The sequence below is a fragment of the Hyperolius riggenbachi genome, chromosome 4 (genome assembly GCF_040937935.1).
Source record: "Hyperolius riggenbachi isolate aHypRig1 chromosome 4, aHypRig1.pri, whole genome shotgun sequence".
Taxonomy (NCBI): Eukaryota; Metazoa; Chordata; class Amphibia; order Anura; family Hyperoliidae; genus Hyperolius; species Hyperolius riggenbachi.
The window spans coordinates 359,488,236-359,560,324 of NC_090649.1; positions in this window are offsets into that span (position 1 = coordinate 359,488,236).

A 72,089-nucleotide genomic window follows, 5' to 3' on the forward strand; every position below is an offset into this window, starting at 1 on the left:
TAGGAGGGGGGCAGATGAGAGGGAATATCCTGCACGCTGGTGCCCCCTGCTGGTCATATAGCCATTGTCTATATGCAACTGAAGCCCTCTCCTACTAATTGGCTGACTTGCTCAGCTTTTGCTTGATTATCACTGCAAGCTAGGTGTATTATGTGTGCACTTCTCATTGGCTTATAAGCAGCCTGCAGGCTTTATAAAGCAGCAGAGAACTGTTTGGGAGTGAGGTTCTCCAATTGTGTGTTTGGTAAGTTTTAGAGCAGTAGGAGACAGGCCTTGAAGGTGGCAGCTCCAAGGTTTTGGCTGCGCTCACATAGATGCTGGTTCTGGGGCCCCGGGCAGTGAGAGTTCCCGGGGCCCCAGGCTGGCTCATGCACCATTGTTTTTAATCATTGTAGTATCCCATGCAGTTTAGTTAGGAGGGGGGCAGATGAGAGGGAATATCCTGCACGCTGGTGCCCCCTGCTGGTCATATAGCCATTGTCTATATGCAACTGAAGCCCTCTCCTACTAATTGGCTGACTTGCTCAGCTTTTGCTTGATTATCACTGCAAGCTAGGTGTATTATGTGTGCACTTCTCATTGGCTTATAAGCAGCCTGCAGGCTTTATAAAGCAGCAGAGAACTGTTTGGGAGTGAGGTTCTCCAATTGTGTGTTTGCAGTATATTTTTAGACTCTAGATGGCGCCCATGCGTATGTTTACTCCAGAGTTACGTACGAACGTACGTGTTATACTTTTTTGGCTGCAATGCGGCCACCGTAGGTACGGAAGCCGACAGAGCTCTCACGCTGCTCAGCAGCGTGGGGTGATGGAGGCAGTAGCGTGGCAACGCTACGTTCGGGCGTCCATTCCCTCCTCCCCTCCTCTTGGAATAGGATAAAATGGCTGCAGGAGGTAGCTCAGTAGCTTTGAGAAAGCCACACAACGTGGCGAATCGCGATAGCAGCGGTGGGGGACCCGTGGAGCCACTTCATTACTGGTAGGATTCTTCACTTGAGTTGGTACATGTTTCACTCAATATGTCTATCACTTTTCTATATTTGCTCCACATTCTCAGGGGATTTCTCTTTCACACTATCCTAATATTGGTTTGATATTGATCGGCTGTTGTTTGTTATTCCACTGTACTACATCCAGTTATACAGTGATCACTCCAGTGGTTATATATGTCCTTTTTCATGATTGTTATTTAACTATTTATTGATGTATGCACTTTGCACCTTGGTCCCTTGTTTTCGCCATTCCTGCTGTGTACTATGCAGCCCCATTGTTCACTCATTATCCCATTGTGTCACCAATTATGGTTCACACCCTTAGTGGTGTGTCATATACACTATTAGCACTTTATTTTCCTGCCGGTTCTCCGACAATTTGGGTCAACATGCTATTCCCCACCTGTTTTTAAGTATGTTTTAATTGTTTGTGGATTGATAAATAAAGGATGTTACTTTTTTCTACATGATTCATGTCTGATGTGGTGCGGTTCATTGAGGCCATAGCTGGTGTCTTTTTGTGTAGCATACTACTGATTACTGAATCTGATTAAGTTGTAATTTCTAGTTGTACTTCCTGACTGTTACTACTTACTTACTGTACTAGGGACACTCACTCAGTCACTGTTCATAGGCTAGCTCCTGCGCGTGTGTGCGCGTGCACTGTCTGTAGTGTACACACACTCTATTTCCTTGTGATTACTACTGATTACTGAATCTGATTAAGTTGTAATTTCTAGTTGTACTTCCTGACTGTTACTACTTACTTACTGTACTAGGGACACTCACTCAGTCACTGTTCATAGACAGTGTGCACTCACTGTCTGTAGTGTACACACACTCTATTTCCTTGTGATTACTACTGATTATTGTAATTTCTAGTTGTACTTCCTGACTGTTACTACTTACTTACTGTACTAGGGACACTCACTCAGTCACTGTTCATAGGCTAGCTCCTGCGTGTGTGTGCGCGTGCACTGTCTGTAGTGTACACACACTCTATTTCCTTGTGATTACTACTGAATCTGATTATTGTAATTTCTAGTTGTACTTCCTGACTGTTACTACTTACTTACTGTACTAGGGTAGGGACACTCACTCAGTCACTGTTCATAGGGTAGCTCCTGCGTGTGTGTGCGCGTGCACTGTCTGTAGTGTACACACACTCTATTTCCTTGTGATTACTACTGATTACTGAATCTGATTAAGTTGTAATTTCTAGTTGTACTTCCTGACTGTTACTACTTACTTACTGTACTAGGGACACTCACTCAGTCACTGTTCATAGGCTAGCTCCTGCGCGTGTGTGCGCGTGCGTGCACTCACTGTCTGTAGTGTACACACACTCTATTTCCTTGTGATTACTACTGATTATTGTAATGTCTAGTTGTACTTCCTGACTGTTACTACTTACTTACTGTACTAGGGACACTCACTCAGTCACTGTTCATAGGCTAGCTCCTGCGCGTGTGTGCGCGTGCGTGCACTCACTGTCTGTAGTGTACACACACTCTATTTCCTTCTACTGAATCTGAGTGATTACTACTGATTATTGTATTTTCTAGTTAGTGTACTAGGGGACACACTCACTGTTCACTGTTCACACTTACTGATTACCGATTATTGTATTTTGTATTTGTACTGTACTAATCAGTTAGCGATCTAATCACTTAGTGATTAGTGTCACCTCACCCACCAACCCACTCCATTAAAGTACCCCACTTTTCACCCGCCCTTTTTAAAAACTTTTGTGTTTACGCCCAAAACATCTAAGATGTCTGGAAGTGGCAGCCAGCGCGGTTTGGGCAAGGGGAAGGGCAGCAAGGGAATCAGGAGGAGAGGGAGCAGCATTGTGGCAAGCCGCGGCCGCGCCACCATGCAGAGTTCCGCAGCAGCAGCGTCAGTGGCTAACATTCCTCCTATAGCCACTGGCCGTGGACGCCTTGGGCGCCGCCCAGCAGGAGCATCTGCAACTCACGCTGCAGAGACACAGCAGCAGCAGCGTGTAGCACCTGCTCCGATTTTCCTCCAGCCGGGTCGGAAACGTCCCATTGAGGAAAAGGATGCAGTCACTGTGGTGCAACTGATGACAGAGGATGAGCAGCCCGCCATCAGCTCTGCATCCGAGGCCTCCACCCTCACCACCACCACCACCCCTGTTCGCAGCAGCCGCCCAGCAGGGCCTGGGAAGGAGGCCAGTTCACCGTCAGTCGCCGACCTGTCACTCAGCAGTTTTTTGACCCCAGGCACCATCAGGGTATTGTCTGCTGTTGTTGGCGATTTTGAGGAGGAGATGCTGATGGGCACTTTGGGGGAGGAGGGATTGGACAGCAAGACTGTGGCGACAGTCAAGCAGCCCATCCATGCATCAGGAGAGGAGTTTGGGGGGTCATCATCCCAGCAGGACATGTTTCAGGAGGGGGAGGATGATGATGACACGGTGACAGACAAAGACTGGGTGCCACCAGCTCCAGGGGATGTCGTCATCAGCAGCTCTGAGGAGGAGGAGGATGCGCTTGTGGGCCTTGCAAGGAGGCGCATCATTGCAAGCATTGGCAACAGTAGGCAGGTCCCACAGCCTGCTGGTGTCTCAGGCTCAGCAGCAGCAGCAGCAGCATCTGCCAGTACCACCACCAGCTGCACCCAAGCCCCCGCCCCAACCACCACAGGGAGACAGGCAGCAGCGGCTCCAGGCCATAGGGGGTTGTTTTTGTCACCAATCTGGCAGTTTTTCACCATGCCCACAGTGTACAGCAAGTACGCCACTTGCAACCACTGTCAGCGGAAGTTGAGCAGAGGTGCAGACCCCTTAAAGTTCAGCAGCAGCTCGCTCATCAACCACCTTGCTGCGAAACATTTCCACCAGCATGAGGAGTTCCAGAGGCTGAAGGCATCTGGTGCTGGCAGTGGCACCACACTCATCACTGCACAGCCTTCAGCAGCAGCAGCAGCAGCAGCAACAGCAGCCACCCGCCCTCCTGCTCCTCCAGCAGCACCAGCAGGAGTGCGGAAATGCACTGCTCCTCCCCCCTCTGCAACTCCTGCCACCGATACTGAGGCCTGTTCAGGCAGCCAGTCCTCAGTGGCCTCCTCTGCTGTGTCTGCTGATTCCCGTGCCAGCAAAAGGCCACGCCAGAGCCTTTTGAGCGAGTCCTTCCAGGGGGTGGTTAGGGCTCTGCCTCCCAGCAGCCGTCGCGTGCGGCAGCTGAACGGCTTGCTGGCACGGGCCATGTGCTCCCAACTCCTGCCGTACACGCTCGTGCAGGAGGGGAGCGACATGCGTGCGCTGCTTGCTTGTGCAGCCCCAGACTGGCAGCTCCCCAGCAGACACTTCTTCACCCGCAAGACCATTCCTGCACTGCACCGCTTTGTGATGGCCAATGTGGAGCGAGGGCTGGAGCACGCGGTTGGTGAAAGGGTCCACGTCACCATGGACTCCTGGAGCAGCCGCTTCGGGACAGGCCGCTACCTGTCCTTCACTGTCCACTGGGTCAGCTTGGTGGAAGGGGGTGAGGATGGGAGAGCAGCAGCGGGCACAACAGCAGCAGCAACACAGTGGGTGGTGCCACCCCGCAGGGTCGGGAACTGCAGCAGGTTCCTCCGATTCTCTGCCATCCTCCGGCACACCTGGCCAAACCCCCCGCTTCAGCAGCAGCGTGAAGGCCCGCCACTGCCAAGCGCCGCTGCACTTGGTCAGCCTTGGGAAGACCAAACTGACGGCAACCCATGTGTTGGCCAAACTCCAGGAGCAGGAGAGGATTTGGCTGACCCCCAGAGGCCTCAGAGTCGGAGAGGTGGTGGCCGACAATGGGGCCAATCTGGTTGCCGCAATAGACAGGGGAAACCTGACCCACATCCCCTGTCTTGCCCACGTGCTGAACCTGGTGGTGCAGAAGTTCTTGCGCACCTACCAGGGGATGGGCGAACTGCTGGAAACGGCAAGGAACGTTGTGCGTCACTTCCAGTGCTCGGCTGCAGCCTGTGCGAGCCTGGAAGACGTGCAAAAGGAGCTGGAGCTGCCACGCCATCGGCTGATCCTTGACGTTCTCTCGCTGGAACTCCACCCTGGCGATGTTGGAGCGTCTGGTTGAACAGAAGCACGCTGTCAACCAGTACCTTGCCCTGGCCACTGTGTCCGCCGCTCAGAGAAGGGACAGGACCAGCAACATCCTGTCCATCGTCCCCGATGATGACTGGAGGCACATGCAGCAGGTGTGCTTAGTGCTGGCTCCCTTTCTGCAGGCCACTAACATGGTGAGCAGGGACCATGCTATGGTCTGCGAGTGGGTGCCCCTGGTTTGTCTGCTGAACAGGGCCCTCGATGCTTTGCTGGAACAGGGAGCGGCAGCCTTGGACCAGCAGGAGCGTCATGCAGCTGCACAGTCCACCTCTGAGGGGGAGGAGGAGGAGGACTTGGTGGAGGTCCCTGACCTTGCTGCTGATGAGGGGGATCAGCACAGCGCAGCTGAGTTGGTGCGGGGGTGGAGAGAGGATGAGGCTGAGGAGGCAGAGGAGGAGGATGAGGACAGCACTGCCATCGATGTGCCAGCACACGTGGCCTGCCTCTTCCCAATGGCAGTGCACATGCTGACGTGCCTGCGCAAGGACCCCAGGGTGATCCAGATGAAGTAGAGGGAGGACATCTGGATCAGCATGATGTTGGACCCACGCCTCAAGGGGAAGTTGAGCCAGTTCCTGCCGCCTGCAGGAGGAGACCCAGCGCAACAAATAAGGAGCTTGCAGCATGCCCTTGTTGAGCGCTTGGAGGAAGCCTTCCCCCAGCCTTCCACCCCCACTGTCCAGCCAGCACAGAGGCAGCAGCAGGTGCCTGCATCCAGCAGCAAGCGCCCCACAGACCTGCTGTCTCTCAGCAACGAGCTCTACAGGACTGTAGAGGCTCCGGCAGCAGTGACTAGAGAGGAGGTGCATGCAGCAGCATCCTCCTCCGGTCACAGCCAGCGCCTGACCCGAATGGTGGCTGACTACATGGGGTCCTACAGCGGGCTTGACAGCGATGCCCCTGTTGATCCCATGGAGTATTGGGTCAAGCGCCTGGAGATCTGGAGCGAGCTGGCGCAGTACGCCCTGGAAGTGCTGTCCTGTCCCCCTTCCAGCGTGCTGTCCGAGCGCTGCTTCAGTGCAGCTGGTGGCGTGGTCACCGAGAAACGCTCACGTCTGTCTCACAAGTCTGTGGACAGACTGACGTTTCTCAAGATGAACCAGGCGTGGGTGGAAGGCGAGTTCCTGGCCCCTGTTGTCGGCGAGAGGGGGACATGAACTGGCTACCGGAAGAACCATCGTTAATGTGCCTTACCACCCTTTACCACCTCCTGGCTCCTGCTCACTAAGCCAGCCTGGTTCACTTTGACTATTACGTCGCCTGCAGCCACACATTTTACACCTACAGTGGGCTGCTGTTTACTGCCCTTCTGCTGTCTGTCTGTGTTTCCCACTGCCAGGGTACACAGATTTAACTTCTGCTGCCACTCTGCCACCAGCTATTACGTCAAACAATAGCTATATCTGTCTGTGTAATTTGTTGTAAAAACAAAACAAATAAACCATAAAAAAAAAAAAAAGGTTTAATTTTTCTGAGGTGCCCGGGTTGAAAACTGTGTTGTCCCAGTTGTGTATTGGACACGATGTGGGCTGCACGACCGCTGTCTGGGACCTCCTGCTGTGTTTATTTACAGCCCTGGTATCACCGCTAGGTACCAGGGCTATTATGTCACGCTGCCTGCCTGGCCTGCTGCCACACTCACACTACTCCTCCATTCCTCCTGCTGCTGCTGCTGTCTGTCTGTGTTTCCCACTGCCAGGGTACACAGAATTTCCTTCTGCTGCCACTCTGCCACCAGCTATTACGTCAAACAATAGTTGCTCACATTACTCCTCCATTCCTCCTGCTGCTGCTGCTGTCTGTCTGTGTTTCCCACTGCCAGGGTACACAGAATTACCTTCTGCTGCCACTCTGCCACCAGCTATTACGTCAAACAATAGCTATATCTGTCTGTGTAATTTGTTGTAAAAACAAAGCAAATAAACCATAAAAAAAAGGTTTAATTTTTCTGAGGTGCCCGGGTTGAAAACTGTGTTGTCCCAGTTGTGTATTGGACACGATGTGGGCTGCACGACCGCTGTCTGGGACCTCCTGCTGTGTTTATTTACAGCCCTGGTATCACCGCTAGGTACCAGGGCTATTATGTCACGCTGCCTGCCTGGCCTGCTGCCACACTCACACTTCTCCTCCATTCCTCCTGCTGCTGCTGCTGTCTGTCTGTGTTTCCCACTGCCAGGGTACACAGAATTTCCTTCTGCTGCCACTCTGCCACCAGCTATTACGTCAAACAATAGTTGCTCACATTACTCCTCCATTCCTCCTGCTGCTGCTGCTGTCTGTCTGTGTTTCCCACTGCCAGGGTACACAGAATTACCTTCTGCTGCCACTCTGCCACCAGCTATTACGTCAAACAATAGCTATATCTGTCTGTGTAATTTGTTGTAAAAACAAAGCAAATAAACCATAAAAAAAAAAAAAAAAAGATTTAATTTTTCTGAGGTGCCCGGGTTGAAAACTGTGTTGTCCCAGTTGTGTATTGGACACGATGTGGGCTGCACGACCGCTGTCTGGGACCTCCTGCTGTGTTTATTTACAGCCCTGGTATCACCGCTAGGTACCAGGGCTATTATGTCACGCTGCCTGCCTGGCCTGCTGCCACACTCACACTACTCCTCCATTCCTCCTGCTGCTGCTGCTGTCTGTCTGTGTTTCCCACTGCCAGGGTACACAGAATTTCCTTCTGCTGCCACTCTGCCACCAGCTATTACGTCAAACAATAGTTGCTCACATTACTCCTCCATTCCTCCTGCTGCTGCTGCTGTCTGTCTGTGTTTCCCACTGCCAGGGTACACAGAATTACCTTCTGCTGCTACTCTGCCACCAGCTATTACGTCAAACAATAGCTATATCTGTCTGTGTAATTTGTTGTAAAAACAAAGCAAATAAACCATAAAAAAAAAAAGGTTTAATTTTTCTGAGGTGCCCGGGTTGAAAACTGTGTTGTCCCAGTTGTGTATTGGACACGATGTGGGCTGCACGACCGCTGTCTGGGACCTCCTGCTGTGTTTATTTACAGCCCTGGTATCACTGCTAGGTACCAGGGCTATTATGTCACGCTGCCTGCCTCATTGACTGCCTGCTGCCACACACTCATCCTCTTCCTCCTGCTGCTGAATTTACCTCCTGCTGTCTGTGTGTTTCCACTGCCAGGGAGCACATACAATGGCGCTTCCAACATGCGAGCGCCACCAGCTATTTGTTACGCTCAAAAATAGCTGCATTTCTTTAAAAAAAACAAAAAAATATATATACTTTTTATTAATACTGTGTGATATTATTTTTAGAGGTGTCCGGGTTGAAAACTGTGTTGTCCCAGTTGTGTATTGGACATGATGTGGGCTTCATGACCGCTGTCTGGAACCTCATGCTGTGTATTTACGTCCTGGTACCACCGCTAGGTACCACAGCCTATTATGTCTCGTCTCGCTGCCTGCCTCATTGACTGCCTGCTGCCACACAATCATCCTCCTCCTCCTGCTGCTGAATTTACCTCCTGCTGTCTGTGTGTTTCCACTGCCAGGGAGCACATACAATGGCGCTTCCAACATGCGTGCGCCACCAGCTATTTATTACGCTCAAAAATAGCTGCATTTCTTTAAAAATAAATATAAAAGAGAAATAAGTGAAGAAGAAGAAGACGATATAGAAAAAGAAGGAGAAGAAGAAGAAGAAGAAGACGGAGAAGAAGAAGAAGAAGACGGAGAAGAAGAAGAAGGAGAAGAAGAAGAAGAAGATGAAGAAGATGAAGAAGAAGAAGATGATGAAGAAAAAGAAGATGAAGAAGAAGATGAAGAAGAAGAAGAAGAAGAAGAAGAAGAAGAAGAAGAAGAAGACGATATAGAAGAAGATATAGAAGAAGAAGATATAGAAGAAGATATAGAAGAAGAAGATATAGAAGAAGAAGATATAGAAGATAAAGAAGAAGAAGAAGTATATACAGTACTGAACAACATTTTGGACACAACTTCTCTTTCCACCTTTTTTTTTTTAAAGGAACATCCCCACATACTCACTTGCTGTTGTTACTTGGAAAAAAAGATGTTTCTTGCATCATTCACCCTCAAAACAAGTGTTGGAAGCTATTTAAGGCCAATTCGAATAGTCAGCTCGAATAATGAGCTCGAATACCGACTCGAATAGTGAGCTCGAAGTCCGAGGTCGAATCGAATAGTAAAAAAAATTCGATTCGAATATTCGACCGAACGCGAATAATTTACTATTCGAATTCGACCAAACTCGAATAATAAAAAGGGGTATCCGAGCATCACTACAGCCCACGTTTTCCCATTATTTAAGAAGGGCAAAACAATCAGATCCAGGAAATTATAGACCTGTAAGCTTACAATCAGTTGTATGCAAACTATTTGAGGGGTTACTAAGAGATAATATACATGACTTCATAGTAGAGAACAATCTCATTTCTCAGCATCAACATGGGTTTACTAAAGACAGGTCCTGTTTGACTAACGTGTTCAGCTTTTATGAGGTAGTGAACGCTAATGTGGATATTGGGAATGCTGTAGATGTGATATAGTTGGACTTTGCAAAGGCCTTCAACACTGTTTCCCACAAAAGTCTGGTGCAAAAGTCGAGGATGCAAGGACTGGGGAAGAGTCTGTGTGCATGGATAGGGAATTGGCTAAAGGACAGAAAACAAAGAGTTGTGGTCAATGGATCATACTCAAAATGGGAGACTGTTAGTAGTGGGGTCCCACAGGGGTCTGTACTGGGTCCAGTGCTCTTCAATTTATTTATTAATGACCTAGTAGATTCAGCAGTGAGCAATGTTGCTATTTTTGCAGATGATACAAAATTGTACAGAATTATCAACTCTCAGGAAGATAGGGACATATTGCAACAGGATCTGGATAGGATGGCTATATGGGCAGGGGCGCCTCTAGACTCTTTGTCACTCCAGGCAAGAAAACCTGTGGCGCCCCCCCCCCCCTCCACACACAAAAAATGGCATGCTTTAATTTTAAGTACAGCGACCAGGACCCAACGGGGGTGGGGGGTGCTGGAGAACGTAAGTGAGGTGAAAAAAAGCAGTGTTCTCCCCAGGGCTAATTAAGTGGGCGGGCCGCCCGGCTGATTTGAAGCCCCGCCCGCCTGTTGTCATGTGCTTGCCTGGAGCTTCTAGTAAACTTCACATAGGAGCGCTCCATTGCCTGCTTTCAGTCAGCGCCAGCCTCGCACAATAGCAAAGGCTGACACTACACTGCAGGAGCGCTCCTCTGCCTGTCAGCTCATGTGTTCTGGTGAGACAGGGAGGGATTGGCTGGGCGGGTTGTAAGGGGCGGGACTCCTGTTCCGATTCTCCCTTCTGCTCTCCGAGTATTAGGATCTATTTTATTACGGTGCCTCTCACTCTCGTGAATGAAAACAGAGAGAGCAGTAAAGCAAAAAAAAAAAAAAAAAAAAAAAAACCGATACAGCAGCAGCTTCCAGGAGTGAGATAAGAGCCACGTGGGTCTCCGGGACAGCCTCAGAGCGGCTCATGTAGTCTCTCCTTCTCCTCCAGACTGCAGGTAAACAACATGCCGGAGTAGTTGAAAACGGCAGCTGCACGTTTAATCCGGCTGGAGGGAGACACGGAGATCAGGAGAAGTGATGCCCCTTCACACCTCTGCATGTTTATTTATTTGCTGTGGGGGCAGAGGAGACACAGCCATGCAGAGCATCTGTCTGTAAAAAGGCAGCCCCCTGTGCACTTGTCTCCTGCTGTGTGTGTTTCCCCCTGACCCCAGCTTTGTATCGTGTCTGTAGTGCTGCCCCTCCCCCTGCACATTGGGGACACTTAGTGGAGCTGAACTCTTGCACAGGACAGAAGGAAACAGAGAAATGCACCCTGTATTTACACAGTTTAGCCTGTCTAATTTGATCTCTTTCTGTGTCACATGACTGCAGAGAAGCTCATTTGAAAAGCACTAAATGTTAACATGTCTGCTTACAAGAAAGCAGGAAGTAGACACACTGCAGATTTATTGCAGCATTTGTATCAGCTGTAACAAAGAAATGTTTTTCTTTAAAGGACAACTGAAGTGAAACGGATATGGAAGCTGCCATAATTATTTACTTATAAGCAATGCCAGTTGCCTGGCTGTCCTGCTGATCCCCTGCCTCTAATAATTTTACCCTAGCCTCTGAACAAGCATGCAGCATATCCGATGTTTCTGATCATATTGACAGATCTGACAAGATTAGCTGCATGCTTGTTTCTGGTGTGATTCAGACACTACTGCAGCCAAATATATCAACAGGGCTGCCAGGCAATTGGTATTGTTTAAGAAGAAATAAATATGGCAGTCTCCATATTCTTCTCACTACAGTTGTCCTTTAAAGGTTATGCTGTTGTGCATCTTTTAGAGCAGAGCGCAAGTTCTCTGTTCAGGCCTGCTTAAAAAGGGACCTGAGCACCTTAATCTGAAACAATCTGCTAGGTACACACAATGCAATTTTCTGACAGATCTACTGTCAGATCGATTATTCCCAACGTGTCCGATCTGATTTCTGCACGATTTCCTATAGAAGTGAACTGAAAATCAGATCAGGCATGTTGAAAATTGTCGATCTGACAATAAATCTGTCCGGAAATTGCATTGTGTGTACTTAGCAGGTACATCGGCTTGCCTCCTCATCCTCTTTTTATTCTGTAAGCAGAGTTGCATTCCCCCCTCGCATGCCACCCGGCTACTTTTTCATGCCACCCGGCTGGAAAAAAATTCTGGGGAGAACACTGAAAAGGGTGCAATATGTAACCATGTAACTCTGAGGAAATGGGCCAGTTACCTCCCAAAACATAGTTGGGCAAAGTGACCCTGAAGGTAATTTGTCAATGTTCTCCAAACACAGCTGCAGGTAAAAATGAGGTCATAATTATGGGCGACTTCAACTTTCCAGACATTGACTGGAGTATTGAGGCTACCCATTCTGGTAAAAGCAGCAGATTTCTGGCAGCACTACAGGACAATTACTTGACTCAAATGGTAACTGAACCAACTAGGGGGAATGCGTTACTGGATCTGATCATTTCTAATAGACCAGATAATGTATCAAATGTGCAGGTTCAAGAACATTTGGGAAATAGTGATCACAACATGATAACGTTTGATCTGGTGACTGATAGGCCACGGGGCAGTGGGACCACTAAAACTATGAATTTTAGAAAAGCAAAGTTCACTCAAATTAGGCAGGCACTAAGTTTGGTGAACTGGGATAATGTACTACAAGGGGAAGACACTGAAGGGAAATGGCAAGCTTTTAAACTTATACTCAATCAATACTGTAGTATGTATATCCCATATGGAAACAAAATGTCTAGGAATAAAAAAAGGCCTCTATGGATGAATAGAAAGGTTAAAGATAAAATGAAGAGGAAAAAGAATGCCTATAAGGTCTTAAAACAGGAGGGGACCGAGGCTGCACTAAGCAATTATAAGGAGTGCAATAAAAATTGTAAAAAAGAAATTAGGCAGGCAAAGATTGAAGCTGAAAAACAAATCGCTAAGGATATCAAATCTAACCCAAAAAAGTTTTACAAGTACATTAACTCTAAAAAAAGAAAGGTTGACTGTATAGGACTCCTAAAGGATGAGGATGGGAACTCAATGGTGGATGACCAAGGTAAGGCAGAGTTATTAAATGCTTTCTTTGCTTCTGTCTTCACAAAAGAAACAGCACTGTTGCAAACTACAGAGGCGGAAGAGTCTCAATCTTCTAACTGTAATATTAAATACTTAACGCAGGAAGAAGTGAAGGCAAGACTAAATAAATTAAAAATAGACAAGGCACCTGGCCCGGATGGCATGCATCCTCGGGTCCTAAGGGAATTAAGTTCAGTTATAGATAAACCCCTTTATCTTATCTTTTGTGACTCTCTTGCAACTGGCAGAGTCCCAGTGGATTGGCGTACAGCCCACGTTTTCCCATTATTTAAGAAGGGCAAAAAAACTGATCCAGGAAATTATAGACCTGTAAGTTTAACATCAGTTGTATGCAAACTATTTGAGAGGTTACTAAGAGATACTATACATGACTTCATAGTAGAAAATAATCTTATTTCTCAGCATCAACATGGGTTTACTAAAGACAGGTCCTGTTTGACTAACATGCTCAGCTTTTATGAGGTAGTGAATGCTAATATGGATATTGGGAATGCTGTAGATGTGATATACTTGGACTTTGCAAAGGCCTTCGACACTGTTCCCCACAAAAGTCTGGTGCAAAAGTTGAGGATGCAAGGACTGGGGAAGAGTCTGTGTTCATGGATAGGGAACTGGCTAATGGACAGAAAACAAAGAGTTGTGGTCAATGGATCGTACTCAAAATGGGAGACTGTTAGCAGTGGGGTCCCACAGGGGTCTGTTCTGGGTCCAGTGCTCTTCAATTTATTTATTAATGACCTAGTAGATGCAGTAGTGAGCAATGTTGCTATTTTTGCAGATGATACAAAATTGTGCAGAATCATCAACTCTCAGGAAGATAGTGTCATATTGCAACAGGATCTGGATAGGATGGCTATATGGGCACATACTTGGCAGATGAAATTCAATGTTGACAAATGTAAAGTCATGCATTTTGGACGTACTAATGGTCTAGCACCATACAAAATAAATGGGATACAGTTGGGGACATCAAACTTGGAGAAGGACTTAGGAGTACTCATTGACAACAAGTTAAATAATCGTACTCAATGCCAAGCAGCTGCAGCTAAAGCTAACAAAATTTTGGGATGCATTAAAAGAGAAATAAAAACTCGAGATGCTAGCATAATATTGCCCCTGTTTAACTCTCTAGTAAGGCCACATCTGGAATATGGAATTCAGTTCTGGGCACCACATTACAAAAAAGATATTGCAGTTTTAGAGCAGGTGCAGAGACGAGCAACAAAATTGATGCGTGGGATGGAAGGTCTCACTTATCGAGAAAGGTTAGATAAACTGGGTTTATTTAGTCTAGAGAAAAGACGCCTTAGAGGGGATCTAATTAACATGTATAAATACATCAGAGGGCAATATAATACCTTGGCGGATGAGCTTTTTGTCCCTAGGCCTTCTCAAAGGACTATAGGACATGATCTGCGCATGGAGGAAAAACGTTTTAGCCATTTATTTAGGAAAGGGTTCTTTACAGTTAGAGTGATTGAGATGTGGAATGCATTGCCACAGGAAGTCGTTATGGCAAACTCTATACCTGCATTTAAAGGGGGCTTAGATGCTTTCCTTGCGTTGAAAGACATCCATGGCTACAATTGCTAGGTAATGCCTAATGATGTTGATCCAGGGATTTTATCTGATTGCCATCTGGAGTCGGGAAGGAATTTTTCCCTTTAGGGGCTAATTGGACCATGCCTTGTAAGGGTTTTTTCGCCTTCCTCTGGATCAACAGGGATATGTGAGGGAGCAGGCTGGTGTTGTACTTTATACTGGTTGAACTCGATGGACGTATATGTCTTTTTTCAACCAAAATAACTATGTAACTATGCAACATAAGAAAGCAGTGTTTCTGCCATGATGTGGTTAAATGGAGAGACTTGAAATGCAACCACTGTCACCTCCGACACTTGAAATGCAACCACCATTAGCTCTGACACATGCAATGCAGCAAACAGTGAAGGCAACAAACATTACCTACCACACATGTAATGCAGCAGCAAACATGAAATGTGACAAACAGTACTTCTAACACATGTGAAATACACATACATTACCCCACATATATTATATGCAGCAAATGTTACCTCATACATAAATGCATTAAAGGGAAGGTTCACGCTGCACATAAAAAAAAAACTGCACTCACCTGGGGCTTCTTCCAGCTCCTGGTAGTCGATCGGTGCCCTCGTAGCAGCTCCTCTCCCTCCCAGCGTCTAACGGTGAAGAAGCCGACCTTGCCAGGTCGGCTTCTGTGCGCTCCACTGTGCGGGTCACGTGCTGTAGAGACGTAATCGGGTCTCCATTGCGCAGGTGCAGAACTACTGCGCCTGCGCAGTAGAGACCCGATGACATCACGTACACCACGTGACCCGCGCCGTGGAGCGCACGTGACGCCGACCCGGCGAGGTCGGCTTTTCACCGCTAGACGCTGAGAGGAAGAGGAGCTGCTACGAGGGCACTGATCGACTACCAGGAGCTGGAAGAAGCCCCAGGTGAGTGCAGTTTTTTTTTTTCATGAGCAGCGCTGATCTTCCCTTTAAATGCCCTACCTCCCACCCCAACTGGATGCTGGTAAGGTGGGATGGAACTGCTAAGTGGGATGAAAGGGTGACTATTGGGGCTTCTGGGAGGTTGACATTGGGTGGGGAAGAGGGTAAACACTGGGTGGGGGGAGGGTGACACCGGGTGCGGTGGGTGACACTGAGTGGGGAAGGAGGGTGAACGAAGCTTGGGTACAAAATGAGATACTTACGTAAAGAGAGGGAAGCCGCAGAATCCTATTGAGGTTACCCTTGGTGCACTGATGTCTCCTATTGCTGAGCGCAGCCCCCCAGAAGTTTAGAGACAAGGCATTGTTGCTAATCATATCTGGGCCACGCACCTCCACTTCCTTCAGCATCACGCAGTAGCTGCACGAGCACGACGGTGCATGGGCAGTAAGTTGGAGCTGCAGACTCCATGCTACAGCGCTTGTACAGCTGTGTTTATGTGGCTACTGTACAGCTGCGCTTGTAACAGAGGAGGGCAGCCCTGATGTTGAGCTGGACATTGGACCACCTCGTGAAGGCTCAATAGAATCCTGTGGCTTCCCTCTCTTCAGGGTAATCTTATTTTGAGCCCAAGCTTCGGTTTGGGATCACTTTAAAGGAATACTTCAGTGAAAAGTAAAAATGATTTTAACTTACCTGGGGCTTCTTCCAGCCCCTTGGACTTGCCCTGTACCCACAACATCCTCCTTGTCCCCTCCTGTCAGCACCGTCGACCCCTGCAAAGCTGGCCAGTTGCCGAGAGTCAGCGGCTACTGCATATGCACGGCCCCAAGCACCATGGTTGTGCTCCTGCAGTTGGGAGCGTTCTGCGCAGGCGCCGTACGCAAAGATTGCTACTGCTCCTAAGCAGAACACTCCCGACCGTGGGAGCATGATCAAGGCCCATGCGGCTGGGGCCGTGCATGCCCAGTAGCCGACCGTCCAACTTTGAAGAGGTTGCTGGTGCTGGTTGGAGGGGAGCAGAAGGATCTTGTGGGTACAGGGTGAGTCCAGGGGGCTGGAAGAAGCCCCAGTTAAGTTAAAATCATTTTTATTTTTTACTGAAGTATTTCTTTAAAAATCAGACAGTGACAGGCAGCTAGCATCACCTCGGACTGCATGATTGCGGATTATCATTATCAGTGATGCAGCTCAGACAGTTTGTGTCACTAACTGTCACTCACGATTGTCACCTCACCTGCTTTCATGCTGATGCTGGGTGCAGGTCTGATATTGCAATGTGCGGTGCTGACTGCTGTGTCTCCTCATTCCTGCTGTGTATCAGGGCTGGCTGCCGCCCTCACAGACACACACACTCCACTAGTTTCTATATCCGGGGGTGCCGATATACAGAAACGTGAGGGGGACGACCAGGGATCCAGACTTGTGGGGGCGGAGTTAAAGGCGGCACCACACGAAGTAAACAATGTACTGGTGTGGATGCCGCTATAGAGAAGGCATGATTAGATGAGGAGGAGGGGTGGGAAGACGGAAGAGCAGTGTTCATCACTGCTTCTATTGGCCAGGGGAGGACTGACTCAGAGGGAGGGGGTGTGTAGAGGCGGCAGTGGAGAGACTGGTCAGGAGAGCACATGGGTGGCGTGGTGGGTAAATAAAATGTATTTGTCACCCAAAGTAATAGCGGTGGGTAGCCGCAGTCCTTCCACAGTTGCGCTTTTCCCTCTGCATGCCGCCCCAAGCGACTGCCTGGTGTGCCTGGTGTTTCAGGCGCCCCTGTACATGGGCACATTTATGGGCACATAAATGACAGATGAAATTCAATGTTGAAAAATGTAAAGTCATGCATTTTGGTCGTACCAATGGTCTAGCACCATACAAAATAAATGGGATACAGTTTGGGACATCAAACTTGGAGAAGGACTTAGGAGTACTCATCGACAAAAAGTTAAATAATCGCACTCAATGCCAAGCCGCTGCAGCTAACGCTAACAAAATTTTGGGATGCATTAAAAGGGAAATACAAACTCGAGATGCTAGCATAATATTGCTCCTGTTTAACTCTCTAGTAAGGCCACATCTGGAATATGGAATTCAGTTCTGGGCACCACATTACAGGAAAGATATTGCAGTTTTAGAGCAGGTGCAGAGACGAGCAACAAAATTGATACGTGGGATGAAAGGTCTCACTTACCAAGAAATGTTAGATAAACTGGGTTTATTTAGTCTAGAGAAAAGACGCCTTAGAGGGGATCTAATTAACATATATAAATACATCAGAGGGCAATATAAAAGCTTGGCGGATGAGCTTCTATTCCCTAGGCCTTTTCGAAGGACTAGAGGACATGATCTGCGCATGGAGGAAAAATGTTTTAGCCATTTATTTAGGAAAGGGTTCTTTACAGTAAGAGTGATTAAGATGTGGAATGCATTGCCACAGGAAGTAGTTATGGCAAACTCTATACCTGCATTTAAAGGGGGCTTAGATGCTTTCCTTGCGTTAAAAGACATCCATGGCTACAATTACTAGGTAATGCCTAATGATGTTGATCCAGCGATTTTATCTGATTGCCATCTGGAGTCGGGAACGAATTTTTTTACCTTTTGGGGCTAATTGGACCATGCCTTGTAAGGGTTTTTCGCCTACCTCTGGATCAACAGGGATATGTGAGGGAGCAGGCTGGTGTTGTACTTTGTTCTCTGGTTGAACTCGATGGACGTATGTCTTTTTTCAACCCAAATAACTATGTAACTATGTAACATCGTTGCGGATCCTTCCTTTGTTCTGGTTTGATTGGGCCTGGCTGTCTGTGATCCAGCACTGTCTATCACAGCACAGTGGAGCGGTTACCCTTGATTTTGTGTAGCCAGGTATAGATGCCCCCAATATAGGTAGCCTGGTATAGGTAAAAAAACAACAAGTAAAACATGAATTGTATTGCCAGATTATGCAGTTGATTTTTATTTATCAAAAATGACTTCATGAAAAAAATCTATGCTGATTGATTTACACAGTACCTTTGTGCTTGTCCCCTTTAAAAACTGGATGTATTCAAAATTGTTTTTAAAAAAATGTTATGGAGCGAGTTTGTTGCAGGTTGCACTTGTCACGATAGGGGACAGTCACCTTTGTTCTGATGACCAGGTAAATTAATGTAACCCGTGCATCAGGATTTTCGCCCTTGCGATCTGCACACTGTTTATTTATTTGTTGATCCATTGGTCTTTAATTGTGTGTGCCTGGTTTGTTACCCTGTACATACTGTTGTAATACTATAATATTATAATATAATATTTGTGTCCTTTGATTTGTTGTGGGTGGGTTCTCATCCTCCCCTTCAAACTTCCTGCGGCCCCACTTGCTATGGAGGGGCATTCCACTGGACTCCACCCATTCAGTGCTCTCTGCCTTGAAGAGCAGGCGCTTGGGTTGCGGCTGGTACATCATATGGCATGCAATGTGTCACTTCTGGGTGATGTGGCTTCCAGCTGGGTGGTGCGGTTTCCAGTACTAGTGGCTTTTGCGGGCTTTGCCAGGTGGGTGGCGGGCAGGCAAGGGACGGACCCTTTGAAATATACGGCAATTAGCATGGAGGTGAGGTAAAAGCTGCATTTTGGTACTTGGTCCCTGATGAGGCCATTAACACGGCGAAACATGACCATGATAGTGCCATTTGAGGTGGGTTTCTAGCTTCCACATTCCCTTTCTGGATTATAAACTCACACAAGGAGATGGAAAGCTTTATATCACGCTGAAGGACTCTGCTGCCCTAAGCTCCTGGAGTGGTAACAACTTGCATTCAATGATTTGCTCTGCTGCCCTGAGCTTATGGAGTGGTAACAACCTGCATTCATTGGCGTCAATTCACCAGAGAGGATTTACTAAGAGAAAAAAGGTAGGTAGTTTATCTCATGAGGTATTTTAACACTCTGGAGTCAATTCACCAGTGTGAGAGGACAGAGAGAAAAGTGTTCGATAGCAGGGGATAATGGAGAGATATGCATGAGGAAAGTGTGAAAAAGCAGAGAGTTAGGTAATCGGTATTAATGATTTACATGGGATACTTTTCCTCTCTGTAAGCTTGAAAGTTAAGCGTTGTGGGTAGGAGGCGGAGTTTTACCACTACCTGACCAGAGTATTCCCGCCTTTTACTGCCGGATCATATCATAAATCATATCACAAGTAAGTCTGAAATTCTTCACCACCTCTGTCTCAGTAAAATTATCAAGAACTGTTCTCTCACGAAAAATACGAGGGGCGATTAAACAGACCCTCCTCCTGCGCCTTCGTCTCCTCATAATAGTAGCAAGCTCTAAGGCCTAGTGCACACCAGAGCGGTTCGGCTGCGTTTTGCGATCCGCTTGCGGCTGCGGATACGCTTGGGTAATGTATTTCAATGGGCTGGTGCACACCAGAGCGGGAGACGTTTTGCAGAAACGCATACTCCCGGGCTGCTGCAGATTTTGGATTGCGGAGGCGTTTCTGCCTCAATGTTAAGTACAGGAAAAGCGCAAACCGCTCTGAAAAACGGCACTTCAGAGCGGTTTGCCAGGCGGTTTTTGTTACAGTAGCTGTTTAGTAACAGCTTTACTGTAACAATACATGAAATCTACTACACCAAAAACGCTTCACAAAACCGCAAAGTGCTAGCTGAAACGCTACAGAAAAATAAGAAAAAGCGTTTCAAAATCTGCTAGCATTTTGCGGATCTGCTAGCGGTTTTTGGTGTGCACCAGGCCTAACAGAGTAAGCTCAAAAGGCTCCATCTTCCACAGCAGCAGCTGCTGTGTGAAAACCACGATATCTCCAGGTTCATTCAGGGGATATAGAGATGAAAAAATAACGAATGGCCACACCCCCTTTCTTCCCTGGTGAATTGTGATTTGGAGAAAAACTAACTACTAACTATCACTTATTTATCGCATACTTATCTCACATTTATCTCTTGCATTTCTCTCTGCCGATATTTTCCCCTATACTTCTGGAGAATCAGGGGCGTAGCAATAGGCCCTGCAGCGCCTGCGCCCGCGGGGGGTCCCGGCCCCCCCCCTGGGGCCCGCTCGGGGCCGTTTTTTGGGGGCTGGAGGGGTGGCAGCATGAGGGGAAAGCCTTGCCCACAGTCGGCGGGGAGAGGGGAAGTTCCCCCCTCTCCCTCACCTCGGGGCTCTCCCCTCTGCGCTCCCCTCCAGCTAGTTAGTGTGTGGGCAAAGGCCAGTGGGCAGCGAGCGGCGGGCAGATACATACCTTCTTCCGTGCGTTCCATCGGAGACTTCTCGCTCTAGCGGCTGACGTCACTTCCGCTTCCGGAAGTGACGTCAGCCGCTAGAGCGAGAAGGCGGCGATGGAACGCAAGGAAGAAGGTATGTATCTGCCCGCCGCTCGCTGCCCACTGGCCTTTGCCCACACACTAACTAGCTGGAGGGGACCGCAGAGGGGAGAGCCCCGAGGTGAGTGAGAGGGGGGAACTTCCCCTCTCCCCGCCGACTGTGGGCAAGGCTTTCCCCTCATGCTGCCACCCCTCCAGCACCCAAAAACCGGCCACGAGCGGGCCCCAGGGGGGGAGGGGGCCCGCTCTGAAAATCTGCAGGGGGGCCCAGTGGGGCCTAGTTACGCCCCTGTGGAGAATTGCTATTTGGAGATATCACAGGAGGTAAATTACCTCCCAAGAGATAAATAGGTTGGTAACCTCTGGTGAATTGACGCCAATTTTGTCATGTGATAGCCATCATCTGGCATTTGTAGTCTTGTGTTGATCTGTGAATGGGGTCAGCCCTAGTTCTATGAACAGTATTCATTTGTCATTGCTGAGGGCAACCTGGGCCCAGCTTGAGCTCTATATTATCATTTGCACTTTGGTCTACACACTCTAGTCGATTGCTGAGGGCTTAACAAGTCCAGCTGCATGATTGCTCTGCGATTGGGTTCAGTCTCTTTCTGTGGTGATGTGTACTTAAAATGATACAGCAATGATTTGGTGATATACACATGATTAACAGTTGAGCTGCTTCATATAGGATTCATGTAGGATTAAGCTTTTGTCAATCAAGCGACCGTTATTGCAATTTGAACTGTGATTAAATCCTGGAGTGAGTTTTTCACAGAGGACTGCAGCCGCTTGTAATATTAGACAGTGTGGTGCTGGAGTCACCTTTTTTATAGCTTTGAATACTTTTTATGAGGGTATTTTGGGAATATTATATAGAGCGTAGTTTACGTTTTATTGTCTGTATTTTTGATGCAATAAAAAATCAGTCTTCTGAAATCACAGCATGCAGCCAATCTTTTCTCAGGTTTTTTTCTTCATTAAAAACTGGACTGATGAGACTGTATTCCAAGTAATGCCCACTCTGTGTGTTATGCAAGCAATCTATTATCAAATACCTATAACAAGCCGCTATTAAATAATTCCTTAGGAGTATAAGCCACTTCAGGTGTATCTCCTGGGTTACCCATTAGTGCACTATTCACCAGGCCTGGTTCAATAATACAAGCAATGGTCCGTGGTGAACCACATGATTTTGACACAATGATATCCTAATGCAGGAAACTGAATTTATCTATAGCTATCCCTTGAACACACTAATTGCACATGGTTAGTTGCTTCGTGATTACACTGGATTAAACTCTGTTACGCTGGATTTACTTCACTAGAATACACTATATTAAACTTTGTCTTCTTCATAGTAAATTATTGCTTATAAAAGTTCACTTGTGCCAGGATTGCTGATATCTAGAGATTATTGCAGATTGGTAACCTTTGCTCAGATAACCATTGCTCACTATTCATCAAACCGGAGACTCACGTGTCCCATAGATGGAAAGTCCAGTTGCTTAGCTGCTGCATCACTAACCCTCCCGCTGCTCCTGCAGGAAGTGGTCCACTTACTTTCACCCCTCATCAAAGCTCTGCTTCCACCTGTGGCATGTGCAAGCTACCCCCTGGCTGGGACGTCTCCACCGGGGTATAGCGTGTGCCCGCATGTCCATCATCTGCAGCTGGTACGGAGCTTGCACAAGTTACTCCTGGGGGGGGGGGGGGGGGGGGGTGATGTCAGCCTGGATCACACAGACGGCAGCCTTCTAAGCTCAAACTTAATCAACATGTTTAAGCTGTTAGTGTTAGTCATACATAGGAAAGAAACGGCAGGCAATACATTACTGCATGCTAGTAGTTTCCACCCACAACTCAAATAAAGTCAGTTCCAATGGGAATTTTTGCAAATCAGACAAAACTGTGCACATGTATTTATTTTATTTATTTATTTACCGTATATACTCGACTACAAGTCGAGAAATTTAGGACTGACTCACAATGTAAAAGTGGGGGGGTCGACTTATAGTCGCGTCAGACCTAAATTTCCAAACTTATAGCCGGGGTCGGGGTGCCACTTTCTCCTCATTAGGCTACACTGCACTGCCCCCTCTCTAGCTCTCCCTCCCTCCTGTCTCCTCCTAATCATAACTGTTGCCAGTTTTACCTACAAACCTCCCCTCCCAGCCGCTATGGTGCCTTCCGCTCTCTCCCCTGGTGGCCGCCTCTCTCCCCCGTGTTCAGTTACAACAGTGTAGCAGAGCTGACATATACCTAATCCCCTGCTGCGCGCTGTGTCCTTTGATCTCCTCCTCGTTCATGCCGGCGAGCATACTATAGCGTCTCTCCCGCTTCCAGTACCATGTGACATCGGGAGTCACATGGTACTGAAGCGGGAGAGACGCTATAGTATGCTCGCGGCATTAACGAGGAGGAGATCAAAGGACACAGCGCGCAGCGGTGGATTAGGTAACGTATGTCAGCTCTGCTACACTGTTGTCACTGAACACGGGGGAGAGAGGCGGCCACCCGGGGGAGAGAGCGGAAGGCACCATAGCGGCTGGGAGGGGAGGTTTGCAGTTAAAAAGGAATAGGTAATGTATGACAGCTCTGCTACACTATTTTCACAGAACACGGGGGTGGGGGGGGGGAGGGAGGCGAGGGGGCCACCCGGTGGAGAGAGCGGAAGGCACCGCAGCTGCTGGGAGGGGGAGTTTGTAGGGAAAACTGCCCATAGTACTTGATGCCTGGATATGTGCATCTATCCGCTCTGCATATGTGAAAAGCTGAAGCAGCACCTGGGGACAAGGAGGAGTTAATGGCTGCAGAGTTTTATGCACTACAGCCATTAACTTCTCCTGTTCCCTAAGTGCAGACATTACTTCTCCTGGACCCCAAGTGCAAAACCAGTTACCCCTCCTAGTCCCCACCTGCAGCCATCAACTTTCCTAGGCCGACTTATACTTGAGACTTTGAAAAATACCAGGTTTTGGGGATCAAATTTGGGGGTCGACTTATACACGGGGTCGACTTGTATCCGAGTATATACGGTAAGTATTAATATAGCGCCAACATATTACGCAGCGCTATACAGAGTACATTGTCTTGTCACTAACTGTCCCTCAGAGGGGCTCCCAATCTAATCCCTACCATATGACTTTGCCCCAGTCCTCAGCAGTCCATTCACCGTACTTTCTGCAGAAGATCAATCCTTCTCTGAAGTTTTTTTGGGAGAGAAGTGGCTTCTTTGCTGCCCTTTTTGACACCAGGCCATCTTCCAAAAGTCTTCGCCTCACTGTGCATGCAGATGCGCTCACACCTGCCTGCTGCCATTCCTGAGCAACCTCTGCACTAGTTGCTCTCCGATCCCGCAGCTAAATCCTCTTTAGGAGATGATCCTGGTGTTTGCTGTACTTTCTTGGATGCCCTGAAGCCTTCGTAACAAGACTTTAACCTCTTTCCTTGAAGTTCTTGATGAGCCTATAAATTGTTGATTTAGGTGCAATTTTAGTAGCCACAATATCTATGCCTGTGAAGCCATTTTTATGCAATGCAATGACAGCTGCATGTGTTTCTTTGCTGGTCACCATGGTTAACAATGGAAGATCAATGATTTCAAGCATCACCCTCCTTTTACCATGTCAAGTCTGCCATTCTAACCCAATGAGCCTGACATAATGATCTCCAGCCTTGTGCTCATCAACATTTTCACCTGAGTTAACAAGACGATTACTAAAATGATCACAGCAGGTCCTTAAGATCGGGATAGGAGGCGCCCGGTCTAGGAAGCGTCACAGTGTAGATAATACTGCAATGGATGGATACTCCAATCACTATAACATATGGAATAATAGGATACCTATCCCGATCTTAAGTAGTTACCCTCCCTCATATACACTGTATATCGAGGGTGATTTGAGTCGAGTTTCCCGACGAAAAATCAGTTTTTACCAGGAGCAGCGACCAGCTGGGGAGCACAAGGCCGAGTGGAGACGGTACTTCTCCACCTGCTAACACAAGTGGTTGCCTTTGCTGCAACCCAGACTTGTGAGTATATATTTTGCTTGTTTGCACCTTATCCATATATACTAACGATATTGCACCAGAGTGGGCTCCCGGACCTGTTTGGGTTTTTCTCGTCACCTCTACACAGCAGGTCCTTGACTGCAATGAAATGCAGTGGAGATGATTTTTTTGGGATTCAGTTAATTTTCATGGCAAAGAAGGACTAGGCAATTCATCTGAACATGCTTCATAACATTCTGGAGTATATGCAAATTGCTATCATAAAAACTTAAGCACCTTAACCCAGAGGCGGATCTACAGGGGTGCACATAGGGCACCTGCTATAGGCGCCCCTAGTCAATCACCTGGGGGGGGGCGCATCCCCAGTAAGTAATAAATCGCCCCTTAAGTCTGTCAGGAAAGCGGCACTGTTTCTGTGTGTGCGTGCGGCTGGCGCGGCTTGCCCATTCACTTCTGTTACTCCCTGCAGCCCCGCTGCTCTGCCCCAGCGTTTGTGGTCGCCATAGCAACATCGGCGACTCGACTCCACCTCCTGCCTTGTGTTACCGGTGATTCGGCGAATCCTCCTCCTGAGCGGCTTGCTTCTCCGCACAGTCCTCCCCGCTGTTCTGCCCCAGCGTCTGTGATCGCTATAGTAGCGACTCGGCTCCGCCCCCACTTGCTGCCTCGCATTCCCCACCAATCCTACTGATCAGCAGCTTGTTTCTGATTCCAAACAGTCCTCTCCGCTGCGCTGCCCAGCGTCTCTAGTTGCCATAGTAACAGCGGCCGCCGGCTGGCACCAATTGTTGCCTGACTGAGCCTCAGCCTCCCATCCCCGGTGAACCCCCTCCTGATTGGCTGCTTCCGTGCCGCTGGGGCTGATGGGGGTGGGAATGGAGAGGAAACAGCGTGTGTGTGTAGCTGCAGGAAATCAGGTGACAGTGCACATAGAGTGACTGTCAGTGAAGCAGCTAGGCGGGCAGCAGAGAGAGATCAACTGGCTGCTGTCAGCAGAGTGAAAATAAGCTACACATAAGGTAATAATATAATAAATGTGTGTTTACTGACTAAAGTTCACTTAACAGAATTAGATACCACTAAGTCTAAACTACTACTCTGCTTAGGGTCCCTCTCCTCTCCCATGCCTCCCTTTTACAAACACCTCTGATTAGCAGGGGAGCCTACCTACGTTGGACACCTCTAGGGGGGAAGGAGGGGGGCTACCTCTAGTTTCCTATACTAGAGGGACACCTTTGGCTAGCAATACTGGAGGAGCTACCTATACTGGGCACCTAACAGTGGAGGGACACATTTGGCTACCTATACTGGACGGACACTTTCTTACCTTAACTGGGGGCTACCTATTCTGGAGAGACACCTTGGGCTACCTATGCTGGGGGCTGTCAATTCTGGGAGGCTACATATAGCAACCCATACTGGGGTAAAACGTTTGGCTACTTATATACCTGACCTGAGGCTATTGCTGATGGACTACATATAGCTACCTATACAGGTGGAATGTCTGGTGAAATGCTAGCTACCTACTTAATACTACTATCTGAGAGAGGGTCCATACATTTCTTTCCTAATAATCCTACCTGGGGAACTCACAGGGCTACCAAACTGACTGGAATACATCTAGCATACTTATGCTGATATCTAAGGGCACACGGCTATTTAATTCTGTTATCTAGAGAATATGGCTATTTGCTACTCTAGAGAATATGGCTATAGATATATGCCCTGATAATGCAATTTTTTGGTTAGTGAAGGCTTTATCGGAGGAGGCGTTCCCTGAGTGTGAGGGGGCCTCTGATTGTGTGAAGGGGTTATTCTGCCTAAGACTGTGAGGTACAATGCTGTTATTCAAGGTGTTCTGACTGGGGGGGGGGGGGGGGGGGGAGGGGGGCGCAATTTCAGTGTTTGCCATGGGCGCTATTATACCTAGATACGCCTCTGCCTTAACCTCTTTGTTAAGAACTCTTTTACAGCTGTCCTAAACGATGAGATGGATGAAGATTGCGAAGATGTGGAGTCCGTTTGGGTAAATATTCATGATGGAAATACAGTTTGCCAATTGCTTATTGGGGGTATGCTACAGGCCACATATTCATGAAGCTGCAGAACTGCAATTACTACAGCAGATTGAAAAAGCAAGTAAAAATAAGGTCATAGTTATGGGTGACTTAAACTTTCCAGACACTGACTGGGGTATTGAGGCTACCCATTCTGGTAAAAGCAGCAGATTTCTGGCATCACTACAGCACAGTTACCTGACACAAATGGTAACGGAACCAACTAGGGGGAACGCGTTACTTGATTTAATCATTTCAAATAGACCAGATAATGTATCAAATGTGCAGGTTCAAGAACATTTGGGAAATAGTGATCACAACATGATGACGTTTGATCTGCTGACTGATAGGCCATTGCTCACTACTCATCAAACTGGAGACTCACATGTCCCATAGATGGAAAGTCCAGTTGCTTAGCTGCTGCATCACTAACCCCCCTGCTCCGACTGCGGGAAGTGGTACACTTACTTTCACCCCTCATCAAAGCTCTGCTTCAGTCTGTGGCATGTGCAAGCTATCCCCAGGCTGGGTCGTCTTCCTCTGCCGGGGTATAGCGTGTGCCCGTATGTCTTCCATCTGCAGCAGCTGCGGTACGGAACAAGTTACTCCTGGGGGGGGGGGGGGGGGGGTGATGTCAGCCTGAATCACACAGACGGTAGCCCTCAAACTTAATCAACGCGTTTAAACTGTTAGTGTCAGTCACACATAGGAAAGAAACAGCAGGCAATACATTACTGCATGCCAGCAGCTTCCACCCCACAGGTCGAATAAAGTCAGGCCCATTTGCAAATCAGATGAAACTGTGCACATTTATTTATTTAAGTATTTATATAGCACCAACATATTACGCAGCACTGTACAGAGTATATGGTCTTGTCACTAACTGTTCCTCAGAGGGGTTCACAATCTAATCCCTACCATATTCATATGTCTATGTATGTATCGTGTAGTGCATAGGTTCTCAACACGTGGTACGCGTACCCCAGGGGGTACTTCTGATGGTTCCAGGGGGTACTCAGGCTTGATAAACTTAACCAAGAATAACAAATGTAGAGTTTTAGAAAATTATAAATCTTATTTTAACAACACCAAATTTGTATTTTAGCTAGTTAAGAGCAATAGTAAATGCTTGGATATGGTTTAAAACCAGTTATCATGTACTACGATTAAATATATATTTGTCAAGGGGTACGTGTGATAATGTTTACTATGCTAGGGGGTACTTGGTGAGTACAGGGTTTTAAAAGGGGTACATACCAATAAAATGTTGAGAAACACTGGTGTAGTGCATGTATCATGGCCTAGGGCCAATTTTAGGAGGAAGTCAGTTAACGTATCTGTTTTGGGGATGTGGGAGGAAACCGAAGTGCCCAGAGGAAACTCACGCAGACACGGGGAGAACAGACAAATTCCTTGCAGATGTTGACCTGGCTGGGAATCGAACCGGGGACTCAGCACTGCAAGGTGAGAGTGCTAACCACTACACCACCAGGTTGCCCAAATGTGCATGATTACAAATTGGAGGTCAAGGCATTACAAAAAAACTGAGAAGCCGAGGGTACCCAACTAAAATGTTGAAACAAGCATATATAAAAGCGTTAAAAACAGAAAGAAAAGATTACAAAAAAAAGAGGGGAAAACAAGACGTTCGAGACTGACAAATTGAGAATTGTCACTAGATATGGAAGCCACTGCAGCAGCTGTATGACATCCTCAAAACAAACTGGGGGTGTTAATGCGGGATAAGGATATATCTATGATAGTGGGAGATAGTCCACTGATTACAGTAAGGAGGTGTAAACATTTGAAGGATATGCTAGTGAGAAGTGAACAAACATTGCCACGGGAAAGCAAGATATATAAGTGCACAAGTTGTAATGAATATAAATATGTGCAATCAGGAAGTGACTTTTGTAATAGTGACAATTCAGTGACATATATGATTAATAGTTTTATTAACTGTTTGACACCAGGGTGATATACCAGATAGTATGCCCTTGCAATAAGATATATATTGGTAAGACCAAGAGGGATATGGGCGCAAGAATCAAGGGACACATTAAGGATATCAAAAATAGGGGAAAAAATTCATCAATGAAAGGGAATTTCATCAATGAACCCCAAAGGGGTTAAAATATAAAGGTATATATAGATTGCAATTGAGTAAAAGGAGGGAGGACTTTGATAAAATCTTGTATCAAAAGAATATACGTGGATATACAAACGTGATATCTTAAAGGACTCACGAGGTGAAAAATGAAAAAAAAGTTCAGTACCTTGGTCTATTTTGAATCTATCCGCGCCCACCGTTTACTTCCGCCGGGTACCTGCTCTGTTACCGCCCCCCTGTTGGGCTCTCATTCCTCAAGTAAAATGGACGCCGGAGCTTGCCACGGCTGCACAGTCCGCATAGACGGGAGTGCGGCTGTGCAGCTCAAGGGCCTCTTCCCCGATCCACGCACAGGAGACAGCCTGTAGCGAGGACGCGATGGGAGGAGACCGACGAGGGCGCGGATGTCGTCCTCCATGGGTTCAAAATAGATGCAGGTACTGAACTTTTTTTTTACTTTTCATCTCCTAAGTCCTTTAATGCCAAAAGTTCTGAATTCAGACCTGAATTTAAAAGTGTTCCTTTGATTTTAAGATGCTTGGTTCCCTCTGTGAATCGCCTGTTTCGCTTGAATTAGGAAAGAATAAAGTATGGGTGGTAACTCCCTCCATTTTTCTCCTCTTTCCTCTCCCTCCCCTTTGTATCTTCAAGGACCATATTTAAGGGAGAGTTATAAGGGAAATAGCTTAATATAGGTACGGAGTGCGCTCCTTATAACTGTTATCACATTGCTTAGAAATTCATTCTGGATCGCTATTAACCTAAAGGAGTGTATGTCCCTTTAAATCCACATATAAAAATTCAGACGGTTTAGCGCTCAACAGCAGAACAGTCCTATCAATACAGACAATTGTGGTATAAATGGTGACTTATATAGTTTCTTATATACTCTTCTGGGTTCAATGCATCCCTCAAACTTTAGTAACAGATTAAGCTCACCAAATATCCAGGCTAATCTAAAATGATCAGCAGTAATAGCATGCAGCCCAGCCAGATAATTTTCCATCTTTGAGGGGAGCATTGAACCCAGAAGAGTATTTATCCTCCCTGGCGTTGAGTTTCTGCTGGATTTCTGAGCAAAAAGTGATCCAATTAATTTTCAAAACCTTTTTTTCCTGTAACTTAACAAAATGTGGCAAGCAGGGGTCTAGTGTACATTTTGAGACCAATAAAAGCTTGAAACACAAAATCTAAACTAAATTTCAAAATTACTCCCCAAAATCATTGATCATTTATACTTCCAAGCTGCAGCTGCTCAACCTGCACTAATACAATAGAGATGATGGGCAGATTTGACCAAGAGACAGATCTTTATTTAATCAAATCTGATTAGAGAGAGATCGGTCGACTGCCCATACTCCGCAGGTTGATTCCCGATAAATTTCAACATGAAATCGCTTGGGAATCGGCCACGCCCATTGCCTTTTCGCTGCTTCCCCAATTTAAAAATGTACTCCTGTGTGTGCATTTATACATTACCTGTCCTGAGTCACCCACCACGTGGTGCCTATCTGTCTTCGGAATCCCCCGCAGATTATTGTAGGTAAGTAGCCAGGTCTAGGTGCCCCCAGTATAGGCTAGGTAGGTAAGGTGTCCCCCAGTATAGGCTAGGTAGGTACAGGTGTCGCTCAGTATTGGCTAGGTAGGTGCAGGTCTCCCAGGATAGGCTCGGCAAATGCAGGTGTCCCAAAGGATATGCTAGGTAGGTGCAGGTGACCCCCAGGATAGGCTGGGTAGCTGCAGGTGTCCCTCAGAATCGGCTGGTTAGGTGCCCCCAACTTAAGGATAGGCTGGTTAGGTGCCCCCCAGTATAGGCTAGATAGGTGCCCCCCAGTATAGGGTAGATAGGTGCGCCCCAGTATAGGGTAGATAGGTGCCCCCAGTATAAGGTAGATAGGTGCCCCCAGTACAGGGTAGCTAGGTACAGGAACCCCACAGTATAAGTTAGCTAGCTGCAAGGGCTCCTGTACACTATCTGCAGCTTTGGAAATGTACGGCATAGTTCCCCCCACCCCCTGACCCCCCCCCCTTAATACCCCCCCATGCAGCCGCTGCCCACTAAATACATACCGAGCCTCGTTCCAGCGAGCGCCCCAGCCAGTCTGCACAGCTCCGCATATCTTCCGGTATGCGGAGGATCGGGGCTGAAGTCATGTGACATCTGACGTCAGATGACTTTAGTACACATCCTCCGCATACCGGAAGATATGCGGAGCTGTGCAGACCGGCTGGAGCGCTCGCTGGAACGAGGCTCAGTATGTATCTAGTGGGCAGCAGCTGCATTGGGGGGGTATTAGGGGGGGAATCGGGGGATGGAGGGAACTCTGCCATACATTCCTAATGCTGCAGATAGTGTACAGGAGCCCCTGCACTTAGTTAACTTATACAGTGTGGCTCCAGTAGCTAGGGAAACCCCCTGAGCGGCATGCCCGACACTGTGTCGGGCATACCGCTTTCAGCAAAAACCCCTTGCCCGACACAGTGTCGGGCATACAGCTCAGGAGGTTAAGAGACTATGGTCTCCATTCACTAAAGCGTGCTAACACTTAGCACGACAGTGATAAAACGCTTTGCATGTGATATCATGTGCTAATATCACATCTAGTTTTCCGCATGATATCTATAGAGAGAGCTTTTGATATATGCTTATGCCGAAATCGGCACGATCCCCATCTGGATGGGGATGTGCATGTATGCACATCTCTTCCTTTGTTTGATGGGGGTAGTTTAAATGTAAAGTTTGAGCGGAATTTTACAGACTGTGATTTAATATATCTGTTTATCTTTTCATATTCTGAAGCCACATGTATACATGGAAGGCCTCTTTAATTGTAAATAACGGTTACTTCTACATACTATTGGTTTCCTTTTTTTGCAATGTTGTTTTTGGGATGGTACGTGGGGCGCTTGTGTCTTTTGTGCTGCCGCCGTCTGATCCGGCTGCTCTGGTGTCTCCCGCCCCTTCCCCGGGGCCTGCGTGCGGGGGGGCGGAGCTTGGCAGACGCGCCGGACTAGCTATTGGGTGCGCCCGTCGTGTCTGCCCGCTCCGCCCCTCCACTCGCATTGGCCCTGGTGTGGGGGCGGGAGATGCCGTTGCTCTGCGGCCGGATTGGAGGGCGGCCTGCACATAGACGCAGCGCTGCCCACGGAGAGACACGCCTCCTGAAGAAGCCGGCAGAGTCCGGCGAAATCGATCGAGGACGCCGTCCTCGGAGGTCTCCTCCTCCGTGCCTCCATGCTGCCCAAACCGGGCGTCTGATCCTCCTCTCCACACCTCCAGTGCCAGAGACTCGGCTGGTCTTTCCAGGCTCCGCTGCAACAGGCAAACATTAAGGCCTCAGACTGGTGGACACAGTAAGAGCCCTCAGGGCACCTCAGTTGCATACTCGATTTGCACAGAGACATTGTCAACATTTGCCTTGCATCGCTTTTGCTCTTTTTTACTTCCCTCATTGGCTAGCACCTGATGTGCCTTCTTTGCTACTTCAATCTGACATACTGTATGCTGAACGGCTACTTGATGTGCTTTTCTGCCAAGTCTCCCAGAAGTTATTTTGCATGTGCTATGCTATGCTATAATACAGGACTGTGCCTTGCTATATTAACATACAATACTGAGGTGAATTGCTAGCCTGATGTGACGCTGAGAACTCTGCTTGCTCTATGGGATGGTTGTGTGCATGGATTTTATACATTACAGGAGGTTATGTGATATGAAGAAATTTCTTATTGGATGAATATTTTTTGGAACTGATTTTTCAAATGGACTTTTCATAATATCTATAATTTCCGCTTGTGTGATATACAGCAATATATTTTTTCTAGATCAAGTTTTTTTGGCCTATTTTTGCAGGGCTGCGCAGCCAATAACATATGTGCACATGATCCTGAAAGGCAATTGGTGATCAGGAGGGGGAGGGCATTGGGGACGCCTGGGTGGGTATGTGTATGGAGGGGGAGGGGGAGGGGGATGGGCCATCGTGGTGGGTTTTTATATTTGAAGTTTTTAACAATAAGCAAATGTTTGAATAAAGTTTTGTATTTTCTTGGAATAAGACTTATTTGTATTCAATCAGGCCTCACTCCTCCTTTACTCTATCTCAGAGGTCCCCAACCTGGGGGCCGCGGCCCCCTGGGGGTCCGTGGGCAGATTTCTGGGGGGCCGCGGCGGATCTGGCCTTTCTCCCTCTCCCCCCAGCGGCCGCCGTTCCTGATACCTTATGAGCGGGCGGCCGCTTTCTTCCTTATATTCCCCATAGCCCCTCTCCTCTTTGAAGCATGTAGTATTACAGCAGCGCTTGCTGTGCGCATGCTGTAAGGAGGGAAGGAGGCGGGGCAGCGTTCCCATGGTAACGGCGATCGCCGCTACAGGAAGCCGCTGCCCTATTTCCTACCCTTCCTTAAAGCAGCCGCGCGGGAAGCGCTGCTGTAATACGAGGTGCTGCAAGAGGAGAGGAGCTATGGGGAATATAAGGAAGCGACTGCCCGCTCATCAGGTAACAGGAGCGGGGGGGGGGGGGGGGAGAGGAGAGGCTACATTGGGCCAACTGTACTGGTGACAGTGGGGCAGCGATACTGGGCTAACTATACTTGCTATTCTGGGCTAACTATACTTGCTATTCTGGGCTAACTATACTTGCTATACTGGGCTATCTATACTTGCTATTCTGGGCTAACTATACTTGCTATTCTGGGGTAACTACTGGCTATACTGGGCTAACTACACTTGCTATACTGGGCTAACTGTACTTGCTATACTGTGGTAACTGTACTAGCTATACTGGAGTAACTACTGGCTATACTAGGTTAACTATACTTGCTATACTGGGCTAACTGTACTTACTATAGTGTGGTAACTGTACTTGCTATACTGGGCTAACTATACTTGCTATACTGGGCTAACTGTACTTGCTACACTGGGCTAACTATACTTGCTATACTGTGGTAACTGTACTAGCTGTACTGGGGTAACTATACTTGCTATACTAGGGTAACTGTACTTGCTATACTGGGCTGACTGTACTTGCTATACTGTGGTAACTGTACTAGCTATACTGGAGTAACTACTGGCTATACTGGGCTAACTATACTTGCTATACTGGGGTAACTACTAGCTATACTGGGCTAACTGTACTGGCTATACTGGCCTAACTGTACTTGCTATACTGGCCTAACTGTACTTGCTATACTGGCCTAACTGTACTTGCTATACTGGGCTAACTGTACTTGCTACACTGGGCTAACTATACTTGCTATACTGTGGTAACTGTACTAGCTGTACTGGGGTAACTATACTTGCTATACTAGGGTAACTGTACTTGCTATACTGGGCTAACTATACTTGCTATACTGTGGTAACTGTACTAGCTGTACTGGGGTAACTATACTTGCTATACTAGGGTAACTGTACTTGCTATACTGGGCTAACTATACTTGCTATACTGGGCTAACTGTACTTGCTACACTGGGCTAACTATACTTGCTATACTGTGGTAACTGTACTAGCTGTACTGGGGTAACTATACTTGCTATACTAGGGTAACTGTACTTGCTATACTGGGCTGACTGTACTTGCTATACTGTGGTAACTGTACTAGCTATACTGGAGTAACTACTGGCTATACTGGGCTAACTATACTTGCTATACGGGGGTAACTACTAGCTATACTGGGCTAACTGTACTGGCTATACTGGCCTAACTGTACTTGCTATACTGGCCTAACTGTACTTGCTATACTGTGCTAACTGTACTTGCTATACTGTGGTAACTGTACTTGCTATACTTTGGTAACTATACTTGCTATACTGTGGTAACTGTACTTGCTATACTGTGGTAACTATACTTGCTATACTAGGCTAACTGTACTTGCTATACTGTGCTAACTGTACTTGCTATAGTGTGGTAACTGTACTTGCTATACTAGGCTAACTGTACTTGCTATAGTGTGGTAACTGTACTTGCTATACTGGGCTAACTGTACTTGCTATACTGTGGTAACTGTACTTGCTATACTGTGGAATCTGGGAAAAAAGGGGGGGCTGCTGCCGCCGACACTAGCCACGCCCCCTCCCCCCCCCCTCCCGGGGGGGGGCGGAGAAAATTTTTGTCGGGATAGTGGGCCCCGGGCTCAGAAAGGTTGGGGACCCCTGCTCTATCTCATAGTTTGTATCATTATCTCCTGCTAAGTATCATTATCACGTGAAGTCACTGCAGATCACGCGACCGGAATGTAGATCATGAATTATTACTGTGTACATTACATAAACCGACACGCGTTAAACTTTGCTTGCGCCGTATTACATTAACTCACATGTTAATGTAAGTACCATTGCTGATTTCATTACCAAACTATCTTCTGATCGTGCAAATCGCCGTAGTTTTCAATGGCATTCCACATTTAGCGTGTGAAGCGTAACACTGTGTGCGCAATAAAATTTAACACAGGAACAGTGGAAACTATTCACGCGCACAATACTTTACACATGCGTTTGCACGTGCAAAACCTTTACACGTGATAACAGGTATCACGCTTTAGTGAATCGAGCCCTATATGTGTCTCCCGCCCCTCGGCTCAATTTGGTAGCCAGTAGCGAGCATTTACGTACCACATACACCACACATCCCCTCCCCTTTTTATCTGGCCAACTCCGCCCTCGCCAATCAGCCCTCAGGATGCCCGGGAATGCATGCGTGGCACACTTTAAAGTGGCTAACAACTCACTGTGGGCCAGATTTATCAAAGCATTAGTGACAGTTTTTTTTTTCTTAAACTGTTCTAACCAGCAGCAGAACTGTTCTGCATCATAATAAGAAACTCCTCAAATCCTACTTGATAGCAGCAGTTTGCCGTGGATTTCTAGAGCTGCACTACGGTTAAGAAAAGTGCGAGTGCATCCCTAATCTGCTGCAGATTAAGAAGTGCTTAATAGCAGTTCTACAGACAGTGCAGCAGTGAGACAATATTTGTGAAATGCTCCTCCCCCCTGCTGCCAGGAGTCTTGGGAAGCTGTTCTGTGCTTAACCCTTCCAGTGCTGGGCATTGATGCAATACAGCAGATGTATTGGTTACCTCAGCAACAGCAATTCCTCTCACACACTGCACTGTCTGAGAAACCCTTCCTAACTTCTCCTATTCCTAACAGTTTAAGAAGGAATCTGCAGTATTTAGTGATTTCGTATGTTGTCTGAGACAGTTCTGAACGGATTTCTAAAAACCTACTAATATTTTGTCTCAGACACTCTTAATAAATGTCCCCCTGTGAGTTGGTGCCTCCAAGTCCTCTGACAGTGATGCTGGCTAGGGAGGGAAACGAAACGAGCAGCCTGAGGACTCCAGAAGCCTGTAAGCAGGGAGACAGAGATCATCACCAGAGAGGAGGAGTTGTGAGGAGACTCTGTCTTGTAAAAATAAAAAAGTTAAACTGTTTATTGTGCTCAAGGGGCTGCCGGAGGAGTGCAGGAAGAATTGAATGTCTGCTCTAGACTCTGGTCATGTGCTGCATACATGGGCACTGTGCAGGGCTTTCCATGACCTGTATACAGTACAGTGATGTAATCAGCCTGTACAGGCTGTGTGGCAGTGGTTCTCTAATGCAAACTTTCCATTAGGGAACCACTGTCACACAGCCTGTACAGGCTAAATACATCACTCATCGAGTTCTGGGCAGTAAAGACCATATGAGAGGGATCTGAAGTGGACCTGAACTCTTGCACAAGGCAGAAGGTAAACAGAGAGAAATGCAGCCTGTATGTATTTAGAGAGTGTAGCCTGTCTAATCCCTCCTCATCCGTGTCTAATCACCACTGTAATTTGATCTCTCCCTTGTGTCAGCTGACTGCTACAGCAGATAAGCTTATTTGAAAGCACAGGATGTTAACAATATGTCTGCTTCCATGAAAGCAGGGAGTAGAAAAACTGCAGATTTATTGCAGGATTTGTATCAGTTGTAACAGAAATGTTTTTCTTCAAAGGTTACGTATCTATTAGAGCAGAGAGAAAATTATGAGGTCAGGTCCGCTTTAACCTTTCTGGTGGTATGATTATTTCCTAATTCTAGGGTCTTTCCTGAATGTTTCAGACCCTAAAATAAGGAAATAATCATGCCGCCAGAGTCTCTGCAGCAGCCCCTGCTCTTACTCACCTCCTTGGGCTCCAGCACTGCAATTTTACCTCCATCCTCTTGGTGGTGCTGTAACTCTGTAGTGAGATCACTGATCTCCAGAGTGATTCAGAGCCTCCATGGAGAGGAAGTAGAATGGCTGGCTGTGTCTGGATCCCCCGAGAGTCGAGTAAAAATGCCCGCTGTGCTCCATTACTCTGCATTGGGATTCCCACGGCTAGCCCAACCTTAGCTCGGGGTTACTTCCAGGGAGGTTAAGCAAAATAGTTTTATTTTGTACGTATCCCCAAGCCTGAAAAATCCATCCACAATGACAATTGATTTGTTGCACTCGGATTCCTTTTTAAGCATTTAACTGAACTCTCTTTTGGAGGGAAAAACAGTCAGTTTACGAGTATTTTGGGTGAAAAGCTGCCAGATTGTGTATTTTGGGTGAAAAACTAACAGATTACGTATATTTGGAGTGAAATACTGTCAGATTATGTGTATTTTGGGTGAAAAGATGCCAGATTATGTGTATTTTGGGTGAAAAGATTCCAGATTATCTGTTTTGTGGGTGAAACGTTTCCAGATTACGGGCTATATGCAATTAATTTTTTTCTCCTGAGTTTTCTCCTAGGAGATATTTTTTTCATCTTCAATTTAAAGAAGTTCTTTCGCGAAAAAAGTAGGCAGTTAAAAAATGTGACAGATGACAGGTTTTGGGCCAGTCCATCTTTTTAAGGGGGATTCTCAATACTTTCTTTGCTTTCAACAGCATTTCCTGAACAACAGTTGCAAAATTTAACTGACATAATAGTGTGCAAGTGATTAGGGAGGCCGGCTGGTATCTTGCTATTTTGGCAGTTAAACTGTTGTTCAGAAAATGCTGTTGAAAACAAAGAAAGCCCTGAGAATCCCCCTTAAAAATATGGATTGGCCCAAAACCTGTCATCTGTCACATTTTTTAACTGCCTACTTTTTTCGTGAAAGAAGAACCCCTTTAAAATAACTTTTTAGCACTTTGCAGTGGAAAAAGTACCAAGAAGTACTGTCATAATTATTTTGAGCATTTGTTTGCTTGCTGGTAGAATAAAAAACATTTCATTTACAAGTTGTGAAAATATCACCTAGGAGAAAACTCAGGTGAAAAAGTGAATTGCATATAGCCTTATGTGTTTTTAGGGTTAAATGCTGTCAGACTATGTGTATTTTTTGGGGAAACACTATGGTGGCGCTCAAACATCCCTGGCTTACACTTACACCGCTGTGAAGGTCGTTTATTTGGCCCGACCCATGACCACGCCCATGTTTTGTTGCGTGGAAACGCCCATTTTTCTGTGCACCGCGTAAAGCAGTGTATGTGTCAGTAAAAAAAATACTTTGTCAATAAATTTTTATACCTTTGTCAGTAAAAAAAATAATGAGAACAGTTAACACTGGCTGACACACATCTGAAATTCCTTGATTAAGCTTGAGCTGAAAATGCCGCCATCCACGCGATCCAGGCTGAAGTCAACCCCCCAGGAGTAGAGATGGCCCGAACGGTTCGCATGCAAACCTGTTCGCGCAAAAAATGCGGGTTCACGTTCGCGTCGAAACGCGATCTTTATGCAAGTTCAACCCGCCCCCTATACTACATCATTGGGCTAAATTTTGACCCTCTACATCATAGTCAGCAGACACATGACAGCAAATTAGGCTGCACTCCCTCCTGGAGCCGAACACGATAAATCCAGCACTGGAGATTTGGGCGCAACAGCGCAGGAGACTTGGACGCAGCCAGCGCCACCATAGACTGTAATGCGTATATCAAAAAAGGGCGCCTGGAAAAAAGGGCGCAGGGTGTAGCCGAAATTATAAATTTGAATGCAAAACCGTATTTTTCGTTTAAGAGGTTATAAACGATAATTTAGTGTTAAATACGTTAAATAAACGGAAATGAAATGGCAAAATACCGTCTATAACAGTAAACGAATTCTGAAATGAAACGTCAAATAGCGTCTATAGCAAAAACGATATTTACACTTGTATTAAGCATAGTACTAGAATGGTAGGTTTTACAGGTATTTTACTACAATTATACCTAACTTTAGGGTCACAGATATCTCTCCTTATCCCTATCCCTCACACCTAGACCCCCCTTTGTGTAAATACACATAATGTAATAAATTGTATATATTACATATATTGTACTATAACTATACCTAACCTTACTCTCATACAGAGCCCTCCCTGTACCTATCCCTAACCCCTAGACCAGTGTTTCTCAACATTTTATTGTTATGTACCCCTTTTAAAACCCTGTACTCACCAAGTACCCCCTAACATAGTAAACATTATCACAAGTACCCCTTGACAAATATATATTGAATCGTGGTACAGGATAATTGGTTCTAAACAATTTCCAAACATTTACTATTGCTTATAATTAGCTAAAATACTAATTTGGTGTTGTTTAAATGAGATTTATTATTTTCTAAAACTCTAAATTTGTTATTATTGGTTATGTATATCAAGCCCGAGTACTCCCTGGAACCATTAGAAGTACCCCCTGGGGTACGCGTACCACACGTTGAGAACCTAGGCCCTTGACCCCCCTGGTGGTGCCTAAACCTAAGACTCCCCTGGTGGTGCCTAAACCTAAGACCCCCCTGTTGGTGCCTAAACCTAAGACTCCCCTGGTGGTGCCTAAACCTAAGACCCCCCTGTTGGTGCCTAAACCTAAGACCCCCCTGGTGGTGCCTAAACCTAAGACCCCCCTGTTGGTGCCTAAACCTAAGACTCCCCTGGTGGTGCCTAAACCTAAGACCCCCCTGTTGGTGCCTAAACCTAAGACTCCCCTTCTGGTGCCTAAACCTAAGACCCCCTGGTGGTGCCTAAACTTAAGACTCCCCTGGTGGTGCCTAAAACTAACCACCCCCCTGGTGGTGTATATTGCACTGTATGTATACCTAACCCTCCCTGTACCTATCCCTAACCCCTAGACCCCCCTGGTGGTGCCTAAACCTAAGACCCCCCTGGTGGTGCCTAAACCTAAGACTCCCCTGGTGGTGCCTAAACCTAAGACCCCCCTTCTGGTGCCTAAACCTAAGACCCCCCTGGTGGTGCCTAAAACTAACCACCACCCTGGTCCTAACCCTCCCTGTACCTATCTCTAACCCCTAGACCCCCTAGTAATGCCTAAACCTAACCATCCCCACTGCACAAAACACGCTAAACACATAAACAATAATATATTTAATCCTTAAAATACTTCACTCCAAATAACATGAATAAAATAATTTTTATATTTGTAATAGAATAACTAGCCTTAAAATCACGTAGAAATCTTAAAATAACAGTAATATTTAAAGTGATATTTTAGTAACTATAATCAACGCATTAGAAGTGTAAAAACAAAGTTAATACCATAAGCGATGTATTTCTAATACAATCAGCTTTAGAAACGTTATTTAAGCATTATACATATGAAAATGAATTTTAAATGATAAAAGAAGTGTAAACGAAATTTTAGTTGTTATAGTTTTATAAGCGCATTTTTAAAACGAAAAAACTAGTTAAAACCCATATAAGCGAAATTTACAAACGAAAAAATAAGTATAATACAAAGTCTAAACGAACTTGTAAACGATATTTGTTAAAAACTTTATCCTGTAAACGAAAACCTTTGTTAACACGATCCCTGTAACCGCTATTTCTTGTGCGCCCTTTTTTCCTGTCGGGCGCCGAATAGCCGATATTTTGCATTGCAGTCTATGGCGGCGCCCTTTTTGTCCACTATCCCTGTGCGCCCTTTTTTACTAGTTCCGACTGTAATAGGAACTACGGCTATAGCAGGCACAGGGAGTAACTTCAGCGCCGTCAGAAGACGGAGCTGAAGTTGCTTTTAAAACAATAATTTGGATTCCAGCAATTGCTGGAAGCCGAATTATTTCATTCCCCCACTATCCATGGCGGCCTGGAGGGGGAATAGTAATTAACACGGCCCGGACTTGTGCGGCAGCAGGATCAGCCATATACTGGCTGTGTCGTACGCCCAAGTCTCTGGCGCTGTTCTCTCTTGTACGCTCCTGGAGCCCCCCCCCCTTATATAAGGCAGCAGCGTCTGCCATTTTCTCTGCTGTATTAGTGAGAGAAGGGAGAGACATTGGAGAGATAGGGAAAGCGATAGTTAGGAGGTCTGTTAGCTTGCTTCTTGCTGATATTTGTTGATGAAAAGCACCTCAAAACAGCTCTTTTGAGAGATAATGTTCTTGTGATGTGTTTTTGTGTGGCCCACTGACACTGCATATACAGCCCTGTCTGTCGCAGCTGGCCCTTGCTAATTGCTATACTGTGCCAGGCCCAGCACATTCAGTGCCTAGTGTGACTGCTGCACATTGTATTATAATTCCAGTCACTGCATAACTTTCACTGCACCTGTGTGACCGCATGCTGTTTTATATACCAGTCACTGCATACCTTTCACTGCATCTGTGTGACCGCACGCGGTTTAATATACAATGTGGGCAGCAGTCACCAGAAAATCCTAATGTAGGCAGCAGTCACCGGAAAATCGCAATGTGGGCAGCAGACACCAGAAAAATCGCAATGTGGGCAGCAGTCACCAGAAAATCGTAATGTAGGCAGCAGACACCAGAAAATCGCAATGTGGGCAGCAGTCACCAAAAAATCGCAATGTGGGCAGCAGTCACCAGAAAATCGCAATGTGGGCAGCAGACACCAGAAAATCCTAATGTGGGCAGCAGACACCAGAAAATCGTAATGTGGGCAGCAGACACCAGGAAATCGCAATTTGGGCAGCAGTCACCAGAAAATCGCAATGTGGGCAGCAGTCACCAAAAAATCGTAATGTAGGCAGCAGACACCAGAAAATCGCAATGTGGGCAGCAGTCACCAAAAAATCGCAATGTGGGCAGCAGTCACCAGAAAATCGCAAAGTGGGCAGCAGACACCAGAAAATCCTAATGTGGGCAGCAGACACCAGAAAATCCTAATGTGGGCAGCAGTCACCAGAAAATCGCAATGTGGGCAGCAGTCACCAGAAAATCGCAATGTGGGCAGCAGTCAGTCACCAGAATATCGTAATGTGGGCAGCAGACACCAGGAAAAAAATGCCCCTGTAAAAAAAACTAAAAATTCACTTACCTGAAAGAAGTCTCCTCTCCCGGCATCTGGCACCAGCTCCCCCACGATCCTCCAGCAGCATATCTCCCGCGCTGACAGGCAGAGTGCAGGGCTATGGCAAGATGGCTGCCGAAGCCCTGTACTGGAGACACAAATAGTCTCCAGTACAGGGTTTCGGTGGCCATCTTGCCGTAGCCCTGCTCTGCCTGCCGGAGGAAAATGCAGGCTGCTGGACCGGGGCTGCGGGGAATGAACTGGCGCAGCGTCTATTAGATGCTGCGGCCAGTTGAGCACCTTGCTGGGGGGTCCAGAATCGGGCGGGCGGCAGCGCTCCCCCCGTGCACAGTGAGCGGGCCCCAAGAGTGGCCCCGGGCCCCCCTGCGGCTGATGGGGTCACATCCCCGGTAGGTACGCCGGTGGCACTGTGGCTGCAACAACAAAACAAAAGGCATGTACATGTGTCAATTCCCCTTCGTGATTGTTACCTTGCCACGGTGAAGGGGCTTGCGTATCACAATGAAGCAATGACCGGCTATATGAGTGTGTTGGGGGGCACACCTGACCCAAGATAATAAGGTCATTGCTTCATTGTGGACAGACCAAATTCGGGACTTTTGGAGTGTATCCCACTCCGCTATGCCCCCCCTCCAGGTGTTAGACCCCTTGAAACATCTTTTCCATCACTTTTGTGGCCAGAATTAGTGTTTGTAGTTTTGAAAGTTCGCCTGCCCATTGAAGTCTATTGTGCAAAGGCGAACTTTTGCGGAAGTTCGCGTTCAAGGTTTGTGAACCTAAAATCGGAGGTACGAGCCATCTCTACCCAGGAAGTTCTATACCATGGCTGCAGGCGGAGGACATGCGGGCAGTGAGGGGATGCTCGGATAGTACTTTTTAAAATCCGAATTGTTCCGGATCCGGATACCCAAATATCCGGATCCGGTTCGGATATCCGGATCCAACCTTTTAGATATCTGCGTGAACGCGGATATCCAGCCGCATTATCCGCGGATATCCGACCTATACGGATAGAAAAACCGAAAGTGCCCTTTATAGCTTTAAAAAGGGTTTTAGGGTAATTGATGCATGTAGCATCATGTTTTTTTAAAGGGAAACGCTAATTTATTATTTGGTGGACATAAAACAAACAAAAAAAAAAAAAGCTGTAAATTAACATCAGGAGTCAGGAGGACTAGGTTCCAGACAGCGGTCGACGGTCGTGCAGCCCACATTGTGTCCAAAGTCCAAACGCACAAGTGGGACATCAAAGTTTTCAGCTCTGACATCTCCAAAAAATGTAAGCTATTGTAGTGGCATGATAGCTGGTGGCAGGCTATTGTAGTAGTAGCTGCTGACAGCTGAAGAAATAGTTTCATTGTCCATTTACAGAAATATTTCTCCCATCCAGCATGGGTATGTGTAAAAATACACCCCAAAACACATTATACTACTTCTCCTGAGTACGGCGATACCACATGTGACACTTTTTTGCAGCCTAGGTGCGCTAAGGGGCCCAACGTCCAATGTGTACCTTTAGGATTTCACAGGTCATTTTGAGACATTTGGTTTCAAGACTACTCCTCACGGTTTATTTTTTTGTCACAAGTTAGCGGAAATTGATTTTTATTGTTTTTTTTTCACAAAGTGTCATTTTCCACTAACTTGTGACAAAAAATAAAATCTTCTATGAACTCACTATACTCCTAACTGAATACCTTGGGGTGTCTTCTTTCTAAAATGGGGTCATTTGTGGGGTTCCTATACTGTCCTGACATTTTAGGGGCCCTAAACCGCGAGGAGTAGTCTTAAAACCAAATTTCTCAAAATGACCTGTGAAATCATAAAGGTACTCATTGGACTTTGGGCCCCTTAGCGCAGTTAGGGTGCAAAAAAGTGCCACATATGGGGTATCGCCGTACTCAGGAGAAGTAGTATAATGTGTTTTGCAGTGTATTTTACACATACCCATGCTGGGTGGGAGAAATATCTCTGTAAATGGACAATTGTGCAAAAGGAAGACAAACTCGTAGGGTGGCACTAGATGCTCTGGATGGCAGCCCCAAGGGGGTAGCAGGGGTTATAGGCCGTGCCTCCGGAACGACCAGATACAATTATAGCAAAGGAGAGCAGACAGATATCCGGGCACCAGCCAGCACAAGTAATGCATAAACTCCTTTATTCCTTCCCCAAGATCCCTGACAGAAATTTGCAAGGCCTAACAGCCGTTTCACAGAAAAATCTGCTTCTTCAGAGGCAACAAATATGCATAATGTGACAGACAACATCATTTATACATTTAGAGATACGTGTGAATAGGCTTACCGCACTTCAACACGCCCCACCGCCGAGCGCGCGCCCTGTACAGAGCGCGCCGCCCCGAGCCGCTGATTCGCAGGCCAGCTGTGACGTCACCCTTTCGGGAGCGTCAAACAGGCCATGCCTGATTGGTCCACCAGGGTCCCTGACGCCTCCCTTTCGGGAGCGTCCAGTACAAGGAACCTAATTGGTTCACAAGGGGTCAGATGACTCATCCTTCACCTCCCCTCCTTCAATCCTGCGCAGCGGTATCAGTGAAGAGTATGGGCTGGCGTCTAGTTGTCTAGGCGACCAGTCCTGAAGCGCGGCGTGCCTAAAAAAGTAAACAAAAAACAAGAGAGCATTAAAATCATTATAGCGAAACCAACTACTATTATAAGCACATTATATAAACATAAAACCTGAGGGGATGAAGAAACCTTATTTAGAAAGAGTAATCAAGAAAATTATTAGTAGAAAGGCTAGCAATTCGGAAGAGGACCCAATTTACTACTATTAAGGAGTACCTCCAGACCAATGTTCCCCAGACAGGGACAATACTCCAATGTGGGTTCGGGTGACGGCCAAAGGGACCCCCTAATGGCAACCACCCTCAGGGGCTTCCGAATCCAGCCCCCCATTTAAAGAAAGCCACATTAGCGGCAAGGCAGGACCAGTGTTCCACAAACATTACTACTTCACTGCCTAGGAGGTAGAAATTAAAGGGTCAAAGGTAGGACAAGGGAGAACCCAGGAAGGAATCGAGGGGGGACAAAAAAGAGAGAGAGAGAGAGGAGGAGGGGAAGGGGGGGACAGAGGAGAAGAGGAAAGAGGGAAAGGAGAGAAAAGGAGACAGGAGGGGGAAGGAGAGGGCACCAATGATAACATCAAATACTAAAGGACATTAATGGTCAGTGCTTATCCAAAAAGCACCATAGTTCATTACGATCATTAAGTCCCATTCTCCCGCATGCCTCAGTTTGCGAGATAAGCCTCGCTTCCTCTCTGCGTAGACATAGTTCCCTGTTTCCACCTCTGTGTGGAGTATCCACAATTTTCAGGCCACAGAATCGTAGACAGTCCGCATTCCCCCCATGGGTCTCTCTCACATGAGATATGAGTCTACCTGCCCCTTTTCCGGTTTCAATAGATTTGTAATGTTCTTGAAATCGTTGCTTGATTGGCCTAGTTGTTTCCCCCACATAAAATCTTCCACAGGGACAGGTCACCACATATACAGCAAACTTAGAGCCACATTGTATAAAATCCTTAATTGGCACTGTATGTCCTCCCAAGGAAATCACTTTACCTGGCATAAATTGGTGGCAATGAGTACAGTTCAAACAGCGATAGTTACCAGCAGGTTTCATAGCCGTAAGCCAATTAGGTTCTTTTTTGGTAGAAAATTCACTCCTAACCACCCAGTCCCCAATAGTGCGAGCCCGGCGGAAGGTCACCAACGGTCGTTCACTTAGGGTCTCACCCCAAGTGGGGTTGGACTTCAGGTCCATCCAGTGTTTATTGACCACTTCTTTAATTTTTGAGGCCATGGGTGAGTAATCAAAGATAAAGGGGACCTTATTTCTAGCTCCCCTGGGTTTGTCCGTGTCCAATAAGTTGTTTCTAGTGTTTTTCTTTTTCTTAAGGAGGTCCCCCCTTGTTCTCATGTTAGCCTTATTAAAGGCCTCCATCAGTAGTGGAGGGGGATATCCTCGATCTAGGAACCTCCTTGCCAACTCTTTGCTCTGTTCCAGATAGTCCTCTTGCTTACTGTTATTACGTTTTAATCGTAAGAATTGGCTATAGGGTATCCCATCTAAAACATGTTTCGGATGGTAACTAGAGTAGGCTAATAGGGAGTTTGTCGCCGTGGACTTCCGGTATCCTTTGGACAACACCCTATTCCCCTCCACATATAGGGTCAGGTCAAGGAACTCCAGTCTCTGACCTCCCCATACCCCTGTAAATCTCATGTTTAACTCATTGGTATTTAGCCATTTCACAAAATCATGGAATAAATCTTCTCCTCCAGTCCATACCATCACCACATCGTCCATATACCGATGCCATGATCCAATGGCGTGACGATAGGGATTCGCGGCCGAGTACACATACTCCGCCTCCCAATAGGCCAAAAAGAGATTGGCGAAGGTTGGGGCCACCGATGTCCCCATCGCCACGCCAGAGGACTGCCTGTACCATTGGTTATTGAACAGAAAGGAGTTATGGGCGAGCACAAACATTAGGCACTCGCCCACAAACCCCACCCATCGTTCATCCTTCCCCTGTTCAATGAGGAAGGTCTCAATGGCCTTAACCCCCTTGCCCTGGGGGATTCTGGTGTACAGACTCTCGACATCGATTGAGACCAGACTGTAGTGTTTTTCCCACTGTATGGTCGGTAACAATCTTAAGGCGGCTAGAGTGTCAGCCAAATGAGAAGGGACCCTCTCAAGGAATGGCCTCAAAAGAAAGTCCAAATATTTGGACAAGGGCTCTGTCACTGAGCCCTTGGCTGACACTATTGGCCGCCCTGGAGGGCTTTCCAGATTTTTGTGAACTTTAGGGAGAAAATACCAAACGGGCTTCTTGGGGAAATCCGGGAGGAGGCCCTCACCAAGTTTGCGGGTTAACCAACCAGCCTCCACTCCCTTTCTCAAGAGAGTGGTTAGCAGCTTCTTATATTGCTGTGTAGGGTCTCCCCGCAACTTTTCATAGAACCCCTCCTCTCCCTCAAGTTGTCTCAAAGCCTCCCGCAGGTATCCCTCCCTTGACATCACCACCAGGTTGCCGCCTTTATCGGCTTTCTTTAACACAATTTGATCGTTCTTGCTGAGCCATTTCAAGGCTGCCATCTCTTTATTTGTCAAATTTTGTGTTCCTTTGGGGTAGATCAGAGCTTTAAGATCCCCCTGTGCAACCTTGTCAAACAGATCTATATCAGATCCAGGGGCAGGGGGGAAGTCTCTGGTAGATCTGCAGGGAATGAATGGTAGTCGTGCTTCTTCAGCAGCCGACCCCATTTCACTCTCTACTAATTTTTCCTCATTTTCCTGCAGGAGTGATAACAGATCATTAAACACCTGCAGATCCAAATCAGTGTTAGGTACAAACAAGCCCAAAGTATTAGGGCTACACAAAGGTGGGGTTACCCCTGGGCTTCAAAGGAACCACCTTTGTGTAGCCCTAATACTTTGGGCTTGTTTGTACCTAACACTGATTTGGATCTGCAGGTGTTTAATGATCTGTTATCACTCCTGCAGGAAAATGAGGAAAAATTAGTAGAGAGTGAAATGGGGTCGGCTGCTGAAGAAGCACGACTACCATTCATTCCCTGCAGATCTACCAGAGACTTCCCCCCTGCCCCTGGATCTGATATAGATCTGTTTGACAAGGTTGCACAGGGGGATCTTAAAGCTCTGATCTACCCCAAAGGAACACAAAATTTGACAAATAAAGAGATGGCAGCCTTGAAATGGCTCAGCAAGAACGATCAAATTGTGTTAAAGAAAGCCGATAAAGGCGGCAACCTGGTGGTGATGTCAAGGGAGGGATACCTGCGGGAGGCTTTGAGACAACTTGAGGGAGAGGAGGGGTTCTATGAAAAGTTGCGGGGAGACCCTACACAGCAATATAAGAAGCTGCTAACCACTCTCTTGAGAAAGGGAGTGGAGGCTGGTTGGTTAACCCGCAAACTTGGTGAGGGCCTCCTCCCGGATTTCCCCAAGAAGCCCGTTTGGTATTTTCTCCCTAAAGTTCACAAAAATCTGGAAAGCCCTCCAGGGCGGCCAATAGTGTCAGCCAAGGGCTCAGTGACAGAGCCCTTGTCCAAATATTTGGACTTTCTTTTGAGGCCATTCCTTGAGAGGGTCCCTTCTCATTTGGCTGACACTCTAGCCGCCTTAAGATTGTTACCGACCATACAGTGGGAAAAACACTACAGTCTGGTCTCAATCGATGTCGAGAGTCTGTACACCAGAATCCCCCAGGGCAAGGGGGTTAAGGCCATTGAGACCTTCCTCATTGAACAGGGGAAGGATGAACGATGGGTGGGGTTTGTGGGCGAGTGCCTAATGTTTGTGCTCGCCCATAACTCCTTTCTGTTCAATAACCAATGGTACAGGCAGTCCTCTGGCGTGGCGATGGGGACATCGGTGGCCCCAACCTTCGCCAATCTCTTTTTGGCCTATTGGGAGGCGGAGTATGTGTACTCGGCCGCGAATCCCTATCGTCACGCCATTGGATCATGGCATCGGTATATGGACGATGTGGTGATGGTATGGACTGGAGGAGAAGATTTATTCCATGATTTTGTGAAATGGCTAAATACCAATGAGTTAAACATGAGATTTACAGGGGTATGGGGAGGTCAGAGACTGGAGTTCCTTGACCTGACCCTATATGTGGAGGGGAATAGGGTGTTGTCCAAAGGATACCGGAAGTCCACGGCGACAAACTCCCTATTAGCCTACTCTAGTTACCATCCGAAACATGTTTTAGATGGGATACCCTATAGCCAATTCTTACGATTAAAACGTAATAACAGTAAGCAAGAGGACTATCTGGAACAGAGCAAAGAGTTGGCAAGGAGGTTCCTAGATCGAGGATATCCCCCTCCACTACTGATGGAGGCCTTTAATAAGGCTAACATGAGAACAAGGGGGGACCTCCTTAAGAAAAAGAAAAACACTAGAAACAACTTATTGGACACGGACCAACCCAGGGGAGCTAGAAATAAGGTCCCCTTTATCTTTGATTACTCACCCATGGCCTCAAAAATTAAAGAAGTGGTCAATAAACACTGGATGGACCTGAAGTCCAACCCCACTTGGGGTGAGACCCTAAGTGAACGACCGTTGGTGACCTTCCGCCGGGCTCGCACTATTGGGGACTGGGTGGTTAGGAGTGAATTTTCTACCAAAAAAGAACCTAATTGGCTTACGGCTATGAAACCTGCTGGTAACTATCGCTGTTTGAACTGTACTCATTGCCACCAATTTATGCCAGGTAAAGTGATTTCCTTGGGAGGACATACAGTGCCAATTAAGGATTTTATACAATGTGGCTCTAAGTTTGCTGTATATGTGGTGACCTGTCCCTGTGGAAGATTTTATGTGGGGGAAACAACTAGGCCAATCAAGCAACGATTTCAAGAACATTACAAATCTATTGAAACCGGAAAAGGGGCAGGTAGACTCATATCTCATGTGAGAGAGACCCATGGGGGGAATGCGGACTGTCTACGATTCTGTGGCCTGAAAATTGTGGATACTCCACACAGAGGTGGAAACAGGGAACTATGTCTACGCAGAGAGGAAGCGAGGCTTATCTCGCAAACTGAGGCATGCGGGAGAATGGGACTTAATGATCGTAATGAACTATGGTGCTTTTTGGATAAGCACTGACCATTAATGTCCTTTAGTATTTGATGTTATCATTGGTGCCCTCTCCTTCCCCCTCCTGTCTCCTTTTCTCTCCTTTCCCTCTTTCCTCTTCCCCTCTGTCCCCCCCGTCCCCCCCTTCCCCTCCTCCTCTCTCTCTCTCTCTTTTTTGTCCCCCCTCGATTCCTTCCTGGGTTCTCCCTTGTCCTACCTTTGACCCTTTAATTTCTACCTCCTAGGCAGTGAAGTAGTAATGTTTGTGGAACACTGGTCCTGCCTTGCCGCTAATGTGGCTTTCTTTAAATGGGGGGCTGGATTCGGAAGCCCCTGAGGGTGGTTGCCATTAGGGGGTCCCTTTGGCCGTCACCCGAACCCACATTGGAGTATTGTCCCTGTCTGGGGAACATTGGTCTGGAGGTACTCCTTAATAGTAGTAAATTGGGTCCTCTTCCGAATTGCTAGCCTTTCTACTAATAATTTTCTTGATTACTCTTTCTAAATAAGGTTTCTTCATCCCCTCAGGTTTTATGTTTATATAATGTGCTTATAATAGTAGTTGGTTTCGCTATAATGATTTTAATGCTTTCTTGTTTTTTGTTTACTTTTTTAGGCACGCCGCGCTTCAGGACTGGTCGCCTAGACAACTAGACGCCAGCCCATACTCTTCACTGATACCGCTGCGCAGGATTAAAGGAGGGGAGGTGAAGGATGAGTCATCTGACCCCTTGTGAACCAATTAGGTTCCTTGTACTGGACGCTCCCGAAAGGGAGGCGTCAGGGACCCTGGTGGACCAATCAGGCATGGCCTGTTTGACGCTCCCGAAAGGGTGACGTCACAGCTGGCCTGCGAATCAGCGGCTCGGGGCGGCGCGCTCTGTACAGGGCGCGCGCTCGGCGGTGGGGCGTGTTGAAGTGCGGTAAGCCTATTCACACGTATCTCTAAATGTATAAATGATGTTGTCTGTCACATTATGCATATTTGTTGCCTCTGAAGAAGCAGATTTTTCTGTGAAACGGCTGTTAGGCCTTGCAAATTTCTGTCAGGGATCTTGGGGAAGGAATAAAGGAGTTTATGCATTACTTGTGCTGGCTGGTGCCCGGATATCTGTCTGCTCTCCTTTGCTAAAAATGGACAATTGTGTGTAAAAGAAATCAAAAAATTGTCATTTACAGAGATATTTCTCCCACCCAGCATGGGTATATGTAAAAATACACATTATACTACTTCTCCTGAGTACGGCGATACCCCATATGTGGCACTTTTTTGCACCCTAACTGCGCTAAGAGGCCCAAAGTCCAATGAGTACCTTTAGGATTTCACAGGTCATTTTGAGACATTTGGTTTCAAGACTACTCCTCACGGTTTAGGGCCCCTAAAATGCCAGGGCAGTATAGGAACACCACAAATGACCCCATTATAGAAAGAAGACACCCCAAGGTATTCTGTTAAGAGTATGGTGAATTCATAGAAGATTTTATTTTTTGTCACAAGTACTCGGGAGAAGTAGTATAATGTGTTTTGGGGTGTATTTTTACACATACCTATGCTGGGTGGGAGAAATATCTCTGTAAATGGGCAATTGTGTGTAAAAAAAAAATCAAAAAAATCTCATTTACAGAGATATTTCTCCCACCCAGCATGGGTATGTGTAAAAATACACCCCAAAACACATTATACTATTTCTCCTGAGTACGGCGATACCACATGTGTGACACTTTGTTGCAACTTAGGTGCGCTAAGGGGCCCAAAGTCCTATGAGCACCTTTAGGCTTTACAGGGGTGCTTACAATTTAGCACCCCCCAAAATGCCAGGACAGTAAATACACCCCACAAATGACCCCATTTTGGAAAGTAGACACCCCAAAGTATTCAGAGAGGGGCATGGTGAGTCCGTGGCAGATTTCATATTTTTTGTCACAAGTTAGCAGAAATTGAAACTTTTATTTATTTTTTTATTTTGTCACAAAGTGTCATTTTCCGCTAACTTGTGACAAAAAATAAAATCTTCTATGAACTCACCATGCCTCTTAGTGAATACTTTGGGATGTCTTCTTTCCAAAATGAGGTCATTTGGGGGGTATTTATACTATCCTGGAATTTTAGCACCTCATGAAACATGACAGGTGGTCAGAAAAGTCAGAGATGCTTCAAAATGGGAAAATTCACTTTTTGCACCATAGTTTGTAAACGCTATAACTTTTACCCAAACCAATAAATATACACTTATTGGATTTATTTTTTTTATCAAAGACATGTAGCACAATAAATTTGGACAAAGATGTATATAGACATTTTACTTTATTTGAAAAATGTCAGCACAGAAAGTTAGAAAAATCTTTTTTTTGACAAAATTCATGTCTTTTTTGATGAATATAATAAAAACTAAAAACCACAGCAGCAATGAAATAGCACCAAAAGAAAGCTGTATTAGGGACAAGAAAAGGAGGTAAAATTCATTTAGATGGTAGGTTGTATGACCGAGCAATAAACCGTTAAAGCTGCAGTGGTCTGAATGGAAAAAAAGTGTCTGGTCCCTAAGGGGTTTTATGACTGCAGTCCTTAAGTGGTTAAGCTTCAAAAACGCCGGGTTTTTACACAGTATAATGCACTTGCTTCAGCCAAACACACTAGAGATATTTCTCAGTGGCAGTCTCAAAGCAAGGACGACTATATCCATCATGGCCGCCGTTTTATATATGTGAAGAAACGCGGAAAAGCCGCCGCATGGACGCAAGATGAGGCGGCTGTTTCCGCGGCTGGCATAGCAGAACGCGGAGAAACCGCCGCGTCGGACGCGGCGGTTTGTACGCATAGGCATGCTTCTCTCAGTGGGGCGGGATGCGGAGAAAACGCTGCACGCTCAGACAGCGTGGTGGCGGATTCCGCATCCCATACAGCAACAACATTACAACACATGACTGGTGTGGCTGGGACTGATAGTCCACACTGGTTTAGGAGGACGCGTGCGCGCGCAGAGAGGCAGGGCCTTTATGGCAGTCAGAGGAGGGTCAGCTGACCAGGCCGGTCAGCTGACAATTGCAGCAACTTTCATTGGTCCAGCACTTAAGGGAGGTGCTGGAGAGCACTGGTGTATATATACTGGGTGCTGGTCATTCTCTGGTTGTCTGTCGTTGCGATCACTACGTGGTAGCACTCAGGCCTTGTCTGTATCTGTGTTCTAGCATAGTTTCCAAAGGTGTTGACGATCACGGACCTCACACCTTAGCGTTAGGAATATTGAACTGTATTATTTGTTATGACCTTCTGCCTGCCTGACTATCCTGCTGAACTCGGATTCTGTACCTTGCTATCTCTGATATCCTGTTGCCAAACTCTGCCCGTTCCTGGACTCTGTATTTGCCTCCTGATTCTGTACCCGGCTATTCTGATACTCCGTTACCAAACCCTGCCTGTTTATTGGATTCCGTATCTGTCTCCTGAATCTGTACCGTATCTGTCTGTGTGTTAACGACCTGGATTGCCCGACCTCGAGAACTGACCTTACTGTTAGAGGCAGTTCCCAGACCTGTTAGTGACACCCTCTCTTTGGTGTCACTCACGTTCTGTCCTTCCTACTCTCAGCCTAGCTCCTCCCCCGGGAGAGTCTAGGCATTCGGAAGGAACTTACTTCTGTGCAGTACTCCTTACTGCTTCTGTACCTTCTCCTAAGGTGCAATACTAGTATTACTGTTACACCAAAACACTCTTATCCTTCAGGTGTCCAGAGGTTAGAATATATTTCTGATTATCGGTGATACTGCAGATCATCAATAATCGGGTATATTCTGTATTCTCGGTGATACTGCAGTTCACCGGTAATCAGACCCTCTCTGTGTTACACCGATCGTTACAATATACAGGGGGGACTGGCCAGACTTCCTCTCTGTGATTGGTTGCTAGGGCTTCTGCTGGGAGCCCTCTGATTGGCTCAATTACATCTTCTACTTAGTTACAGCACCTGGATCCGGATATTCGCGGATATCCGGGGTATGCGGCCACATATCGGCATAGAGCTATCCGGATTTGGCCCCAGGTATCCGGGATCCGGACGGATATCGTAAAAATGGTCAGATATCCGGGTTACCCGGATATCCAGAATCCGGATGAGCATCCACAGTATACCCTGGCGAAGGGAGACATCCCAGCCAGATGGTAGCTCACACACTCGGCAGATGGAAGCAGAGCTTTGAGGAGGGGTTAAAGTTAGGCGGACCCCCCTTCAGGTGGAGCAGGAGTGTTAGTGACACAGCAGCTAAGCAACTGGACATCTATGGGACACGCGGGTATCCGGTTTGCAGAGTAATGAGCAATGGTTATCTGACATAGCAAAGGTTACCAATCAGCAATAATCTCTAGATATCAGCAATCCTGGCACAAGTGAACTTTTATAAGCAATAATTTACTATGATGAAGACAAAGTTTAATATGGTGTATTTAGGGTAGTGAATCCAGCTTAACAGAGTTTATTAAAGTGAAATCACTCAGCAACCAACCATGTGCAATTAGATTGTTAAAGCTATAGATAAAATCAGTCTCCTGCATGAGGATATTGTTGAGTCAAATGCATGCGGTTCATCACAGCCTATCATCATAAGGTACATTTAGAATCTATCTCCACATAACTTGCAATAATGAAGACCATATAAATATGTATAGAATCAGTAAAATATAATATAATAATAGTGACGTGTACCGAAGTGAACCTCATTATAGTGGTGTCTATTCTGCAGAGGCCTCAGTCCTCATCTACTATGACTGTGGCATACAGTCTAAAAGAAAGTCAGTCAGAGGGAGCCTATAGCGGGGTGAGGAAGGGAGGTTGGAAGTTCTATTGATTAGTCTGATGCGTGTGGATCATCTTAGGTCAGTAAGTTGAGCTAGTGAATGTACAAAATTCACTAAGGAATAATGGTGGTTGGCTTTAATGTAACAAGGCCTTCCAGTCAAAGGACCATTTATCTCGCCAAATACTGCTGTGGTCCTGTCTTTGTCTAAGCAGGTGTCAAAAACCGGCCCCGTGTCCCGCCTGCAGAGACGGTTCCGAACTGGGGGTTAGATTAGATCACGAGGGGAGCAGCCTTATTCAAGCTAACACAAGGCTGTCACCCCCTCAAAAACACTTCTCACTGCCACCACTAGCTGCTGCTAGACCCTCCAAGAATTCCCACTCTACTATCGAGTGACCTGCACTCAGTCCAGCGTTTTCGTATTTGGGTCAGCTTTGCGCTTTAGGCCAAACACGGGAACACCACACACACACAATACAATCACACAGTAGCAAGGCACAATAAGGCACTGAACTTGTAACGCAAATTACACTGTAGCCTCTTCCTAGACTATGAGTTTTTGGCTAGTACATCAGAAGTCAAGCTTATTAAATATTTAATATTCCAGAAAAAAGTGGAACAGTGCAGAAAGTAATATATACAAAAGATTTACAAAAGCAAGGTAACAATTACAAAGACACACAAGAAGACAGTTTGCAAAAATAAAACCGGGAATCAAAACAGAAATTGAACTTTTACCAGAACAAATGTCCAACTTGGCTGTGGAAGGAGACAAATTCTGACTGGATCAGGATCATCTATCTGTTGCTACCTTCAGGAGAAGGTGAGTTGTGAATGTCCTATGCTGACTTATATATGCCAATCTCTAGCTCGAATGCCAAGAAATAACCCAATTTCCTCAGGTGTGCCAGCACATCCTTGCTTGCTGTGATATGCAGATTTTGAGTTTTCCTGTTAGCCTTTGAAGGTTCAAGACGCAGTCAGTCCTGATTGTATATTGGGACAATAAGGCTGTCTACATATACACAGAGTTCAAAGCCATGCAGACACAGACTATTCTTTGCCAAATGGCTGCTAATTAGCAGCTCCCTGCTTCCAGAGGAAACTGAATGCAAATGTAATTTTCATTGACATACAGAAAATCACATTAGCAGCTTCCTCCATCCGGACAATTATACCCCACAGCCTACATGCCAGACTGGCTTTTAGCAGACATACACATGACATAGACAGAAAATGAAACATGGCTTCCAATGGATACAAGTTATGCCAAATGGCCACTGTATTATATGCAATATCACAAATGGCTGCTACGTTATGACAGCAGGTATTTGTAACGATCGGTGTCAGCACACAGAGAGAATCTGATTATTGATGATCTGCAGAATCATCAACAATACAGATGTATACCTGAGTATGGAGGATCTGCAGAATCACCAATAATACAAGTATGACTAACCTCTGGACACCTAATGAAGTGTAAGTGTTTGGTGCAACTGTAGGCTATCTCCCGTGGGGCGGGAGACACAGATAACTTTGGCCAGAGACCACCTGAGGAGCAGGTGGCCCTCTGCTGTGCAGGGACTATCTCCTTAAGAAAGGGGATAGAGATAATCTGGCAGCCAGTGATTCCCTGGTAAACTGGTAATCAGACTGTACTGCAGCCAGGGGACTCCTAAGGGATAGAGGCCACTGGCTGCACTGCGGGAAGGACTCTCTGAGGAGCAATCCTAGTCTGAGGTGTGAGGTCCTTGGTCTCGACACCCAGGAACTAGTCTAAGGAATAACACAGTATCCTATGCTTGGGTGTGAGGTCCTTGGTGTCAACACCCTGGAACTGGTCTAAGGTATAACACAGCAATGACAGTAATCCTAAGCTTGGGTGTGTGGTCCTTGGTCTTAACACCCCAGAACTGGTCTAAAGTATAACACAGTAAATAACAAGAGCGTAATCTGGCTAAGTGCGAATTCCCAGGTCCACCTGGTTCTAACACACTGTAGGATCTGACTGAGGTCTGAGTGCTCACACGTAAGTATTCGCAACGGCAGACAACCAGCAACTGACCAGCAAGATCTATATATACTACAGCGCTCCTCAGCGCCGCCCCCAGCCATTCAGCCAATCAGGAGTACCGCTGGAATCAGCTGATCGTCCTGATCAGCTGATACCTCTCCTGCTGGCATAAAGGTCCTGTCTTCTAGCGCGCGCGTAGCTCTCCATCTGTGTGCACTAGAAGGCCCAGACAAACCAGACGCATGCTGCTGTGCGGAAACCGCCGGTCTGAACGTGGAGACAGCCGCCCCGCCGCCAGACCGCGCGGCGGCATCTCCGCTATTCATTACAGTACCCTCCCGCCTGAGGAGTGGACTCCGGACACTTCCCACTAGGCTTCCCAGGATGTGAGTCATGAAATTCTTTCTTTAATTCTTCCGCATGCATGCGACAATGTGGCACCCAAGTTCTTTCCTCCACACCATATCCTTTCCAGTGGACCAGATACTGCACAGAATTTTGCACTAAGCGAGAGTCCAGAATCTTTTCAATCTCATATTCAGGTTGGTCATCAACCATCACGGGGAGGGAGAGGAATCCATCACATAAGTGACATTATTAATTTTTATGGTCACTGGGAATGGTCCTATGAATCTAGGACCCAGTTTGGGTGAAAGTTGCTTCTTCTGGGTCTGGAAAGCTTTCCCCAAGTTCCTCTTAACCATTCCCCAAATCTCCCTCAAAGCTCTCTGCCAATCCTCCAAGGCTGGGAATGGTGTAGACGCCACAGGTAAAGGGGCAAACTTGGGTGATCTTCCCGACACTACCTGGAATGGGGAAAATCCTGAAGAGGAACTTTTCAGGTTGTTGTGCGCAAATTCCGCAAATGGCAAAAATTTTACCCAATCGGACTGAGCATCTGCGACATAACATCTGAGAAATTGCTCCAGGGACTGGTTCACTCTCTCGGTCTGGCCATTGGTCTGTGGGTGGTAGCCTGATGAGAATGCAAGGTCCATATCCAGCTGATGGCAAAAAGCTTTCCAAAACTTTGATACAAATTGGACTCCCCGATCTGACACTACATTTTCCGGAATGCCATGCAGCCGGAAAACGTGCTGGATGAAGAGATCAGCCAATTCCTGGGCCGAGGGGAGTCCTTTTAATGGAACAAAATGAGCCATCTTACTGAATCTATCTACTAACACCCAAATGACTGTCTTGCCCTCAGACCTGGGGAGTTCTCCTACAAAATCCATGGACAGATGAGTCCATGGTTCACTTGGCACCGGTAAGGATTGCAAAGTACCCACAGGTGCCTGATGACAAGGTTTACTCCTAGCGCACACTGCACATTCCCTCACAAACTCCTTACAGTCTGTTGCTAATGTAGGCCACCAAGCACATCTGGCCAGTAAATCCTGAGTTCTGGTGGCCCCGGGATGACCTGCATTCTTGTGGGAATGAAACAGCTGTAGGAGTTGCAGACGAAAAGGTAGTGGTACAAACATCACCCCCTCGGGCTTCCCCTCTGGAACATCCTGTTGGTAGGGACTCAGAGTGACTGTCCAATCCTTCCAGGTCTCAGTGGCTGCCAGGACTACCCTCTGGGGTAGAATAGTCTCAGGGGCTGAGGGCTGCACTGTCTCGGGCTCGAAACACCTGGACAAGGCGTCAGCCTTGATGTTTTTACTACCAGGGGTATACGTTATAACCAATCTGAACCTTAAAAAGAACAAAGACCACCGAGCCTGACGAGGACTAAGTCTCTTAGCGCCCTATATGTACTCTAGGTTTTTATGATCTGTATAAACTGTGATAGTATACTCTGCACCTTCTAGCCAATGTCACCACTCTTCAAAAGCTAATTTAATAGTTAACAGCTCCCGGTTGCCTATATCGTAGTTTTTCTCTTCGGGTGAAAACCTACGAGAGAAGTAGGCGCATGGGTGAAGTTTGCCCTGCAAACCCGAGCGCTGAGACAATACAGCCCCCACCCCAACCTCTGAGGCATCAGCCTCCACGATAAAGGGGAAGGTGGTATCCACATGTCTTAAAATGGATGCAGAACAGAACAGTTTTTTCAGTGTAGAGAAAGCAGAATGTGCTTCTGCTGACCAGTGGTAAGTATCAGCACCCTTCTTGGTGAGACTAGTGAGAGGCGAGACCACTGAGGAGTACCCCTTTATAAATCTCCTGTAGTATTTGGCAAAGCCCAAAAATCTTTGGAGTGCCTTCAATGCCACAGGCTGAGGCCACTCTAAAACAGCAGAGACTTTTCCTGGATCCATGGAGAGGCCAGACGTAGAGATAATGTACCCCAAGAAGGCAACGGAGGTTACTTCGAAGAGGCATTTCTCCAATTTAGCGTAAAGCAAATTCTGTCTTAACTTTCCTAACACAAACTTAACATGTTTTCGATGTTCCAACAGATTGGAAGAGAAGATCAGTATATCGTCCAGATATACTAAGACGAACTTCCCTAACACCTCCCTGAATACCTCATTAATCAACTCCTGGAAGACGGCCGGGGCGTTACACAACTCGAAGGGCATCACCAGATATTCGTAGTGCCCGTCGGGTGTGTTGAAGGCCGTCTTCCATTCGTCACCATCTCTAATTCGAACTAGGTTGTATGCGCCTCTTAAATCTAGTTTAGAGAAAATCTTGGCGTTGGTAACCTGAATGAATAAATCGTCAATCAAGGGTAATGGATAACGATTTTTCACTGTAATCTTGTTCAAGCCTCGATAATCAATGCAGGGACGAAGGCCTCCATCCTTTTTTTTTTTTACAGAAAATAATCCTGCCCCTGCTGGTGAACAAGAGGGACGGATGAAACCCTTGGCCAAGTTCTCTTTGATGTATTCCTGCATTGCCAGTTTCTCAGGCCCAGATAGATTATAGAGGTGACCCCTAGGAGGCATACAACCAGATCTTAAATCGAAGGGACAGTCGAAGGTACGGTGAGGGGGAAGTTTATCTGCTGATTTGGGACAGAATACATCAGCAAACTCTGCGTACTGAGTTGGCACACCTTTAACCTGAATCTTGGTGTTTCCTGCAGTTACTTTCGCTAAACAGTGATGATGACAATGGGTAGACCAGCTCGTTAGCTGACCTGAAGCCCAGTCAATCTGAGGGGAGTGAAGTTGTAACCATGGCATGCCAAGAATAATGGTGGAGGTTGCCATACGCAGGACCAGAAACTGTAGACTCTCCTTGTGTAGCACCCCAACACTGAACATAAACTCGGGGGTCCGAGAAAGGGGATGTCTACTTTGCAGAGGAGTGTCATCTACCGCAGTGACCAAAAGCTGTTGGTCAAACGGGAGTAGGGGAATACCCAAATTCTTTGCAAACTCGTAATCTAATCGGCAACCACACAATCTAAAACAGATGATTGTCAGGAGCTCTTTGAATAGGCCTCAACAAAACGGAACATCACCCTGCCGACAAAAAATATGTGGGACCTGCAGACACATTTACTCCACTGACAGGGTAACGATACCAGGTTCACAACAGGAGTACAGAATACAAGGTAAATTTTCTTGTGGGTCCACCAATCTGGTATATCTGATCATGTGTGCTAAATGCCCCAATGTTATGTACGTGGGAGAAACTGGACAAACTCTGCGCAAACGTATGAATGGACACAGGCACACTATTAATGATACCAAATCTGGACTCCCAGTTGCTACACACTTTCGGTCCAACGGACACAGCATGGATGATCTTCGTGTCACTGCCCTGAAGGGCGGCTTCAAAACGTCAAATGACCGATTAATAGCAGAAACAAAATTTATAAATTGTTTCAAAGCTGTGCAGAAGGGTCTGAATAAGGACAACAACTTTCTATATTGGTATGAGATTGATGATATATGAACTGTCTCAGGCACCCTAGCTGAACTTGTGAACTAAGAATTTACGATACCTCTGGGTCAATCCTAATACCAGGTCTGTGAGCAATAAAGTAAACAAGGATCCTTATCTTACCCCATTTAGATGGTCTGTTTGTATTAAGGCATCTTAATGATGTATTTATGCTTGAAAAAAATATCTGTTTTTCCTTTTGATGTTGCATGTATATAAGCTGTCTGTACCACCAGCTTGCAAACTAACAGGATATAAACCTGACGAAGGCTGCAAGGCCGAAAGCTTGTTTATTCTTATTCATTTGTAGTTAGCCAATAAATGGTATCATCCTGATTTAAAACTTCTTGCGTAATCTATAAAGTTAGCCGCTGAACCAGAGTCTAGAAAAGCTTCAGTGGGAACAGTCTGACCCTCCCATTTGACAGAGCAGGGAAGGAGCAGACGATTATTGTTTAGAGGTAATAACTGCGCGCCTAGGGTATTACCTCTGACTACACCTAGGCGGCAGCGTTTCCCGACTTTTTAGGACAATTCTGTACCTTATGATTCTCCTCTGCACAGTACAAACAGAGTTGTTCTGTTTTCCTCCAATTCTTTTCCAGTCGTGTCAATTTTGAATGTCCAATTTGCATTGGCTCTGGCGGAGGTGACACGGGTGGAGGAGAGGCGTAGGAGACTTATCTTACAGTATTCTTACCCCGGGTTTGATTCTGATAGCACAAACGGCGATCAACCCGTACTGCCAAAGAGATTGCCTCATCAATAGTTTTTGGTTCAGGGTGTCCCAACATCAAATCAGAAACTGTGTCTGATAAACCTAATAGGAAACAGTCTAACAATGCGAACGAGCCCCACCTGGCTGACACAGCCCACTTCCTGAACTCAGCTGCATACATTTCTACCGGATCTTTACCCTGACGTAAAGTCTTGAGCTTCCGCTCAGCGGTAGAGGCAATGTCCAGATCATCATAAATTATGGCCATAGCCTTAAAAAATTCCTCAACTGATGACAAAGCCTCATGCCCTGCCTGAAGGCTATATGCCCATGTTTGTGAGTCCCCTGACAAAACGGTCTTAATAAAAGTAATTCTCTGTGCCTCAGTTCCTGATAAATTGGGTCTCAACTCAAAGTAAGACAATACTCGATTTCTAAAGTTCTGAAAGTCAGATCTATGACCAGAAAACCTTTCGGGTACAGACATACGTAAGTCTGTAACTGGAGGAGATTGCACTGCATTCACGGCCGTTTGAAGGACTTGTATGGACCCAGATAAAGCGGTAATCTGGGTCTGTTGGCCGTCCAACACCCTGATGAAATTCTCCACCAAGGTGGTTAGTCCATCAAGACAGCTGCTGAGTGCGTCCATTTTGTTCTTCAGGTCTGCCGTTCTGTAACGATCGGTGTCATCTCCGCTATTCATTACAGTATTTCATTTTGAGGTTTTGAGCTATTAGGTTTCACAGTTGTGACAGGGTAGGGGTACTTGCTTGTGTCCAGTTACTCAGCAGTAGGTGTCTAGCAGCACATAGAATATGTGTAGTTTGTCGACATTTTGGATAACAAATGAGGAGATAAATACCATATATAAATTATTTTCCTAGCCGTTTCAGAGTGAGAAAGACATTTGGAGTGTATCTTGATTAATGCTAGCGATGAGTGAATTTGTTTGATTGGGAGAGATATCTACAAATCATATTCCCGTACTCTTAAATATCTGGGTATAGAGGAAGGGTTGAATGATATAAGTAGATTGTACCAGAAGGATATACCTCCTCTTCTGTATTTATCTGTGTAGAGGATGTTCCAAATGTCCGTGTGGAGTATAACTTTTAGGAGTTTATGTAAGGAAAGGAAGTGTGCTATTCGTGTATATGTGAACAATTCTGAATTTGAGAGTTTAAATTTCCACTTCAGATGTGAGGAAGGCATTATTTTAGACTCAAATGTCCTCGATATGTAGAATCCCGGCTGCAACCCAGTTAGCTAATTTTAAGTCTGGTAGAGCTGCATGAAGAATTTGGATAGGGATTTTAGTGTGTTTACCTTGGGGTGGATGGTGAACATTATTTTTCACATAATTCCAAGCAGCTAGTGTGGGTAATATTAAAGGGTAAGTCGTGGGAGTCGTGAGCCGGCGATTAACGCAAATCATCAAACGCAAACGTGTAGCCTGCACCATTTTCATGCAATTTCCCGGCGATCGCATTTCAGTGCTATAGAAGCGCTAAACGCGATCACTGGAAAATCGCTCCAGTGTCCAGTGATTTTTCCGCGTTAAATCACGGAAAAATCACTCCTGCAAAACGCCGGCAGTGATCTCCGGCGTTTTGTGCTTTTAAGTGTGAATGGGGCCTTAGGGATGATCAGCAAATAAGCTAATTTTTGGAGATGACTTGCCTGAGGGTATACCTTTAACTGCTGGGTTGGCTCTAATTGATTCAGCGAGCGTTTCCAACCAGTCCAGTTTTTAAAGGGGGCAAGCACAAGGGTACGGTGTAATTCATATTGCATGGAATTTTTTATGAAGTCATTTTTTGATAAATACATTTAATAGCATAATTTTAGAATACAATTCCTGTTGTGCTTGTTTTTTTTTGTATGTTGAGGTATACCCAGTATAGGTAGCCAGGTATCGGTTTCCCCAGTATAGGTAGCGAGGTATAGATGCCCCCAATATAGGTAGCCTGATATAGTTGCCCTCAGTATAGGCATCCAGGTATAGGTGCCCCCAGTGTAGGAGCCTGATATAAGTTGCCCTCATTGTAGGTATAGATGGCTGCCCCCAGTATAGGTAGCCTGGTATAGTTGCCCCAGTTTAGTTAGTCTGTTATAGGTTTCTCCAGTGTAGGTAGCCTGTTATAGGTTGCCCTCATAGATAGCCAGGTATAGATGCTCCCAATATAGGTAGCCTGGTATAGGTGCCCCCAGTATAGGTGCTCCCAGTATGGATAGCTGGGTATAGGTTCCCCCAGGATTATAGTGCAGGAGGAGGGTGCAGCAGGCACACACAGCCATGGGGATGGGGGCTCAACTCTTCCCTCCCTCCCCCTCAGGCTCCTCTTCAGTGCTTCCCCCCTCCAGAAACTAGAACAGCAGACACCGCGGGCAGGGAACATGGACTCACCTCTTCCATGTTCCATGCAAAACACCTCCATGTGCTGCCAGTCTTCTGTGTCTCCAGCGTCGCTCACGTTCCTTTACTAATCAGCGAGTAGAGAGAACTGCGCTGGAGACGCAGACCGCCGGCACGTGGAGCTATATTGCATGGATCCCCGGAAGAGGAGAGTCTGTGTTCCCTGCCCACAGCACCCGCTGTGCTAGTTTCTGGAAGGGGGATCACTGAAGTGGGGAATGAGGTGAGGGAGGAGTCAGGCCCCTCTCCTGATCTGCATCCCGGGCAGACACCCACCTTGTTCGCTCCTAAAAATGGCCCTGGCTTTAAAGGATTCCTGAAGTGAGAGGGATATGAGGGATATGGAAGCTGCCATATTTATTTCCTTTTAAGTTCTGCGCCTGCCCAGTACTCCGCGGACGACGTGGGCTTGATTGACAGCAGCGCTTCATGCAGGCGCAGTAAGGATGACCTCGAGGTAGTCCTCTGCACCGTGTGGGGACCCTGGGCAGGCAGCTGCAAACCAAACTGTCAGCGTGGGACAGGCAGCTGCGAAGGGCTGGAGAAAGCCCCAGGTAAGTAAATCAGATTTGGTATATTGATGCCTGATGATTCCTTTAAACTACCAGGCCGATCTATACAAGGGAGGGGGAACAGGTCAAATCAGGAAATGTAAAAGGGAATCCATAGTAATGAGGATGCAGTGAAAACTATTTCAATAAAATATACTGTTTATCCCCACCCACTTTTAAGTCCACAAACTGTATATAATAAAATTATTATTAGCATTCCTTATTATCCTATTCTCCCTAATTTTTACCATTAAAATACGTGTCCCTAGGCCTTCTCAAAGGACTAGAGGACATGATCTGCGCATGGAGGAAAACGTTTTAGCCATTTATTTAGGAAAGGGTTCTTTACAGTAAGAGTGATTAAGATGTGGAATGCATTGCCACAGGAAGTCGTTATGGCAAACTCTATACTTGCATTTAAAGGGGGCTTAGATGCTTTCCTTGCGTTGAAAGACATCCATGGCTACAATTACTAGGTAATGCCTAATGATGTTGATCCAGGGATTTTATCTGATTGCCATCTGGAGTCGGGAAGGAATTTTTCCCTTTTGGGGCTAATTGGACCATGCCTTGTAAGGGTTTTTTCACCTTCCTTTGGATCAACAGGGATATGTGAGGGAGCAGGCTGGAGTTGTACTTTGTACTGGTTGAACGCGATGGACGTATGTCTTTTTTCAACCAAAATAAATATGTAACTATGTGTATTACTTTTTAAATTCAAGGTAAAAAGTACACACTGTAGCAAAAACCCACTTTTATTTCAAAAGCAAATTCCAGCACCATAAATTTGATAGGAACACAATCTAAGTTTTGTAATGAATAGGAGAAACAGCACAATAATATTCATGGGTTTTAACTAAATTAACACTTTCTATTTTAAAACTATAATGGGTAAAAACTGAGAAATAATGTGAAATCATGTGCTCTGCTCATTCCCAGACCTGTATCTGTATATGCTCCCATTTATTGCCTGATGAAGCAGGGTCATACCTGTGAAGCTTGTTACATTGAACCCCTGGAGTATATAATACATTTGTGTTGATTTAGCATCTGCATTTTGTTGTGTCTGCTTGAAGTGCACCACTGCCTCTCCTTCTTTTAAACTTTTTAGCAAGTTTTATCCTGTTGACTTGACACCTCTGTTCATTTCGTGGTACTAGTCCACCCCAGGAGGAGGGGTGTTACCCCCTTTTTCCTCTCTACAGAGAGCGACTTCTTAATCCTGAGTGGAAAAAGGTCTAATCTTCCTACTTGCCAACACAGTGGTTGCCTGTCTTGTCAGTGTAACTGATTACTCTATTTCATCTATTCATTAATACCAGTACATACTACACTATATTTGACTCTCGGTGTCCTCTCGTGTTTTGTAGCTTTGCATAAAAAGTTGTTTAGTACGACTTGCATATGGAGAGTTGCATGGAAAGGATAAAATATAAAGAACAGCTGTTGCAATTTTCAAAACAACTGACTACTTTTCCTGTATATAACTGGACTAAATTGTGTAACCACATTTAAAGCAACATGAAACTTTATTTATAATGAATGAATAAAACATGATTTGACATCCTCACAATAAATGTACATATTGTAACATCTTTTCTTGTGTTTAAAGCCTTGCACCATGGTAAATATTTGTCCTTTCTTTATATTAATCTTGGGTAAGCATCCCTCTTAGGCCACTTTCAGACAGGAGGCTGAACTGCGCACTTGCTGAGTAGTTCAGTCTCCCGTCTGCCACCTGTCAGTACAATTTGTGTGAAATGTAAATGCTGTCTGAATTGCTGCGGTAGTAACATCCCGCATATCAAGCGCTGACACTCGGTGGTGTTACAGGGCAGCATAGGATGGCGACATGTCGAGTCTGAGCATGACTGTGGTCACACACAGAAGTGAATCTATGGGTGGGGCCATCTGTCTAGCGCCGGTACTGAATGCTAACAATCCCCTGGCTGGGGCAGCAGAGCAGAAGACAGGCAGTGACTTCATTGCCTGTCAGTTGCCTGTGTGAAAGGGGCCTAAAAGTGAATCCAAGGTTAGAGTAATATGGAGGTTGCCATATGTATTTCCTTTTAAACAATACCTGTAGCCTGGCAGTACTGTTGATCTTCTGGCATCAGAAGTGTCTGATGAGTCTGATGAGTCACTACCCTGAAACAAGCATGTGGCTAATCCAGTCAAACTTGAGTCAAAGCACCTGATCTGCATGCTTGTTCAGGGTCTATGGCTAAAAGTATTATGCTGGGAATACACCATAAGATTTTTTGGCAGATAGATGGTTCGATATATAATTTCCAACAGGTCCAATCTGATTTTCAATCTTTTTTTCTGATCGATTTCTCATAGAAGTGAATGGAAATTGATCAGAAAAACGATCGGACAGTAAATCTGCGGTAAAATGTCATTGTGTATTCCCAGCATTAGACACACAGGATCAGGGGGACAGCCAGGCAACAGGGGACAAAAAACGTTATATGTCAAGCTTATTTTTTGCTCTCTGATGTATTTAAACATGTTCATCAGCTGTATTTTTCAAAGCTAAATAAATCCAATTTGTCAAACCTTACTTGGTGAGACATTCCATCTCTCTGATTAATTTAGTTGCCAGTCTTTGTACCTGTTCTAGCATGCCATTGTCCTACCTATAGTGTGGTACCCCAAACTGTGTCCCATACTCCAGATGTGGCCTCACAAGTGATTTATACAGAGGGAGTGGTATATTAGTATCTTGTGATCTTATTTGCTGTTTTATGCATCCCAGAATTTTATTTGCTTTAGTTGCTGCTGCTTGGCATTGAATACGATTATTAAACTTGTTATTAACCAGTTTCCCAAGTCCTTCTCCAAGTCTGATGTTCCCAGCTGTATGCCATTTATATACTTATATGGTGCTCTGCCACTGGCATGCCCAAGGTGCATAACCTTACATTTATCTACATTATATGTCACTTGCCATCTGTCTGTCCGAATGGCCATGCTGTTGAGATCCTTTTGTAAAAAGTCACTTCCCTGCTTAGTGTTTATAAATCTGCACATCTCCATTTCCCCTCTCAGATCATATCCTTATAACTTTCACAACTTGTCCCTCCCCATCTCCTTCCCCAGCACTGCACCCTACTCACTTGATCTCTGCTCCTCTTGATCTCTGCTCCCTGGCTGATTCCTGAGCCATCTGTCATCCTGCACTGACCCTGAGACAGCATCCACTTACTATTCCAACAGTCTCTGCTGTCATGAATTCAGCTGCCCCTCTCACCAACATTAAATTCTACTGCATCAACAGATGGCCCTGGCTGACTGAACCAATTAAACTACTAAAAAGTCCAGGGTGGCAAAGAGGAGGTGGAGGAAAAGTACTACTGCAGAAGACTTCCAGCATTATACCAGGGGTAAAACCCAGGATTTTCAAGTGGGGGATTCCTGAAAGGTCTCCCTCAGCTACGCACAATACAGAATAATAATATGGTAGGACATCATGCTGGGTACATGCAATGCAATGTCCCATCCGACTGACAGGATCTGACAATTATTTCCTAAATGTCCGATCTGCTCCCGATCGACAATGGGAACGATCAGGAGCAGTTTGGACACAGATAATAATGAGGACAGCCAACATTGGCAATGAAGGGGAAAGTGAAGCATTCACACAGCAAGGCACAGGGCTGTGCTTATACCTGACTCTGTTAAGTTTCCCAGAGATGGTCTATGCTCTGTACACTTTCTGCTGCTATATCCAAAGTCTGCTGTAGCAGGGAAAGAAAGGGGGCAGTGATCTGAGCTGCAGGATATTTTGGTGTCTCAACTTGTGCCTACCCCAAGGCACTGCACCAGCCCTGGTCTGAGGGGGGATTCTGGACAGCTGTAAATCCCCCCCCCCCCCTGCGTTTGCCAATGTTATACTATTAAAAAAAAATTCTGCAGCAGCTCAGTGTCACCATTTCCCTTGCAAAGCAGTCATAAAGTACTTCACCTGACTCATCTCTTCACAATCCGATAACCCCTAACAACTTTTTATCACCTCTAACGCCTTTCTACACCTCCCACCTCCTCTCCATCCTCAAGTTTATCAGCTGAAGATTTTGCATTATAAGTTATAAGCAAAATTGATGCAATATGGGATAGCTTTAAAATGCAACCCTTTTCACCCATCCCACCATCTGCTCCACCTCCCTCACCTCTGCTTGTTTGCTCACCTGCTAAAAACTACCCCTCCCCTTCTCTACCTGGCCAGTCACTCACTGACCTCCCCCTCTAATGGCTTTATCAGAACCCTAATCTGTAAAGCTCACCTCACCACCTGTGCTCTGGACCCTATTCCTACTTAATCCCTCAGCTCTCCTCCTCTTCCTTCATCCCTGCTCAGCATCTATTTTCAACCTCTCAATCTCAACTGAAATTTTCCCTTCCTCATTTAAAAGTAACCTGAACTGAGTAAAATTATTTAAAATAAACACATGATGTAGCTGCAAATGAATATTACATACTTACCTTACCGTCAGTTCCTCTCAGAAGCTCACCATTTCTTATTACAGTGATCCCTTCCAGTTCTGACAATATTTTTTCAGAACTGAAATATACCAGTTGCTGTCAGTTACAACTGAATGTGCCATGTAATGTCCATGTTTCTCTATGGCTCAAGTGGGCGATTTTACAGTTTAACAGTGTGCTGACCAGGAAGCTGTTATGGGGTAATTGCCATTTTCAAAATGGAGGACAGATAATTCCATTGATCACAGTGGACAAACAGGATGCAGGAGAGGAGAAAGAGATTGATGAGTAGACTACACAGTAGGTAAGTATGACGTGTTTATGTTTATTTTGACTTAATTTTCAGTTCAGGTTCTCTTTAAACAAACAAGACTAAGCAAAAAACCTTCTTTTGACCCTTCTTTGGCCCTTTCTATTGTTCAGTCTCACCTCTTCCCTTTGCTTCCAAAATGCTGGAATGACACATCTATTCAGAACTGTTTGACTTCCTGCTTACTAACTCCTTGTTAGACCCCCTCCATTCTGTACGAATACTCCTTGACCTTTCCTCTGCCTTTGACACTGTCGACCACTCTCCGATTCTCCAGACACTCTCATCAGTGTCAAGGGCCCAGCACAGCACTGGGCAAACTCCGACCCTGGATCTGGCCTGCGTGCACTCAGCCCGCCGATAGGTGGCCGGATTCCTCTCTTTTCCTTCTCCCTCCCTATAGATGCGAGTGGGCGATTAGCGGGGGTTAACTCGCCTACATAGTGCTTCCTGGGTCGCTTCTCCATAGTAACATGGTAGTGTAATATGCATGCCACTTGATGGCCTGTTACTATGGAGACGCAAGGTACAAAAGGTTATGCAGGTGAGTTAACCCCCTAATTGCCCACTCGCGACTGCAGGAAAGGAGGGGGGAAAGTGAGAGGAGAAGGCCAGGCATGTTAGGAATGCGGCCCGGGTCACGCACAGTTTGCCCAGGCCTGGCCTAGCACATTCTTGAATTAGCTCCTATCTGTCTGTATGCATTTTCACTGTCTCCTATTACAGGGCTTCCCAACAGAGCATGTTTTAAGGAAATCCACTGAGGCAGTTAATCAGCTCTGCTGAGACTCTTACTACCTCACCAGTAAATGGTTGTGATTTTTTGCAAAACATTCTTTGTTGGGGGTGCTTGAGGACAGGGATGGTAATCATGTCCTCTTTCAACACCAATTCCTCTTCTATCTGTCGGTGTACCACAAAGCTCCGTTCTAGAACCTCTACTAAATGTAGGGCCCATTTCCACTAGAGCTAATCTGCATGCGTTTCCTGCATGCAGATTCACATAGACAATACAAGTGGATGGGCCTGTTTCCACTTGTCAGGATTTCTAAGTGTTTTTCTGTGCAGAAAAAATCTGCACGGTAGACCCCGCAGAATTCGCATACTGCACACCGCTATGCGAATCGCCGCTAATGTATTTAACAGGGAAATCGCATGCGGTTTTGGCATGCGTATTTTACCGCGATTTCGCATGCGATTTCGCATAGAAAGTAATGTTAAATTACACATGGTTAAAATCGCATCAAAATTATCTCTCTGCTCCCAACCTCTGTGCACTATTATCTCAAGTCCACAACTGTCTTTCTGCTGTTTCTGAATAAAATGTCATACACTGTATGTCAGGAACCGGTCCGCGGCACGCCTGCGTATATGGTTCCCGACTGCGGGTTTGACCAGATCGAGAGGGGAAGCAGCCTTAGTCACGCTAAAACAAGGCTGTGACCCCTCAGAACACTTCTCACTGCCACCACTAGCTGCTGCTAGACACTTCCACTCTGCTGTCGAATGCTCAGTGCGCAATCCGCGTTTTCATATTCGGGTCAGCTTTGCGCTTTAGGCCGAATACGGGAACGCTACGCACGCACACACACACACACACACACACACACACACACACACACACACACACACACACACACACACAGTTGCAATCTTACACTGTAGTGAAGCAAAACCACTAACAGTCGTTCCGAACGATACTGTTAGCCACTCTGCTGTCGAGCTACTCGCACTGGCGTTTTCGTACGTTGGGTCAGCTGCGCGCTTTAGGCCAACGTATGACAAACGCCCCACACACAATGCAATTACAATCTTATACGGTAGTGTCGCTCAATCATACAATCAGGCATGAACTTAGTTACACTTCAGTCTCTTCTAGGCTATGAGCGTTAGTTTAGTACAGCAGAAGTCAAACTTATTAAATAAGAATTTAATATTCCAGGGAAAAATGGAACAATGCAGAAAATAATATATACAAAAGATGTACAAAAAACAAAGTAAAAAAAAGTTACAAAGTAAAAGTTACAAGATACACACAAGGCTATTTGCTTAGCAAAATAACAGGGATCAAGATAGAAGAATCTTGGACTTGGGTTCTGCGGACGGACACCGTTCTGGTTGGACCAGGAGCCAACTTAGCTTGGACCGGGAGTCCGGCTTCAGCTACCATCAGGAGTGGACTGATTTTAGGTATCTGCCCCCTGCCTTTTATGCTGGAATATTTGCCTTGAGGCTGCAAGCCCGTTTGGACAGGGGAACTAGTTTAATTAAATCTCAGACACAATTCAATTTCCAGAGATCTAACTTCCACGTAAGAGTGCATTTTCGCACACACCCAACAAAAGTCTTCCTTAACATCCAATTTCCCCAGGTAAAAGTCTATACATCAAAAGATTGTGACGTGAGTCTTTTCAACATTGCATCAGGCTGTCATATGTAAAGTACCGAGTTTCCTGATAGCCTATGAAGTTGGCAGATTCAATTAGTCCGATTGTCTTTTGGGACAATTGGGTGTCTACATGTCAAAGAGTTCAGAAGCTATGCAGACAACCTAATTAGCAGTGACCCACTCTCAGAGGAACTGCATACAGAAACTCAAAAGCACTTCCTATTGTCATACAGTAAAAACAGCTTTCCCCAAAGCCAGAATTGCTTGTAACAGGTATACACATCTGAAGTACACAGCAGACAGGAAAATGAAAAAATATGGCTTCTGTATTACCCCAACATCATAATTACCCCAGTATATCACCACACTGTACATTCAGCCCGCCGATAGGTGGCCGGATTCCTCTCTTTTCCTTCTCCCTCCCTGCAGTTGTGAGTGGGCGATTAGCGGGGGGTTAACTCACTTACATAGTGCTTCCTGCATCGCTTCTCCATAGTAACATGGTAGTGTAATATGCATGTCACTTGATGGCCTGTTACTATGGAGACGCAACGCACAAAACGTTATGCAGGTGAGTTAACCCCCTAATTGCCCACTCGCGACTGCAGCAAAGGAGGGGGAAAAGTGAGAGGAGGCGGCCAGGCATGTTAAGAATGCGGCTCGGGGTCACGCACAGTTTGCCCAGGCCTGGCCTAGCACATTCTTGGATTAGCTCCTACCTGTTTGTATGCATTTTTACTGTCTCCTAATACAGGACTTCCCAACCCTGGTCCTTAAGTACCACCAACAGAGCATGTTTTAAGGAAATCCACCGAGGCAGTTAATCAGCTCTGCTGAGGCACTTACCTCACCTGTAAATGTTTGTGATTTTTGCAAAACATACATTGTTGGTGGTGCTTGAGG